The 72,089-nt window shown below is 46.6% G+C and overlaps 1 protein-coding gene across 1 annotated transcript; it reads right to left on the reverse strand.

Moving 5' to 3' along the window:
- Positions 1–18,278: 18,278 nt before the first annotated feature.
- On the reverse strand, positions 18,279–19,597 carry LORICRIN (loricrin cornified envelope precursor protein). The gene is made up of 3 exons (XM_036273718.1): positions 19,507–19,597; positions 19,219–19,419; positions 18,279–19,062 (listed from the first exon to the last, which is right to left on the reverse strand). Exons 1-3 carry the CDS (start codon positions 19,595–19,597, stop codon positions 18,431–18,433), a joined length of 924 nt encoding a protein of 307 aa, XP_036129611.1. The 3' UTR covers positions 18,279–18,430.
- Between the last annotated feature and the right edge of the window lie 52,492 nt (positions 19,598–72,089).

Below are 72,089 nucleotides of genomic sequence, written 5' to 3' on the forward strand. Positions count from 1 at the left end.
ACGGGAGCCGGCTCTTGTTTGTCCTGATCTGGAAACAAAGGGAGGAGGAGGAAGGGGAGAGATAGGAGCCACCACCATGGACTGCCCCCCCACCGCCATACCTTTGCTGTTTCTACTCTCACTGCGTCCAGCCTTTCACCTCTCTTACAGCTTTAACAGCTTCAAAGACCAGCCCTCAGGTCTCACTGGTTCTCCCTGTCCAGTTGTCACTTGCCCTCGGGTCATCTGGAGGGTTAAGTAGGCCCAAGAGACTCAGTGCCCCTTGCTGACTGACACAGCCCGAGGGAGGGGTCCGGGAGAAGCCCTGGGAGGGGCTGTCACTCTACTAGAGACTCCCACCAGCCCAACCCTCCCCTGGGGTGCCCGGTGGGCAGACTTCCTAGGGGAGCCTGCCTCAGCCGTCAGGGTGTCGCCTTCTCTTACAACAGCCCCTCACGCAGGAAGTGGCCGTAGGGATGGACGTGAGATGCTGAGAAACGGTCCCATGAAAGGAACTGCCCGTTGGATTGCTTAGCCTTCCTTACCCTCTGCCACACAGGGCTCCTCCCTTTGATCCAGCCCCTCAGGCTCAGGCTCCCGCTGGGCCCCGAGTCCCCGGCCCAGGCCGGCTTTGGACAAGGGGGCTGTGGACTCTCCCACTTCCATCAGCACTCACCAAGCCTCCTCAAATCAACACCGTTGCATGGTCCGGAATATTGTCTTCTCAACATTACGTACTTATTGGTCTTAAAGGCACAATCAGAGTAAACTCCGAGTCCTCAGCTAGCAGGTGCCTTTTCAAGGCAAATCCTTGCAGTTCCTCCTCTGCCTCCTTGTGTAGAGAGACCCTGCCCAGTCCCTTAACCGGTCAAAGTGGGTTCGTGCTAACGCCTGCCCCCAGAGGGCCGTGGTGAGGGTTAAGTGAATGAAATGTGTTAGGGCCTTAGAATGTACAGTTGGCACATAGCAATGGTGTCATTCAAGGCCGGGGAGGTATTGTTACCCTTGTTGCTATTGTTGTGATTGTTGCTATGACTCTCCTGTGTGACTGTGGTGGGAAGGATTTGCCTTCGTGGGCACCAGTCTCAGCCGCCCTGGGGGCAGTTTGGCCCAGGCTGGTGAGAGCAGGCTGAGCCCAAACCTTGATATGAGCAGGGAGGACCTGCTGGGCCGTAGGTCGGGCAGGTCTGAGGAGCCCGACGGAGGCGGCACAGGTCCCCTTCACAGCCCTTGTCAGGGTGCTTGCGTGTGCGTGTGCGTGTGCGTGGGCACGTGTCCAGACTTCATCTTGTCAGTTGTTTTTCACAACCATAAGCTTGAAAAAAAAACAAACGAATGACACCAAATGAACCTTTCTTTGGCTCCAGAATAGAACACCAATCTGGCAAAGTCCCCTAGTCCACAGAAAAGCCAACCCAAAGGGCACAGCGACCTGTTCGGTTCACCCGGCGAGTGAAGTGAAGGGAGGAACACTCCGGTTCTGAGCACCACACAGCTCCTACCGCTCCTCCGGTCAAAATCACTCTGTGGCCCTCCGTGGCGGCAGGGTAGTGCAGTTAGGGATGTCCACGACCTCACTCCAACCTCCCTTTCCCACAGAATGAGCCCGAGGGGCACTGCAGGCTTCCCTCCTGGGCTGGCCCCTACTGGGGCCGTTGCCCACCCTGTCCCAGCCTCCCTCTTCTTCCCAGTTCCACCAGACTTTAAGACACTTATCGAGGCGCTTTTCCAGAGGCTTCCTGCTTCTCCAGACCAGCAGTGCCACCGCCTCCCCCAGGTGCCCCGGACTTGGCCTGGGCTCTCTGGTAGCCCCCGCCTTCCTCCTCCCGACCTGGACGCCAAGGCTGTGCCTGCACCTTGCCAGTCTCTGTATCCACAGGGCCCAGCGCACTGGGGGTCGCCTAGGCGGCTGGAGAACGGAGGGGTAAGACTCGCTCGGCAGGGTGGGCTGAGCCGAGGCAGCTCTCCCCTCGCTGTTGTTGGGACGTCTGTCACAGAGTGCAGAATCCCCGTGTCTTCGTGCTGCATGAAACCCACCCACTGCTGCAGCCTGTCAGATTTCTCATGGGTGAACCCGGCTCAGTCCCAGGCCACACTCCCCTGCTCTCCCGCACCCTCCCATCCGTGCGAGATCCGGGGAAGACTGTCCACTCCCCTGCTCTCCCGCACCCTCCCATCCGTGCGAGATCCGGGGAAGACTGTCCAGGCCCCAGGCCCCGGCGCCACCAGCAGAGCTTTCTGTGACCTCACTGGCAACCGCAGCCTGGGGAAGCAGCGGCCTGCGGGCCCGCCAGGAGCCCTTTGCTCCCCGAGGCCCTGCCGCTTTCCACCGGTGCTCTCTGGCTCCTCCTCTCCCGGGCCTCTCTTCCCCCAGCTTAGTCTTCCAGGCGCCGCTGTCTGTCTCTGCGCCACCCCCTCTCCCCGCCCCCGCCCCCGCCCCTCTCTGCCCGTCTCCGACTTTCCTCCTCCCACCTGCCTCACTCTCTGCCCTCAGAGCTTCTCATTTTCTCTCCGCCTGCCCTTCTGCTTCTGTGCCGGTCCCTGCCTTTGCCTCTCTCCTTTGCTCTGGAATATGGCAGTTAGAAGTTACAGTGGGACAAGGGGCTGGGCTTAGCCCTGCCGACTCCCGCCAATCGGCGCCACTCTGCCCCCACCCCAAGCCCTACCTGCCCCAAGGCGGCCAGGAATGCTGGGGACGGGAAGGAGGGGCAGACATGCAAGGGTGGGGTTGATCTGCAGAAGGTGCGTGTTTTCCAGTGTCTCAGACGGGCAGGTGTGTTTCTGGTCCAGCAGGTTCTGCCAGGTGGGGCTGGCTGAGGGCAGAACCTCAAGGAGAAGAGCCTGCTCTGAAAGACAAAGGTGCTATTGCATGGGAGGGGTGGTGGGCGGGGGGAGGCGGGCATCTCGGAGGTATAGCCAGGAGGCAGAGGGACATTTCACAGCGGGCAGGAGTAAACAGTACCTCCCCATGGCAGGGACCTGAGGATTCCCCTCACAATGGCCAGGAGCCCTGTGGTACCCAAGATTGATGCTGCCTGGTGGGAGCATATTTCTTACTCATCCTCCAGTGCTCAGCTCACATGGCCCTTCTTCTAAGAGTTTGGCTCCTGAAGCTCCCAAATTAACATTCTCCTCTTCCTTCTCTGGTAATTCTCTCCTCACCCCACCCCCACCCCCAACCCCCAGGTATTTATTTATTTATTTATTTATTGAAATCCTCACCCGAGGATATTTTTTCATTTATCTTCAGAAAGAGCAGGAGGGAGAGAAGGGGGAAGAGAGAGAGAGAAACATAGATGTGAGACACACATTGATTGGTTGCTTCCCGCATGACCCCAACCGGGGACGTAAAGTAACAGGTAGGTGTCCTTGGCTGGAATCGAACCTGAGACTCTTTGGCCCGAGGGCCGACGCTCTAACCGCAGAGCCAGATCGGCCAGGCTCCCTCAGGTTTTATTGTCTGACTTTCCCATTAGATTATAGGCCACATGAGAGCAGAGACCATGCTTATCCCATTCATGTCTGTACCTGCTCCTGGTGCATAGTAGGTGCTAAGCAGACCTTGCAGACATGAGATCACAGGTCTGGGAGCAGGTGCTATGATTGTCTGGTGATTTGTCTAGGAACAGGTGCCAAACACAGGGGCTTTGTGTGGCCTGTCCCTGCTGAGCTCCCACTGGCTCATCCTATGAGGGGAGGGGGGAGGAGGGGAAGTGGCCCAAGGTGTGAGGATGGAGGGAGAAAAGGAAACCCACCTGGGGTCAAACCAGATGCACAGCATGAACATCGTAAGTGGATACTTGGGAGGGCTGAGTGCCCAATAGCATTCAGTGGTCTTTTCTCTCTGCACTCTGTGCTGGGCATATATTTGTGATTTCATTTAAACCTCAAGACAGCTCTGTAGGGCAAGTGCTTTCATTCCTGTTTGGTAGCCAAGGAAACTGAGGCTCTTCTTAATGAGATTAAGTCACGTCTAAGGTCCTGCAGCTGGTGAGTGCATGCCGGTGTGGGCTCTGACTCCTGCAGCTCTTGGCTGGAAGGTGGCTTAGAAAACAGCAGAACAGCACTGGCGTGGCCAGTAGGTGGTGCAGGTGAGCCGGCTCCCAGGCCAGGCCTGGGGACCGGGCAAGCCCTGGGGGTGGACTTGGAGCACCCTGGCCAGGGGTGATTGCCTGGACCTGCTGCTGGAGGAGGGGCTGCCTTTCTGATGCAGGTACAGGAAAGAGGGGAAATGGCTGAAGATGCAAACCGGCTGGGGCACTTGTGGCAGGGGCGTTGGTGTCCTGGCTCTTCTGGCCCCAAACTGCTCTTGGCACATCAGGGTCCAGTGGCCAGGCAGCCTGCCCCGAGGCTTGGAGGTCAGAGAGGAGCCATGTCTGCCTCCCAGATGCGTCCCCAGCACTGCCTGAGGACAAATCTCCACTTGCTCTTGGTCAGCTTACTCCTTACAAATATTGACACATTTCACTACCTTCCCAGGCTTCTTCCCAACTCTCCTGTCAGAGAAAATACCTCAACCTCCTGTGACCTCACAAATGCTCCTGTGACCAAATGACCAGAGCTGTCTTCACATCAGCAGGCGATGAGTCCCCTCTTCTGTAAGGTCCAACTTTCTACTCCTTCCCTTGACCTCCTAGTCACACCCCTTGAAAACCCACCCCCTTGTTTTTTTCATCCTCACCTGAGGACATGTTTTTATTGATCTTTAGAGAGAAACATTCATGGGAGAAAGAAACATTAGTCCGTTGCCTCCTGTACGTGCCCTGACCAAGAATCAAACCTACAACCTAGGCATGTGCCCTAATTGGGAATTGAACCCACAACCTTTTGGTGTATGGGACGACGCTCCAACCAACTGAGCCACCTGGCCAGCCCCCCCACCGACTTTTTAACTCACCCTTTTTACCTCCCAACTTTATATTTATAGCCCCAGAATCTTTCTTCAATACCAGGTTCACACTCGAATGCTGTGCGTCCTCCACGTGGATTGCTAGAAGGCCTCTAGAGCGTCAGTGTCCAAGACCGAGCTCTGATCTTTCCAACTGCTCCCACCACAGTCTTCTTCAGAGCAGTAAATTCAGTTCATGTCTCTAGTTGCTCAGGCCAGAAACTTTGGGACCATCACTAACTCCTTTCTCTCTTTCATCCGGCTCTCATCTATCAGCTCCCTTGCTGCCACTCTGGCTCACGTCACCATCATCTATTGCTTAAAGTGCTGCGGTGGCCTTCTGATTGGTCCCCCAGATTCTGCTGTCCCCCAGCCTTTGAGTCTATTCTCAACACTGAAGCCAGAGAGATCCTGTGAAATCCAAGTCAGGGTCTTCAAGTCAAGATGGCAGGTAGGTAAACACGGTATCACCTCCTCCCATAACCACATGAAAATTACAACTAGCCCGGCCAGTGTGGCTCAGTGGATTGAGCGTTGTCCCATGGACTGAGAGGTCCCAGTTTGATTCCCAGTCAGGGCACATGCCTGGGTTGTGGCCCAAACCCCCAGTGGGGACATCCTTCTCCCCTCTGCTCTCTCTAAAACCAGTTAAGAAAAAAAAAAATTACAACTGCCCTGACCGGTTTGGCTCAGCGGTTGGAGCGTCGGCCTGCGGTACAGAGAGACCCGGGTTCGGTTCCCGCTAAGGGCACGTACCTCGGCTGCAGTTTGTCCCCGGCCCTGGTTGGTCGTGCGGGTGGCAGCCACTCGATGTGTCCCTTCACGTCGATGTTTCTCTCTCTCTCTCATTTCCTCTCTCTCCCTCCCGCTCTATCTGAACAAAAAATGGAAAAATGTCCTCGGGCGAGGATTAAAAAAAAAAAAAAAGAATTACAACTAAACTACAAAATAAGCATCATTTAGAACCCCCTGAAATTGAGCTAAATGGAAGACCTACAACTACAAAATTAAAGAAGAAGCCATACTGGGACTGGTAGGAGGTGGAGGCACAGACTGGCTGGTCCCACACCCATGTATGAAGGGTAAAAATCAGAAGGACACCTGGGCTGGGAGGGTCCTCCCTGAAGAGTGAGGGGTGCCTGTCCCACACCAGGCCCCCAGCTCAGCGTTCCAGTGCCAGGATGAGAAGTCCCCATAACCTCTGGCTGTAATAACCAGTGGGAACTGAGGCTGAGGGAGGCTGAGGCTGCTGGAGCCCCAGGCAGTTCCTCTTAAAGGGCCCATGCATGGACTTACTCGGACTTGCTCCCTCCAGGCTCCAGAATGGGTGGGGGTGTGGAGGGGTCAGCTTGAAAGGTACCAGAAAGAACTAAGGAAGAACTGAGTTGTTTGGCATCGTAGCAAGAGCTGGAGGGGCAACTTTCTACTGAACAGACGTGCTGGTGGAGGCTGTTGTTCCTTTGGTGAGCCCTTCCCGGGGGCGGCAGACAGTCGCCATATCTGGGACTCCAGCAACCTGGCCCACACTGTTTGCTCCGACTTGGTGATGTTCTGAGGCCCTGCTCCATCCAAATTTCTAGCCCACCCAAGCTGTTTCCAGTGGCTTTACCATAGGATTGGCCTGTTTTGACTCCTGCTTCAGATTTTCCAAAATTCTCTCAAACAAGCAGTATCTGGTCTCAGTGAGCCCCATACCTCTTGTTAAGTGGCCTCAGGCACTAGAAGCAGCCAGCCTTGGCTCACAGCCTGGCTTTGCCTGGGAACTTCCAAGACCAGCACATGAAACAGCCATCTGCAGATTATTTTTCAGATTATGCTTGGTGATCCCAGGTAGAACACAGGCAGAGGCTGACTTTGCCCCAGAGCTAGCACACCCAGTGGACAGCTTCAGACCACGTTGAAGCACCACCACCCAACCACCTCCACAAGTGACACACTCTATGAGTGGACTCAGTGGATACCAGAGCCCTGCTGAAGTAAGTGTTGCTCTGTGTGGTGGACCCCTGCACAGCTGATCCTCCAAGGTAGTCATAGGTCAGTGGTCAGTGGGCACAGCCAGCCCTTGAAGCTGATCAGCCTGAGTAAATCCCTCCCACTGATGTGCCAACAGCAATCAAGAATCAATTACAACAGAAGGGTGGACAGTCCACACTAGGGGTGCACCTTGAGGGTCCAGCTGGGGTGATCAGGGAGGCTGTGACATTGGACCCTACAGGACACCTACTACAATAGGCCACTCTACCAAACCTAGGAGACATAACAACTCTACTTAATACATAGAAACAATCACAGGGAGGCAGATAAAATGAGGAGATGAAAAAAATATGTCCCAGATGAAAGAACAGAACAAAACTCCAGGAAAAAAATAAACAAAATGGAGATAAACAATCTAGAAGATGCAGAGTTCAAAACACTGGTTATAAGGATGCTCAAGGAACTCAATGAGGGCCTCAAGAGTATAAAAAAGAATCAGACAGAAATGAAGGATGCACTAACTGAAATAAAGAATAATTTACAGGGACTTTAGAGTAAGTGAAGCTAAGAAGCAAACCATCGATTTGGAATATAAGGAAGCAAAAAACACCCAATCAGAATAGCAAAAAGAAAAAAGAATCCAAAAAATTGAGGATAGGAGTAGCATCTCGATCAGAGTCAAGATATACCCCAGCAACAGAGGCTGGGGAGCAGATTTCATCCCCAGGCAACAGAAGCACAGACCAGTAGCTGAGACCCATCCCCAAAAACTACAGCAAAAGCTGAGCAGGAGTTGGGCCTCACGGGGCAGCAGCACTCCCCAGCCACCAGCGGCGGGACCTGGGCCTCCACAGAGACCTGTGCCACCCAGTGGCCCACAAGAGCGGTGGTAAGCCAGAGCCCAAGAGGGACTGGTGTGATCCAGCTGCCCGCCCATGGGGCCTGCAGGGTGTGGGGGCACCAGAGAGGCCTGTGCGACCCAGCAAGGACTGTGTGATCCAGTTACCCGTGGGACCTACTGGGTACTGAAGCACCAGAGAGGCCTGTATGACCCAGCAGCCCATAAGATAGGTGTAGAGCTGGGTCTCCAAAGGGTCTGTGCGATCCAGTTACCCGCGGGTCCTGCAGGATGTGGGGACACCAGAGAGGTCTGTGTGACCCAGCTGCACACAAGATAGGCATAGAGGATGTGAAAATGGTGGCAGAGTAAATGGAAGCTACACAGAGGATCTCCCAGGACCAAACGGGAATTACAACTAAAAGACAAATCTTCAGAAAAAAGCAACAGAAAAGCAGTGGGACAGGACCATCTAACTAGGGACACTGGTAGGGTCTGCGGAGGCACGAGAGGGTGGCGGGCTAGGAGCCCAAGGACAGCAGCAGTCTTAGTTGTGAGCAGAGCCCTTGGGGAATAAAGACCAAGCCTGCTTCACAACACAGAGAGCTGGGACAGAGCACTAAAATAGCCACAGCCACTCACCTGGGGGCTACAGCAGAGGGAGGACAGACTGGGCTGGAACTATGTGAGGACAACCAGGATTTGGAGGGCACTCAGGGTTTTTGCTGAGTTGTGGTCATAAAGGACAGTGACCAGTGTACTCCTTCCAGAGTTGTGGGGAAAAGCAGGAGCGCCCCCCACCCTCAGAGATTCAACCTTTCCATGTGAAGCAAAGAAATGCAAATTGAGGCTCATTAACAACCAGCATCTATCCCACCCTCTGGAAAACCTCTTAGGCAGAATGCCAGGGCTACATTCCAAGGCACTGAGTAACTGAGACTACTAACCACCAGAAAAAAGCTAGAGGATAACTAAACCTTTCCTGGGCTTGCAAATATACCCAGAAAAGTAAGATTCGACAATGATGTTTAACGTGGGCCCACCCAGGCTTATCCAAACCCAGGAGAGGGAGCCACAAACAGCAGAACACCAACAGCCACAGGAAAAATTTGGAAGTCTCCAAAACCCACTGAGATAGCCAAAATGGTGAAACAAAGAAACAAATCCCAAATGAAAGAACAAGAGAACTCTATTGAAGATGAGATAAATGAAATACAGTTAAGCAAATTATCAAAGGTAGAGTTCAGAGCCATGATCTTGAGGAAGCTCAACAGCATGAGTAAGGACATCAGCACCATGAGTAAAGGTATAGAAACATTGAAAACCAACCAAGTGGAAATAAAGAATGACATAGCAGAAATTAAGAACACACTGGAAGGACTAACCAGCAGAGTAGAGGAAGCTGAGAACCGGATCAGTGAATTAGAAGACAGGGTACAAAAAAAATCAACCAATCAGAAAACTAAAAGAAAAAAACACTTAAAAAACAGGAAGACAGCTTAAAAGAACTGTGGGACAACTGGAAACGTAATAACATTTGCATCATAAGAGTACCCGAAGAGGAAGAAAATGGGCAAGGGTTAGAGAATATATTTGAAGAAATGGTGACAGAAAACTTTCCTAACTTGATGAAGGAAGAAGGCATTCAAGTTCAAGAAGCACAGAGAGCCCCAAGTAAGAAGAATCCAAACAGGCCCTCACCAAGACACATAGTAATTAAAATGCCAAAGATTAAAGACAAAGAGAGAATTCTAAAGACAGTAAGAAATAAACAACAGGTTACCTACAAAGGAAACCCTATAAGGCGCTTAGCTGACTTTACAGGCCAGAAGGGAGTGGCATGAATTTATCAAGGTCATGAAAAACAAGGATCTGAATCCAAGACTACTCTACCCAGCAAGGCTATCATTCAAAATAGAAGGTCAAATAAAGAGCTTTCCAGACAAAAAAAAAAAAAAGGTTAAAGGAATATATTAACACCAAATCAGCACGGCAAGATATGCTAAAAGGACTGCTGTAATTGGTAGAAGAAATAGGAAGAAAAATAGAACCACACTAAACAAAAATGGCAATAAATAAGTACATATCAATTATCATCTTAAATGAAATGGTTTGAATGCTCTGATAAAAAGACACAGAGCCCTGGCCGGTTTGGCTCAGCGGTTAGAGCGTCGGCCTGCGGTCCTGAGAGACCCGGGTTCGGTTCCCACTAAGGGTGTGTACCTCGGTTGCAGTTTGTCCCCGGCCCTTGTCGGTTGTGCGGGTGGCAGCCACTCAATGTGTTCCTTTCACATCGATGTTTCTCTCTCTCTCTCTGTTCCTCTCTCTCCCTCCCACTCTACCTGAACAAAAAATGGAAAAATGTCCTCGGGTGAGGATAAAAAAAAAAAAAAAAAGACACAGAGTAGCTGACTAGATAAGAAAGCATGACTCACATATATGTTGTTTACAAGAGACCCACCTCACAACAAAAGACTCACATAGGTTGAAAGTGAAGGAATGGAAAAAAAAAAACTTTCAAGCAAACAGAAAGGGGAAAAAAAGCTGGGGTAGCAATACTCATATCTGATAAAGTAGATTTCAAGATGAAGGCCATAACTAGAGACAAGGCCACTACATATTATTGAAAGGATCTATCCAACAAGAAGATATAACCTTGGTAAACATATATGCACCCAATATAGGAGCACCAAAATATATTTAAAATCTTCTGGAAGACTTCAAAGGAGAAATCAGTAGCAATAGAATCATAGCAGGGGACTTCAACACCACACTGACATCGCTGGATAGATCATCTAGATAAAAAATTAACAAGAAAATGCAGACTCTAAATGAAGTGCTAGATCAAATGGATTTCATAGATATATATAGAGAATTACACCCCAAAACTGCAGAATTGACATTCTTCTCAAGTGATCATAGGTCATTCTCAAAGATAGACCACATGTTAGGGCACAAACTAAGTCTCTACAACTTCAAGAAGATTGAAATCATATCAAGCATCTTCTCAGATCACAATGGCATGAAACTAGAAATCAATTGCAACAAAAACATTCAAAGACATTTGAAAACATGGAGGCTAAATAGCATGTTATTGAACAACAAATGGGTTACCATGGAGATCATGGAAGAAATTAAAAACTTACTGATAACCAATGAAAATGAACACACAACAACACAAAATCTATGGGATGCAGCAAAAGCAGTTCTGGGAGAGAAGTTCATAGCACTACAGGCCTACCTCAAGAAACAAGAAAAATTTCTAATAGACTATCTAACCTTACAACTCAAAGAGCAAACAAAAAAGAAAACCCCAGAGCAAGTAGAAGGAAGGAAATAGTAAAGATCAGAGCAGAAATAAATGACATAGAGACCAAAAAATTAATTCAATGGATAAATGAAACAAAGCTTTGAAAAGATAAACGAGATTGATGGACCCTTAGCTAGACTCATCAAGGAACAAAGAGAGAGAACCCAAATACACAAAATCAGATATCAAAGAGAATAAATAATAAATGACACCACAGAAATACAAAGGATCATCAACAAATATTATGAACAATTATATGGCAAAAAATTCGACAATCTAAGTGAAATGGACCAATTTCTAGAAACACATAGTCTCCCAAACTGAACCGGGAAGAGACAGAAAACTTGAACAGACCAATAACAGCAGAAGAAATTGAAGATGTAATCAAGACTCTCCCAGAAAACAAAAGCCCAGGCCTGGGCTTCATGAGGGAACTTTACCAAACATTCAAAGAAGAACTAATACCCATTGTCCTCCAACTATCTCAAAAACTTCAAGAAGAAGGAAGACTTCCAAACTCGTTTTATGAGGCCAGCATAATTCTAATTCAAAAACCAGAAAAAGATACTACAAAGAAACTATAGGCCAATATCCCTGAACATAGATGCCCAAATCCTGAACAAATACTAGCAAATCAGATCCAGTAATACATCAAAAAAATTATTCACCATGACCAAGTGGGATTCATCCCAGGGATGCAAGGCTGGTACAATATTTGCATATCAATAAATGTGATACACCACATAAACAGAATGAAACATAAAAGTCATATGATTATATCAATAGATGCTTAAAAAGCATTCGACAAAATCCAGCACCAATTTCTGATAAAAATGCTCAGCAATGTGGGAATAGAGGGATCATATCTCCACATAATAAAGGCCATATACGAAAGACCTACAGCCAGCATCATACTCAATGGGCAAAAACTAAAAGCATTTCCCTTAAGAACAGGAACAAGACAAGGATGCCCACTTTTGCCACTCTTATTTAACATAGTGCTGGAAGTCTTAGCCACAGCAAACAGGAAGAAAAAAATAAAAGAGATCCAAATTGGAAAGGAGGGAATGAAACTGTCATTATTTGCAGATGACATGATACTATACGTAGAAAACCCCAAAGACTCCATCAAAAATTTAATAAACTTAATAAATGATTTTGGCAAAGTAGCAGGATACAAAATTTAATGTCAAAAAATCGACGGCATTCTTATACACCAATGATGAACTCACAGAAAGAGAAACTAAAAAAACAATCCCATTTACCATCGCAGCAAAAAAATTAAGATACCTAGGAATAAACTTAACCAAAGAAATAAAAAACCTATTTGCAGAAAACTACAGGTCATTGAAAAAAGAAATAGAGGAAGATACAAGAAAGTGGAAGCACATACCTTGTTTATGGATTGGAAGAATTAACATCATTAAAATGTCCATAGTACCCAAATCAATCTATAGATTCAATGCCATCCCCATCAAAATACCAATGACATACTTCACAGAACAAATACTTCAAATGTTCATATGGAACCAAAAAAGGCCCGGAATAGCAACAGCAATCTTGAAAAAGAAGAACACAGTTGGAGGGATCACATTACTAGATTTCAGGTTATACTACAAAGCCACTGTAATCAAAACAGCTTAGTACTTGCACAAGAACAGGCACATAAATCAATGGAACAGAATAGAGAACCCAGAAATAGACCCAAGACAATATGCTCAATTAATATTTGACAAAAGTGGCAAGAGCATACAGTGGAGTCAAGACAGCCTCTTTAATAAATGGTGTTGGGGAAATTGGACAGCTACATGCAAAAAATGAAACTAGACCAACAACTTACACCATACACAAGAATAAACTCAAAATGGATAAAAGACTTAAATGTGACTCATGCATCCATAAAAATCCTAGAAGAAAATGTAGGCAACAAAATTTCAGACATCATACGCACTAGAATTTTCACTGATACATCACCTAAGGCAAGAGAAACAAAGGAGATAATGAACACATGGGACTACATCAAACTCAAAAGCTTCTGCACAGCAAAAGAAACAACCACCAAAATGGAAAGGCAACCCACTGTATGGGAGAGCATAATTGCCAATGATACATCAGATAAGGGGTTAATTTCCAATATATATAGAGTGCTCATACAGCTCAACAAAAGGAAGACAAAGAACCCAATTAAAAAATGGGCAGAGGAGCTGAATAGACACCTCTCCAAACAGGACATACAAATGGCTAAGAGACATGTGAAGAAATGCTCAACATCACTAATCATCAGAGAGATGCAAATTAAAACAACAATGAGGTATCACCTCACAACTCTCAGAATAGCCGCCATCAACAAATCATCAACTAACAAGTGTTGGCGAGAGCGTGGAGAAAAGGGGACTCTAGTACACTGCTGGTGGGAATGCAGACTGGTGCAGCCCCTATGGAAAACAATATGGTGTTTCCTCAAAAACTTAAAAATTGAACTTCCATTTGACCCATTGATCCCACTTCTAGGAATATACCCTAAAAAGCTTGAAACACCAATCAGAAAGAATATATGTACCCCCATGTTCATAGCAGCACTATTTACAATAGCTAAGATCTGGAACAGCCCAAATGTCCATCAGTAGACGAATGGATAAAAAATCTGTGGTACATATACACAATGGAGTACTATGCAGCTGTAAGAAAGAAAGATCTCCTATCCTTTGAGACCACTTGGAGGGACCTAAAGAGTATTATCCTAAGCAAAACAAGCCAAGCAGAGAAAGACAAATATCACATGATCTCACTTATTTGTGGAATATAATGAACATAACAGCCTGAGGAATGGGGTAGTCCCAGAGACGTGGAACTGGAGTGCAGACTGACAATCCCCAGAAGAGGGAGTGGGGGGGGAGAGATAAACCACAGAACTTATATGCATGTGTGCATGAACAATGGACATGGACAACAAAGCTGGGGACAGGGAGGGGAAGGTGGGGGAGGGGGGTATCAGTGGGGGGAAAAGGAGAAACATCTGTAACAAAAATAGATAAATTTGAGGTGTAGATTTCTATGATACAAGATCTGTAAAAAAAAATTTTTTTTTTAAAAAGATGAAGATCAAAATAGGAAAGGGAAAGTGCCTCTCAACTAAAGTTTTTATTTGGGGTGTGAACCTGGGGTTGGGCTCACGTTTGGAAGGTCTGAAAGCTGAGACCTAGATTTGGGACCTGAGCAGCAAGATGGCAAGGACTAGGGTTGAAATTTGGAAGCAGGGGCGCAGAGTTTAGAGTAAAGTCTACATCAAAGAAGGTATGGTAGTTGATGGCATGACATGTGGATTTGATAACCTTAGAATCTGAAATCTCATTTCATGGGGATGGTGGAGGTGGATTTCAAGTTGGAGAGCTGGAGAGATGTTACTCTGATGGCCAGTGTGACTCTGCGGCCTCACTGGTTGAATTTGGCGTAGGGGCTCAGACCTGTGGAATGGTCAGTAACTGCTGAGATGTGAGGACCTAGGGCTAACTCCCCACCTCAGAGTTGGGGAACTTCAAGCTCAATAGGACTTAGAGGCCAAGAAGGCAAAAAACATCTGGCAGGGAAAGTAACCATTCTGTGGAATCAGAAGGCAGTAGGAAAGCCTGTGGGTTGGGAGAGATTGGAGGCTGGAGGAGGCAGAGTCCCCATGTGGATAAGGAACAGGGGTGCAGGGCAAGGGGGCCTCGGCCTCCCAGAAAAGGGTAGGCCAACATTTTCCCATTATTCATTAAACTGTAACACATTTTTATTAAATTCTCTTGTAAGTATACTTTACAATACACCCCCAACTGAAAATTTCAGCTAAAAATGAATAGATTTGAAGATACAGAGGAAAGATCAAGAAAGTTTAATAAAAAAGTTGTGGTACATATACACAATGGAATACTATGCAGCTGTAAGAAAGAAAGATCTCTTATCCTTTGAGACGACATGGAGGGACCTGGAAAGTATTATCCTAAGTGAAACAACCCAAGCAGAAAAAGACAAATACCACATGATTTCACTTATTTGTGGGATATAATGAACATGACAGTCTGAGAAATAGAGTAGACCCAGAGACATGGAAGTAGGGTACAGACTGACAACCCTCAGAAGAGAGGGTGGTGGGGGGTGGGAAGAGATAAACCACAGAACTTATATGCATGTACGCATGACCAATGACATGGAAAACAAAGTCGGGACCAGGGTGGTGGGGATGGGATGGAGGGTGTCAATGGGGTAAAAAAGGAGAAACATCTGTAACAAAAATAAAATTAAAAATAAAATTTAAAAAAGAGAAAGTTTAACATCTGCTTAATAGAACGTCTAGAAGCAGTGGATGGTGGGAAAACTAAACAAGGATCTAATAGAACAAAATTTTATAGAGCTGAATAAAAATATGAATTTTCAGTTTGAATGGACCCATCAGACATTAATTATAATGATAAAAATACCAGCCCTGGCTGCTTTGGCTCAGCGATTAGAGCGTTGGCCTGCGGTCTAGAGAGACCCGGGTTCAGTTCCCACTAAGGGCACGCACCTCGGTTGCAGTTGGTCCCTGGCCCTGGTTGGGTTGTGCGGGTGGCAACCACTCGATGTGTCTCTTTCACGTCGATGTTTCTCTCTCTCTCCCTCTCCCTCCTCCTCCCACTCTATCTGAACAAAAAATGGAAAAATGTCCTCGAGTGGGGATTAAATAAATAAATAAATAATAAAAATATCAATACCTAGACAAATCCATGTAAAATGTTAGAACTCCCAGGATAAAGAAAAACTCCAAATGCTTTCTAAGAGAGCAGTTTATCTACAAAGCAGTTATTGGAGGGAAATATAAAGACATTAAAATTTTACCTGTTTGAGTGAAATGTAGACCCCACCTCCAGTTAGATCCTTTACTCTCCTCATTTATATAATAATTGTCTCAGATATTTCCTCCACATACATTGAGAACGACATCAATGTTATGGTTGTTGCTTCAACTGTCAAATATAATTTTAAAAAACTTGAGAGAAGAAAGATACTATCCTATATTCACCCATAATTTGATACTTTATATTGTTCTTTATTCCTGGTGCCTTCTTTTATAATTTCCTTTTTGTCTGAAGAACTTCCACTAGCTATTCTTTTAAGAGAGTTCTGCTGGAAATAAATTTTCTTATTTTTGTTTTGTATGAGACATTTTTTCTCTGTTTTCAGATTGGATAATTTCTTTTGATCTATCTTTCAGTTCAATGATTCTTTGTCATCTCCATTCTGCTGGTGAGCCTGTTTAGTGAGTTTTATATTTTTTAATTCTAAAACTCAATTCTGTAATTGGCTATTGTATTTTTTGTTCTAACATTAACATTTGATTCTTCTTTGTATCTTCCATTTCTTTGCCAAGACTTTTTATTTATTTTTATTTGTTTCAAGTGTGCTTATAATTTCCTGTTAAAACATGTTTATGTCCTAACAATCACTCTGATTAAAAAATCACTCAGATAACCCCACATTTGTATCATTTCATTGTTAGTATATATTGATTGTGTCTTCTCATTCAAGTTGAAATTTTCCTGGTTCTTGATATTATGAGTGATTTTTGATTGTGTGATGGACATTTTTGGTATTGTGTTGGGAGACTGTATCTTATTTAAATCTTCAACTCTAGCAGGGCTCTGATACTACCATATCCATGAGGTATGTGTGTGAGTACTATCTCCCTACTACTGGGAACAGGTGTGAGTCTAATATTCCCATTCATTTTGTTCTAAGATGTTTGGCTACGGTAGGATGGATATTGTCAAAAGATGACTGTTAGGTCTCCTCTTTCCTGATCCTTGGATAAAGAAAGCAGATTTTTTTGAGGCTATTTTTTGTCTGCTCCTGTTGGCATTTCTTGGTTGCAGACTTGCTAGTGCCAAATGTGGGTTATATAGAAGCAAAAAGAAAACCTAGGGAACTTACCATTGTGTCAGTCCTCAAGTTCTGAAGACTCTGCCTATGCTGCCTTCTTCTTTCCACCTTTCTGACACTTCTCATGTTTGTTTTATAATTATGTCCATATAGTTTAGTCATAGTTATCAGGATTAATAGGGAGAAGTACATCTACTGCATCTGGTACAGAACTAAAAGTCCTCCTTTCGTTTAAACACACACACACACACACACACACACACACACACACACAAATTATGCAGTTGGTTGGACTGTTGGATCTTTAAAGCTCATACCTGTTTTGATCTCCATGCTTTACTGTTGTAAAATTATTAAGGTGGTGGTGACTGTAAATAAAAGAGCTGGGGAGGGATAATTTGTCTTTCTGTCTCAAGCAGTGATCGGGTAGGAAGAATGCCTTGGTTTATTGATGTAACAGGTGTTTGGTGTTGAGTAAATCAATACATGGACATTTACTTAGGACAGGTAGAATCAGGATATGAAATAGAGCCTAGAAAGTTCCTGACCTGGTTGATGTTCTAAATCTCTTTTGATGTTCTATATCATGCAATTAATTAACAGAGTAACTGTATCTTCTTGTTAGGTAGAAAGCTTCCTGTGTTTCCCCATTATCTCTCTGGTACTGGTGTTTAACACCTCATACATTTATGTTGTATTTTCCTAAGTTGGGTGGTTCCTTCAAGAGAATGGGAACCAGCTCCTCTACCAGGTAGTCTTGTCTTTACAAGTGCCTAGTAAAAGTGTTACACACTATAGAGGTCATAAATATCTGACAAGATTATTCCTTCTCCTGTCAGCCTGGGTAGCATAAGCTTGATGTCCCTAAGGTACAGACACCTGACTTTCAGACCTTGCAGAGTAGAATCTGAACTATGAGAGACAGAGAGAGAGAGAGAGAGAGAGAGAGAGAGAGAGAGAGAGAGAGACTGCCCAGGGCAGTCTTGTCTTTAAAAATCATTGAGATCTATGAGAAGACCCATGGTGACTAACTACTAAGTGCACCAGGGCTGTTTATTGAAATCTTTTCCCAAGATCTTTGTTTTGGGAGCACTTCACAATGTTAAGCCCAAATATCAGAGTTCATATCTTTGGTTGCCAACCATTCTTCCCACCCCTGGTAACTCCCATCTACCCACCCACTGTTTTCCCAACAGAATAAATATATCTAGTGAATGAATGTACCAGTGGGTGAGTGAATGGAAGAAAAGAGAGGAGAGGAATGGAATGAATGGATTTGGAAGCTATAAAGAGTCGTGAACACCCAGAAATTCTCATGATTTGCATATTTATTGGTTAAGGAGACATAGGATTTGGGAGGTAGTTGTGCAGAAACCAGAGTCAAAACTGCAGAACAAGATACATGATGCGTGTTCAATAGCTTCTTCCAGGTGGATGAAACGTGAAGTAGTTGGAAACCTCATGGTAATATCATGAGACCACTAAGCCCATTGGCGTGCACGAAGAACACCTCCAGCTCCTTTGCCTCCGTGGCGTCCAGGGGGCCTTATTTGCATGGCCAGCTGGGCGCCTGCTTCTGCTGGGTCTGGTGGCAGATCGGGACGCCTTTGCCACCCCCGGAGCCACCCCCAGAGCCACCGCCCCCAGAGGAGCCGCCGCCGCCGCAGCCGCCGCCGCCGCCCCCGGAGGAGCCGCCGCCGCCGCCGCCGCTGCCGCCGCCGCCGCCGCCGCCGCCGCCGCCGCCGCCGGAGGAGTCGCCGCCGCAGCCGCCGCCGCCGCCAGACGACCCCCCTCCGTAGCTGGGCGCGCACGAGGTCTGGGTGGCCTGCTGTGAGTAGCAGTAGCCGCCGCCGCCGCCGCCAGAGGAGCCCCCGCCGCAGCTGCCGCCGCCGCCGCCGCCGCCGGAGTAACCGCCGCCCCCGCAGCCGCCGCCGCCGGAGTAACCGCCGCCCCCGCAGCCGCCGCCGCCAGAGGAGCCGCCGCCGGAGCCGCCGCCGCAGGAGCCGCCGCTAGACATGCCTCCGTAGCTCTGGCACGTGACCTGCTGGCTGGAGCCGCCGCCGCCGCCGCCGCAGCCGCCGCCGCCACCGCCGCCACCGGACGAGCCTCCGCCGCAGCCTCCGCCGCCACCGGACGAGCCCCCACCGCAGCCAGAGCTGCCACCGCCGCTGGACCAGCCTCCGCCGCCGCAGCTGGAGCCTCCGCCGCCGCCAATGGTCTTGACGATTCCACCGGAACCTCCTCCGCCGCCGCAGCTGGAGCCGCCGCCGCCCCCGGAGTAGCCGCCACCGCAGCCGGAGCCGCCGCCGCCGCCCCCGGAGTAGCCGCCACCGCAGCCGCCGCCGCCGGAGCCGCCGCCACCCCCGGAATACTTGACGCCGCCTCCGGAGCCACCGCCGCCGCCGCAGCCGCCGGAGCCGCCGCCGCCGGAGCCGCCGCCGCAGCCGCCGGAGCCACCGCCGCCTCCGCTAGAGTAGCAGACAGAGCCTCCGCCGCCGGAGCCGCCGCCGCCGCCCCCGAAGTACTTGACGCCCCCTCCGGAGCCGCCACCATAGCTGCCGCCACCGCAGCCTCCGGAGCCGCCGCCGCCGCCGCCGCCGCAGCCGGAGCCGCCGCCGCCGCCGCCGCAGCTGGAGCCACCACCGCCGCCGCCGGAGCCGCCGCCGCCGCAGATCACTGGGGGCATAGGTGTAGGCTGCTTTTTCTGAGACATCTTATTCGAGGTGGAAGGAAACCCTGGAAGGAGAGCAGACGGCATCACTGGACCAGTAGATAGAGGATGCAAGGGAGGAGGCAGCTGCAGCCATGGCAACCCATCATCCCCAGCAGCGTGCTTGGCTAGGCTCCTTCCTCTCCCCGTTCAGATCCAGCAGAGCTCAGCTGGGATTCCTAGGATTGGCGCTTTTAGAAAAAAGTTGGGTCCACTCTCAGAAGGTCTTTACTAAGCTCTATCTATATAGCCCAGTTAGTGGTGCCCATTTGTCTCTCTCTCCCTCTCCCTCTCCCAGCTCTGCTTCTAGGCTCTTGTGTGATTTTGGACCAAAGGACCCACACTCTTGCCTGTTTCCTTACTTCCTGTAAAACCAGAGTTTCGAGCACTTCATTTCTCAGGTCTCTTCCAATCCCAACACTGGTTCAATGAGTGCAAGTAGATTATTACCACAAATCTTCACCTGCTGTGGGGGGTTTACCCATTCCCTGCACCACAGAGGGTTTGTCAGAACGTCAGAGGGCTGTTGTACCATATTCTCCACAAAAACTCTTAGTTCAAGTTCTTGGGCTATCCCACTGAGCTTGGCCATGATCTGGAGACAGTTATCAGAAAAGGAGGCTCCCCCATGGTCCTGTCTGGACTCCATTGGTCCTTTGGACCACCATCTCTCACCAGATGACCTCAGCCATCACCTTTACCACTTGTTAAGTCCAACCTTGGTCAAGGAGACCGGTCTAGTAGGAAGTTGTGTCTCAGTATCTCACAAGTCATTTCCCTCTCAGAACATCTCCCTCTGTAAAATGGGCAGTCTCGTGGTTCCTAAAACCTCCCCACCTGCAGTATTCTCTGACTTATTCTCCCTACTACTCTATGAGAGTAGGCTCAGCCTCCCCTGCCAAGTTCATGAGGTCCTTCCAGCCCATTACAGGCCTTCTGGGACAGTTTCTGTAGAGTGTCTCCCTGTGCCCAGTACCAGGCCTGCCCCTACAGAGGTGCCAGAGAGATAGGAGATAGTCTCCTTTTGTGAAGTTTACATTCTGGACTAGAAGACCAGAAACACCATCTCCACAGCAGCAGCTCTGCACCCTTTCTTTCCTGCCTGAATCCATTCTAAACACGAATGTAGTTTGGAAGGCAGAGGTCCAGTAGCTCTCAAAGCAGAGAAAGACCTTGCCTATCCATCCCCTGCTCCACCTACCTATGCGGGCCTGGACCAGACCAGCTGAAAAGACCAAGGCCAGTAGAACCCACACTTACCCGAAGGAGGGTGAGTGAGGAGAGGAAGATGCTGGCTGTGTGAAGCTTCTGAATTTTATACTCTAGCTGTGACTCATCTATTGATCTGGGCTAGCCTCTGGTGTTTGGCCTGTTTCGTGACCCATGTTGTTGCTCCACCTCCTTGTGATTGCAAGTGTTATGAAGATTTTGGCATTCTTGAGATTGGCAGCCTAGTGTGTGACTGTCCCCTTTTCTGATGCAACTGTGTGGCAGGCTGGGCAGGGGGACGGCCTGCCAGAGTGGATGGCTGACATTGTTTTCAAAATCTCTGGCATGGGGTGCATGCCACAGCCAGAGGGCCATGCTTGAGGAATATGTCCCCGACTCTTGAGATGGTCTAAGAGAGTCACACTAGATATTTCAGTCTTCGGTCCAAGGACCTTTCAAATTCCACCGTTTTATTTCTGATCCCACTGTTAGAAAACCCTTGTAACTTTATTTATTTATTTATTTTCAATTTTTATTAATTTATTTTTGCTACAGATGTTACTCCTTTCTTCCCTCTAGACACCCTCCTGTCCATCCCACCCTCCACCCCCACCCCCCAGCATTGTTGTCTGTGTCCATTGATTATGCATACATGCATATAAGTTCTTTGGGGAAATTCTTGTAACTTTAAAGAGAACTTTCCCCTCTTTTGACAAAAGCTTCTCCCCCAGGGTCTCCTGTGCTTTGCTGGGATGTTTCTGTGTTGCCCACTAGCTTGAGAGAGTGAACTGGCACCCAGTTCTGGGACACCATGGATACTGATGTAACTAATGGGACACCGGTGGCTACTTTGATTTGTTCCTGCAGACAGCAGGTGTTTTTTTTTAAAAATGTTTTTTCTTTATTGATTTTAAAGAGAGAAGAAGGGAGATGGAGAGAGAGAGATAGAAACATCGATGAGAGAAAACATCGATTGGCCGCCTCCTGCATGCCCCCCACTGGGGATTTGGCCCACAACCTGGGCATGTGCCCTGAATGGGAAATGAATCTGCAACCTCTTGGTGCATGGGTCGATGCTCAACCACTGAGCTACACCAACCAGGCAGCAGGTGTCTTTGAAAATTGATCATTGATACTGACTTTCCTTGCAGGGGAGCAAGCTAGAGATCAACCATGTGGCCCTTGCTATGACAGCCCTTTGGCTTTGGTGTCCTGTGGTCTTGTGTGGCAACAATGACCTCAGCCTAAGAGGCAGCCATGGAATGGAACAAACTTGAGGTTAGGAGTCTAGGTTTGGGTGCTACCTTTGCTGCTTGCCAGCTGTGTCACCTTGGGCAAAGTCATAGCAGCTTACCTAGTGCCTGTTCACAGGAGACTCTGAGTAAGTATTTGTTGACTGTTGAATGAACAAGCTGTTACCTTTCTGTCAAATAGGAATAGTAAGACCTGTTTCATAGGCCTATCAAGGGGAAATAGTTGTATGTTAAGTATAGAAGGTGATGTTGTTCTTTTTATTGTTTTCTCCCATAACAGCACATTCTTACCTCTAACTTGGACTACCCTTGGATACCAAGGTCAGGAGGGAGTCCATGGATGCCTTGAGGTAAGCTGTTCTCCAGGAAAATAAAAATTTTCCATTGACCCTGGGCCAGTCACATCCCCTCTGTGTATGAAGAACAGCATGTTCCGCCTTCTTTCATCACTGGAACTCAGTTGCTATTGTTTAAGATCTCACAATTGAACTTTGTTCCGTCCAGCTAATTGTTGTAATGATAGCTCCAATAATAAATTGACGGTTAATTATGGTGGAGTTTTAATGAGCCAAATGATCCTGATTAGGCTGTGACCTTTAGAAACTTGTGGCACTAGTTTTAGTTTGGACAGCATGAACCCAGGTGAACACAGGTACTTGCCTCCTTAGACAATAGCCAGGAGGGAGATGGTGAGTTCCATTGGTGAAGGCAGATTTCTCAGTTTGCAGCTGAAGCACAAGGAGATTTTGGAGCTGCCAACTAGATGATTGCCATGGGAACAAAAGAGAACAGTGTTTTTAGTTGGGCTGTACTGGAGAAGGGGAGCCCATGTGGGCCATGGTCCTAGCACTGATCTGTGGGCCCACATTGGCCCCCTCTGTGTTCTTTAATTCTCAGGAAAGTGTAAGTAAAAGGATAGTCAGCAGTGCATTCTTGAGAAGGAGAAACATTCATTCTGAAATTATGGCCTTCCTACCTTTTTTTTTTTATTGTTAAAATATTATTTCTTTTAAAAATGACGGGGACAGAAAATTATATATATATTGGAGGGTGATGTTACTTCTCTATGAAATTGCAAAGTTTGGGCACCTCAAGTGCAGGTGACCTCCAAGAGCTACTAACCTTCAAATTGCCCATACTAGTTTGGAGGGTTTATGTTCGAAGAAAGCTATGATGTCTTTTCTCTATCCGATTGAAGATCCTAGTGATTTTTTTCATAGCCAGCATCAGTGTTCTGGGCACTATGCTAAACATTAAGGAAGAGGCTGAAGCCTTTCAAAGCTGTGCAGGGATCTCCTTGGTAGATTTGGGGTCGGGGGTAACTCCCGGTCTGCCTCTGCCACCCTGGACAGCGCTTCCGGAGGAAACCTTCCAACCAGTACTTCTGCTTGTTAACCTGTGGAAGAGGCTGCGGCAGCATCATGCTGGGAGCGGTGCCAGACCCTGTGGCTCCACCTGCGTTAACCCTGCCCGAGGTGACCAGGTTCACCTGGTTCCCTAGTTTATCCCTCTCGGCCAGAAGTAGTCCCAGGGGGATAGCAACTGATGTTCTCATTTTAGCATGTCAGTGAGGAAATGATGGACCTTTATTACTCCACTTAGGTGTTTGGAGTTTTGTGAGACTTGGCATGCTAGACTTTAGAGATTTATAGCCTTTAGACTTTTGACCCTGACTGTGTGCTTGCTGGCATGTCTGAAATCTGCAGCCTGACAGATCAGGACATGATTCCTGCCTGGACATGTATCTTGGAGGGGACAGCCTGTGAAGCAAATGTGTCATGGTCCCCGGGGTGGGGCGAGGCATTACTGGGCGCTCTGTAAATCCCGGTGGAATTCACGGGGATTCTCGAGACCCATTGACTAACAGCCCTGGTTTTTATTTTATTTTATTTTTTTTATCCTCATCCGAGGACATTTTTCCATTTTTTGTTCAGATAGAGTGGGAGGGAGAGAGAGGAACACAGAGAGAGAGAAACATCGACGTGAAAGGGACACATCGAGTGGCCGCCACCCGCACGACCGACCAAGGCCGGGGACAAACTGCAACCGAGGTACATGCCCTTCACGGGAACCGAACCCGGGTCTCTCTGGACCGCAGGCCGACGCTCCAACCGCTGAGCCAAACCAGCCAGGGCAACAGCCCTGGTTTGAGGGAGAGCTGGTCCCTGTGCCCAGGCAGTCCTCAGTCTGAGGGGAGAGTACAGCTCTCGAGTTTGGGGAATTCTCAATCTGATAGAAGCCTGCTCATCCTGCTCTTCGAGTATTTAAAGCTATACATGAATTCTCACAACTGAATGCTGACAGCATTTGTAACTGAGGGAACAAGGGCAACAGGAGGTTTGTAAAGGGTATCATGGACACAGGGCAGCCTAGAGCTCGGAAGCCCTCCGCATGTTTTATTTGAATGGGAATAGTTTTAGAGTCCAGGCCCGGGAGGGATCCGAGCCTCGGCACCCTGTCGGCTGCCATTTCTGTCCTCTCTGCAGCCCTCCTGGGTCAGCAGTTTGAAGAGGTGGTTGCCTCTGGTCGCTCAGTGGGGAGAACAGTGAGAGGTCTGGGAGAAGGCCAGGTCTTCAGTGGCTCTCAGCTCCGGAACTCCTCCTCCAGGAAGCTCCCGAGGGTCATCCCACCCATTGGCTCCATCTCCCTGGCCACTCTCCCCCTCCAAGACCTTAAGGAACAGCCAGACTTTACAGCCTGCTAATGATACCCATTAGCCTTGTCTCCTTTTTCACAGTTGTAACTGTCCTTGAGGGGATGGTCCTCATTAGTTCCTTACTCTGCACCCTAAGATTTATAGCGTTCATAGCCTCCTGGGGCTGTATCAGAACGTATTGACTTGAGACCCTTTCAGGTTCTGCTGTGGCTCTTCTGTGCATGGAGGAGGACCGCAGCTGAATGGTTCAAGGGCTCCCACACAGCTTGGAGACTGGCATGCAGGGTGAGCAGTGCCCCCTGGACGTGCTTGCCTGGCTGAGATGCTTCCCATGTGGACGGACACTTGGTTTATGGACTGCTGTCACGTGTGTCGTGCTAATTCCTCACAGCAGTCCTGTGTGCTCAGTGGTGTGTTATCCTCATTCCCAGATGAGAAGTGGCTCCTAGAGGCCAATGGGATTGCTCAAACTGCCACAGCTGTTAAGTGGCAAAGGCAGGACTCAGACTCGGATCTTTTGATACTAATCCTTGTGTTCTTTTCAAGCACTATGTCGCTCTTATTTTGAATCAGTATAGGCAGAATGGAGGGATAATGCCCTGGCAGGCTCAGGTCATGCTCTCTGGGAGACAGGGAACAGAGGTTACTGTCACAGATGCTCCCAGCTTCTCAGGGACAATTTTGCGCATTGGTACACTGCAGGAGCTGGAAGGACACATAGAGATCATCCAATCAAGACCAACATTTGCAAAGGTAGATGAGGAACTCAAGGCCCAGAGAGGCTAAACTACTTCCAAGGCTAAGACTGAACGTGGATCTCTGGCCTCCCGCAGCTCAGTACCCCTTCCACTATAGATTCAGGGTGTGACTTTCTGCTTTCTCCTGACCAGAGTACCTCCAGTCTTGGCAGCGAGACCAGGGAGTAGTTAAAAATGGCAGTAAAAGTGTTTATTGCTGAGCAGACATGCTCAAGGAATCTGCGGGACCCAGGTGCGGTAGCCTCTGGGCCTGGAAGTAAATTGCTGATTTCACAAGGCCCTTTCACAGATGGGCAACCGCTGGGAGCCCCAGGGCTCAGGGCCTACCTCCTGAGCTCCCGCGCAAACTGGACCAGCCGGGAGGAGCAGCGAGCAGCCCTTGTGTGCCCAGTCCTGCCTCTGGTCAGGCAGCATCTCCTGAGGCCTCTCAGGGCTTGTATGCAGGGTGGTGGTTGGAGGTCCAAGAATGTTGGCTCCCCGACCAGCCAGTCCACTGAAATCCTTGGGTGGATAATCCATGCTGTGTAATTGGATGCTATGGAACCTGGAAATCCACGTGACAGAAGAAAAAGTGCAAACATTTCAAACTCACAACCTTTTAGGCTCTCTGACTTAAAGCTTTAACAGAGATATCTGATGCCAATAGACTTCTCTTTTGCTGGGGTCAATGAAAAGCAAGATAACTGCTCTTTCTATTTTGGTTTCAAATCCAATTTTAAAATGATATAAATGCTTGTAATGATGGAGATCATTATAACCGAATGAAGCCTAGAATTTTCTTAATATGTGAAGTGGGATACACACAAAAAGTAAAAATGCCACTGAATCTCCTTGCACACTGCAATGCTCACTCTCATCTATCGTTAAAGTTCGCAAACTTTTACATCTGTTATTCTTTTTCTCACATTTGCAGTATCTTCTCACACAAACACCCATCAAATGATTTCTCCTTTGTTCTTCTTAATCCATTTTCTTTCCTCCTCCCACTGTGACCCTTTTGGAAAAAAGAAGAAAATGAGCCCAGCTGTTGTGGCTCAGTGGTTGAGCGTCGACCAGGCACCAAGAGGTCGCTGGTTTGATTCCCAGTTGGGCACATGCCCAAGTTGCGGGCCTGATCCTTAGTGGGGGGCATGCAGGAGGCAGTCAGTCGATGTTCTCTCTCATCGATGTTTCTATCTCTCTTCTCCTTTCCTCTCTCTCTAAACATCAATAGAAAATTTTTTTTTAAAAAAGAATATGAAACAATCACATTCAATTATGACAGGCATCCTGTTAGCTTGAATATCTAATAGGACGATATAAAAAACTAACCATTGCATTTGGGAGTGATGTAGCAGAAAGAAAATGAGTGAAAATGAGTTTAAACATTTTTAGACTATTCTCATTCCTCGAGTCATGTCCTTTGGGTAAGTCATAAGTAAATCTTGATACCTACGTGCTGATTTTAGGGCTGCGGTGGCCTGTGGGTGTGACTTTTCTCTTACCCAGAGGCTGTGGCTAACAGGATTTCCTACTGAAAAACAGAATCTGGATCCAGTCTCTGTCTCGATCAGTAAACCTTGCTCCTTGGACTTGCTGGTGATCCTTAATTTTTGCTCATTTTTCAAACTATACTCCTTATTTCAGTAGCTGAACTTGTTGAAATTAGGTGGATGACTTGGGGACAAACCCTCCCTCTGCTTAAAAAGGTGGAAACAATCATGATTTGGTTGGTAGGTCTGCAGTGATTTCATTTGGGTCCATCCATGTGCTCAGAGACTCCAAGATGAGGGCCTGTGAAACCGTGTCCACATGTGGAACCAGTTTCTAGGGCCTTTCCTTCTGGCTGAACAAGTTTCTAGAACCCTGAACAAGTTTCTAGAACCATCCAGGCAAGATCAGAGCCAACTAAATCTTCATATTCCTATTTAACTAGGGCTGGGCCTCAGAGTGAATATATATATATATATGTATTTAATCTTCACTCGAGGATATTTTTCTATTTATCTTCAGATAGAGTGGGAGGGAGGGAGAGAGAGAGAGAAACATCGATGTGAGAGGGACACATCGACTGGTTGCCTCCTGCAGAACCCCAACCAGGGCCGGGCATGAACTTCAACCGAGGTACGTGCCCTTGACTGGAATGGAACCCATGACTCTTTGGTCTGCAGTTTGACGCTCTAACCATTGAGCCAGACCAGCCAGGGCCAGAGTGAATATTTGATAAATATCTGTTGATTAGCCAGAGATGATGAGAATTTTGTCTCATATCCAAGGACAAATGTAATTTGATTCAGTTTTCCATGGAAAGTAGCTTAAATAAATTGTCCACAGCAAACTCCCTGTCATTTCCCACCTTTTAGCCAAAGTGCCTGATTCCCCCACTGCCTCCTGCGTCCTGTTTTTCAGAATATCCCGTAGATTGTGGCTTGCCAGAGACCCGGGCCTCTTTTGGTCCAGTGGTCAGCTCTCTGGCCGGGCCTGAGGCAACACCGGGGAGCTGTGAGGTTTGCTAGTCTCTGGTATGTTCCGAATGGGAGGGATCAGAATCTTCTCTCTTCCGAGGTTTTGGGGTTGTGCGGGGCCTGTGCTCTAAACCTGGCCCCACCGCCAGTGACCTGTACGCTTGGGCCAGGCTCTGTCTCCCAGAACTCAGTTTCTTCACCTGTCTCGTCAATCTGACTTGCTCCTCTAGGTTTCCTTCAGGCCCGTCCATGACCCCTCTCTGAACATGGGGGGGGGGGGGTGAGGAGTCAGTGACAAGGGAGAAGCGAGGTGGGATGACAAGATTCACGGGCTGCTGGGCAGGCACAACAATTCTCCTGCCTCCCTGGGTGCCATCCTCGGGCTCCTCAGGGGCTTCAGGGAACTTCTCTGTCCAAGAGGGGTTCCTGACCAGAGCTGACTGTGGGGGAGGAGGGAGGGGTGCAGCAGGAGGACCGGTGAGGAAAGTTGGCCTGTGCGATGAGTAAACTTTGCAGAGTATCATTACCCGGGGTGGGTATAATTGCACGGGATTAAGAACGGCATGTGGGCAGGCTGTGTTGCTTTAGATTTCCCTGTAATTGGTACATGTCACTTTGGATTCCAGAGGAGGATTAATTTGGCTCCTCAATGCTCCTTGGCAGTGATTCCCCTCTGGTGGTGGAACTGCCCCCCAGCCCCCTAGGAAGTCATTCTGCTGTAAAAATGTAAAGAAAATGAAGTAGCTTCAGTACAAGCTGAAAACAAAGCAAAGAGAAAAGGTCACCTATAATTCTAGTAACCCTATACAACTGATGTTAAAGTTATGGTGATTACTTTCACATTGCTCTTGTTTATTTTTTATTTATACTTCCCTTGTATATGCTCTCGGTTTTGGATGCTGGTCCATGTGACACTGTTATCGTGCACATATTCCCGTGTCCCTTCATGGTCTCTAGAACCATTCATTTTAGTATATATATTTTTTAAATCCTCACTCGAGGGCATTTTTCCTTTTTTTTTGTTATTGTTGTTGTTGTTCAGATAGAGTGGAAGAGAAAGAGAGAGAGAAACATCGACATGAAAGGGACACATCGAGTGGCTGCCACCCGCACGACCAACCAGGGCTGGAAACAAACTGCAACCGAGGTACGTGCCTTTAGCGGGAACCGAACCTGGGCCTCTCCGGACCGCAGGTCGATGCTCTAACCACTGAGCCAAACTGGCCAGGGCTAGAACCATTCATTTTAATGGTTGTGCTCTTGTGTCTGCTCCTACTGTTAGCATTTACACCGTCCGGTTGTCCTGTGGCCTCTGGACCTTTGAGAACCCCGTACGGAATTGTGCGGGCCTTGGTTGTGTCTCTAGTAGACTGTTGGCAGGGACTTTATCTTCCTCATATGCACAGTGTGACCACATAGTAGGTGAGGAGAAAGGGTTGTTGTGTGATGGATCCCCAACCCTCCACTCCTTGTCTCCCCTGATTCTCCTTGTGCAGAACCGAGTGATTCAGTTCCCCTGGACTGTCCAATTGACACCACAGAATCATTGTTTTCCCCCAAATGTTGTTTTCATCTTGTCTCCTTAAACGCCATCCCTTCCTGGGGTTCACAGGATTCCCTTGGGGATGTGTGATCAGAAGCAACCTGGCTTAGTGTATGTGAGAAGTCAACAGACACGACGGGGCAGACGGAGTCAACAGTTTAGTGAGCATTTGGAGAAGAAGTCACTTAAGATGCTGGAGTGCAATGCTAGCCAAGAGCCCACGGGACAAGGGGATGCAGAGAAAAGAAGCCAATGGAAACACCTTGGAAGAGGTGGGTTTGGAGTGGGGACTGGAAAACAGTGACAACTGTAGGTAGGTTTCTCCAGATTTGGACTTTGGCTTGTTTATTGTCATTATGTATATGCAAATGGGTGTGTACTCGTGATATATGTACATATGTGTATATTTATGCGTCATGTGTACATGTGGGTATGTGTGTGCATGGGTGTGTATGTGTGAGTGTCTGCTCTCCTCCAAGCCCTGCCCTCCACAGACTTCATGGTCCTCCTCACACCTGACCCTTTCTCACAAACCCGTCTCCCCTTCCTGCAAAGACAGACAGGATCGGGCAGGACTTTCAGGCCCCTGGGTCGCTCTCCCGTCCTCACCTGTTAGCCGGCGCTCGGCGCCCACAGCAGCTGGTTGTGTATGGAACTAACTCATCCTTCTCCGAGATCACGACAGTGATGACCTCATTCTTCTGATAAAAATCTTTGGTGTCTCCACATTAGAATGAAACCCAGATTTCTTAGTCCAAAGGGCCTTTTGTAGTGCAGGTTTTGCCCACCTCTGACTGTTTCCCTAAAGAAGCATTTGCTCCAGGCAACCCCACCTCCAGGAGCCGGGCTGCACTGAATGCCTTCCCAGTTTTCCCTCCATCTGTGAATGTTCCCTTTCCTTCATCTGTCTAACTTCTGTTTACCTTTCAGTACTCCATCCCAAATCACCCCTGCAAGAAACCTTCCCCACCAGCCCAGTTTGACCAAGAGAGCACCTCATCTCCCAGCACAGTGACCCTGTCTCCCACCAGGCTGAGGTCTCCTTGGGAGGGAGACCTTGTCCACTCATTGGCTTGCGTCTCGAGCATCCAGCACGAGGCCTGGCACGGCCCTCAGTGAGCACTGGAAGGACGAATGGACGAATGAATGAATGGCTCCACGTTGCCTGCGTCTGCGATGGTCACGGGCCTGGGTAGCAGGTGTTTCAGTCTGGGTGGGGAGGACATGCAATGTCTGTCCTATGTCCGCTTCCTCAATGAGATTGTTTGCTTCTGGAGGGCAGGAGTGGTCTTACAGCTCTTGGTAAACCCAGAGCCTGTGGACATACCAGGCACTGAGTCGATGTTTGTTGAAAGAAAAGAAAGAAGTAGATGCAGCATAGGAAATATAGACAATGATATTGTACTCACTATGTACGGTGCCAGGAGGGTACTGGGAATATCAGAGGGACACTTTGTAAAGTATATGACCCTCTAACCACGATGCTGTACACCTGAAACTAAATCAAAATAATATGGAAAGTAAGCTGTAATTGGGAAATGAAATAAAATAAAAAGAAAGTAGAGAATAAAGAGAAGGAGAGGAAGGATAGATTTGTTTCAGGATTTGTAACACTGCTGGTTTGACTCTAGTCAGAATAAAGTACTTTCTCTCCCTCCCCAACTTTGGGTTCTCTGATCTAATTCTGGCAACTCCAAGAACTGAGAAGGCCTGTTTGATCCCCAAAGGGAGGAGATGATCGAGATTACATCGTTTTAGAAGTTTTTAAGTGGGTGTCAGGAAAGGTTTCTGAGTTATTGGTGCAATTGCATTATCAAGATGATTGTGATATTAATATCTGATTGATTTATTCATGGTATTTAATTGCCGTCCATGATTAAGAGATTTCATTCCTTGTAATCCCTCCTGGATCTTCTGTGGATTATAGAAGAGTTACATAAAGTGAGATGTGTTTGTCATGGGTGAATCACAAGCTCTCCTTATTTTAATAGTTATGAACCACTTCTTTCTTTTTTTTCCTTCAGGAGAACATTAAAGTTTGTGCTTGAATAGATATTTGAATCCTGAGTTCCTTCCTCACTAGTCTTGGAATTTGGAGCAAGTCACTCGACCTTACCTTAAAACAGGACGTGGGGTGGTGAACACACAATACAACATACATACTGGTGATGTCTAATAGAATTGTACACCTGAAACCCATATAATTTCATTAACCCATGTCACCCCAATAAAATCAGTTTTAAAAAAAAGGGTATAAAATAAGACCGACCTCACAATTGTTGTGTTAGCATATGAGAGAACCAAGTTCCAACGTTGGACTATGGAGTGAACATTTGGGAGAAAAGATTAGGAACTGGAATCTGGAAATATAAGCCCCTCATCTGAGTGTTTGAGAAGAGAGAGAGAGAGAGAGAGAGAGAGAGAGAGAGAGTTCCCTGCATTGTCCCTCCCTTCAAAAAATGATTTATTCAGCCCTGGCCAGTTTGGCTCAGTGGTTGGAGTGTTGGCCTGTGGACCAGAGAGTCCCAGGTTCAGTTACTGCTAGGAGCACTTACCCAGAAAAGAAAAAAACAAAAAACAAAAAAAGATTTATTCATGTTTAAGACTGTGAACAGAGGTAGAAAATAACTATTTACACATGTAAAATAAGGGAGGATAATTTGTAAAGGGAATGAATAAAATGTTATTAAAATGTTACTTTTGATCTTCAAAAGATCATAATGAGTTTAATATTTTAATTTATTTGTTCATTTGGATAGATTGTCCAAGTAGAATTTTATTTTAGCCATTGCTTCGTGCCATGAATAGAATGCAAAGGTGATTCTTTTATAAAAGTTGATATATCTTCTATGAATGTTTATAGCCATGCACCACTTTTTTTTTCCCCAAGTCCTCCCCCGAGGATATGTTGTTTTTTTAAAAATTGATTTTAGAGAGCGAGGAAGGGAGAGAGAGAAACATCGACTGTGGACTAGGGTCCTACACCATGTCCAGCTGTCTGCAGAGGGAGGTTCAGAAGTGTGACAGCAGGTCCCGCTCTCCCTGCTGAGTCCGCCGCTGGACCTGACGGAGGTCGCTCTTCAGGAGCTGACCCTGAGCACCTGTCCGTCTGTGGAGGCAGCCCCCGAGCCCCGGGAAGTAGGCAGCATGTCCTCAGTACCCCCAGCCTCTTCCATTGTGCCTCCGACTCATTATCGAAGACGGTCTCTGGGGCGCGGTGAGGTTTTGGTGACCCAGTCAGGGTCAGGAGACATGAGGCGGAATCCTGGTTTTATCACTCACCAGCTGTGGGACCGCAGGTAATGTTACTTAACCTTTCTGAACCCATTTATGTGTAAAATGGGTTTGCTTTGCCTATGTTTTGTGCGTGTCATAAGGATTAAACAAGATCTACTATTTGGGAAAGCTGTTGAAAGCAGTAAGTGTTTGATTCGCCCTGGCCGGTTTGGCTCAGCGGTTAGAGCGTCGACCTGCGGTCCAGAGAGACCCAGGTTCGGTTCCCGCTAAGGGCATGTACCTTGGTTGCAGTTTGTCCCCGGCCCTGGTTGGTTGTGTGGGTGGCAACCACTCGATGTGTCCCTTTCACATCGATGTTTCTCTCTCTCTCTCTTCCTCTCTCTCCCTCCCACTCTACCTGAACAAAAAAATGGAAAAATGTCCTCGGTGAGGATGATAAAAAAAATAAATAAATAAAGTAAGTGTTTGATTCAATGCTGGTGAACTCAAGAAATGATAGTGCACTGTATTTAAATTAGAGCATAGACATTCTGATAGTAGTTCAGAGCGGGTCTTCATAATTGAAAAAGAATTAAAAATTTAAAAAGAATTTAAAAAGTAACGTTTTTTGTTGTTGTTGTTTGTTTTTTATGTGTTTGAAATGAAAAACAAAGTGGGCCTCCATCCAGGGGCACACAATGTATAAGGTTCAGAATTATAGTCAAAAGGATGAAGCTCTTATGAAAAAATGTCAGGTGTCAGTGAGGGATTGAGGGTGGAGAAGGGACAAGAGGGATGTTTCAGGGGCAGATTTTCTCTAGTGGGTTTGCCTTCCCTGGGGTTGATGCTGAACTAGGAGGCTGGCTACTTTGTTCCTTTCATCCATTTCTCTTCTCTCCTTCTCTGAGGCACCCACTCAGTACTCAAAACGATCATTACCAGTGACAGCACGTACCGCTTGTTGAGCACACACTATGCTAAATGCCCTCCACCTGTTACTTCATTTAAACCTCAGTACCTGTGGGACTAGGACCACATTTTACAGATGACAAAAGTGAGGTCTGAGGAGCAAAGAGAACTTGTCCAGAGTGACACGCTCAGAAGTAACTGAGCCAGGATTACAGCCAGGTCTGTCCAACTCCCGTGTCCATGCTTATGAAACTGCTGTACCATGTAATACAAATCTGCATTAGTGTCAGGGTCCGAGATTTTCTGAGGGCTGTCTAGTTGTCACACGTTGGTATAAACAGAGACAACACACACACACACACACACACACACACACACACATTCCCCTGCCTTTGTGAAACACATTCTAGCACAGCAGGAGGAGACCTGGGCTTTATGTAAATACTGGGCAGGTCGCTCCCCACTATCTGATCTCAGCTTCCTCGTCTGCACCATGAGAGAGCTGAATGGCTGATCTCCAAAGTTCCCTCTAGCTCTGATAGGATTGTGAACTTCATGAGGGGAGGACTGTGCTCCTAGTCTCTTACAGTTCTTTGTACCAAAATGCTGGCAGCCTGACTGGCCTTGTTTGGTGGATCTTCTCCCATTGAGGCCACTGGCATTGGGTTGCGGGAGCATGAGGAGAGTTCAGCCCAAGACAACTTTGGGTCCGAAGTCACTTTGTTGATTTGGTCCATCAGTTTTGAGGATCCTCCAGATTGAGATATCTGAATCCAGAATATTAAGACCCTAAGAGGCTGAAATTAAAGCTGGTTATGTATTTATTTTCTTTATTATTTTTTTCTAACTCATCTTTATTGTTCAATGTGTTACAGATGTCCCACCTTTTTTTCCCCATTGACCCCCTCCTCCCCAATCCTGCCCCCCATTCCTGCCTTCCCCACACTATTGTCAGTGTCCATTGGTTATGCATATATGCATATAAATTCTTTGGTTTATCTCATCCCACCCTCCCTTCCCCCTTCCCTTTGAGGGTCATCAGTCTAACAACCAATTTGTACTTCTTAATTCCTTCATCTTTTTCACCCACCCTCCCTGCCCCACCCATCTGGCAAGCAACAAAAAGTTCTCTGTATCTATGAGTCTGTTTCTGTTCTGCTTGCTCATTTTGTTTGTAAATTCAATTGTTGATAGATATGAATTAATTACCATTTTATTGTTCATGTTTTTGTTCTTCTACTTCAATAAGACCCTTCAACATTTCATATAATACTGGTTTGGTGGCGATAAAATCCTTCAGCTTTTTCTTGTCTGGGAAACTCTTGATATGTTCATCAATTCTAAATGATGGCTTTGTAGGATAGAGTAATCTTGGTTGTAGGCCACCCTATGAAGCCTAGGAGACATAACAACTCTACCTAATACACAGAAAAATCACAGGGAAGCAACCAAAACGAGGAGACAAAGAAACATGTCCCAAATGAAAGAAAAGAACAAAACTCCAAGAAAAGAATTAAACAAAATGGGGATAAGCGATCAATCAGACGCAGAGTTCAAAACACTGGTTATAAGGTTGCTCAAGGAACTTGGTGAGACCTCCAAGGAACTTAGTGAGAACATCAACAACATAAAAAAGGATCAGTCAGAAATGAAAGCTGCACTAACTAAAATAAAGAATAATTTATAGGGAATCAAGTAAAATAGGTAAAGCCAAGATGCAAACCGTCGATTTGAAATATAAGGAAGCAAAAAACACCCAATCAGAACAGCAAAAAAAAAAAAAAGAATTCAAAAAAGTGAGGATAGTCTCTGGGATAACTTTAAGCATACCAACATTCATATCATAGGGGTGCCAGAAGGAGAAGAGAGAGAGCAAGAAATTGAAAACCTATTTGAAAAAATAATGACAGAAAACTTCCCTAACTTGGTGAAGGAAACAGACATACAAGTCCAGAAAGCACAGAGAGTCCCAAACAAAATGAACCCAAAGAAGTCCACTCTAAGACATATCATCATCAAAATGCCAAAGGTTAAATACAAAGAGAATCTTAAAAGCAGCAAGAGAAAAGCACTTTGTTACCTATAAAGGAGCTTCCATAAGACTGTCAGTTGATTTCTCAAAAGAAACTCTGCAGACCAGAAAGGAGTGGCAAGAGATATTCAAGGTGATGAAAAGCAATGACCTATTTCTTTATTTAAAATTTTTCTTTATTGATTTTAGAAAGAGAGGAAGGGAGAGGGAGAGAGAGATAGAAACATTGATGAGAGAGAACATTGACTGATTGCCCCCTGCATGCCCATCACTGGGGGTTTGGCCCACAACCTGGGCATGTGCCCTGACCAGGAATCAAACTGGCAACCTCTTGGTGCATGGGTCGATGCTCAACCACTGAGCCACACTGGCTGGGCTAAAGCTGATTTGCTAAGCTTCTGTAATAGAATAGAGGAGACTGTTGTGCTTTTCTTCAGCAGGGGAAGCCCAGGCTTTAGGACTTCAAGTTAACCCTGCTTGCTTTGGGTTGAATGGAAAGGAGGTTCCCAGTCAAGCCTGGTATTACCTAATCCAAGAAGCCTCTTCCAGCCCTAGGTTATGTAATCCCTTCCTGAGCCCTTATAACATTCTGAGCTTATTTTTAGTATTTAAGAAAAAATCATTTTCATACTGTGTTTAAGTTATGTGTTAATGTGCATTTTTCTCACTGGACTAAAAACTCCTTGAGAGTAGAACTGAAATTTACCGATCATCAAGCCTCCAGTACTGTCATACAGTGGTGTCCGATAAGTGTGGGCCAAACAAAACTGAGGGGGAGGGTACTGTGTAACCAAGGTGATTGTACTGTGTGTGTATGGCCCCAGGAGGATATTTCATCGGAAGAGGAGCTTGTCCTGGTGAGTAGGTCATCCAGCCCTGCTTGGGAGCCCTTAGTGGTGTCACTACCATCGTTAACAGCACCACTTAAGACTTGGCTACAGACAGGACATATGCATGTCACACTTCACCCTGAGCCTTTTTCAGCATAGTGTCAGATCTTGGAAACCTAATACAATCAAGAGGAAGGCACCAGGAAGACGTGAGAACAAGGTGATGTTAATTGCTGTTCATTGTGCCTAATCCCCCATGACACAATAGAGGTGCTTCAACCAAACCTTTGGCTGATGGAAATGGAATTAGCCTGGTTCAAGTCCAAGTTATTTGTTGTCTTTGCTGGAGTGAGTCTCAGAAATGCCGCTGAGTTCCGGAGATGCCATAGCTGTTGTGTTCACTCTGTTTGGTCAGGCCATTATAGGCACAACAATTTGTTTTTTTTGAAAATAAATTGTTTTCTGATTCCTGAGCCTAATTGCTCACCTTTCTATCTGTGGACGAGCAGGATGAGTGTTCCTCAGCAGGACTCCGTGTCTGTGGGGGTGTTGGCCAGGTGTGGCCTTCTTCCCCCACTGGAATGTGGCCTCACACTCCTACTATGTGACCTCCCCACATGGGCAATGGGAACTAGTAGGGCCAGGTTCCAACAGGTCTTGCCAAAGCTTTCCCAGGGTGGGCTAAGAGAGACTCAAAGAGCCTGCCTTGGTGGACTTCCTTTTCTCTTTGGCCGTTCTTTCTCTCAAATGGTACAGGAAATTGCCACCATGGGCAAACTCAGAATGGAGTAGACATGGAAGACTGTGATCAAGAACAAACTGCTGTGGCTGGGAAAGCAAGCGAAGTCCTGCAGCCCACCCAGCCTGAGGAGCATCGTCCTATTTGCTGCTCTCATTCTAGTTCATATACCCTTTCCTCCATGTACTTTTCCAGGTACCCTCCTCTCCCCTTGTCCTGCCAAATGGCAACAGCAAAAATGGGGAAGGGCCTTTGGTTTCAGTAGGCAGGTGATCAGCTCTAGAGTTGCTTTTTACTTTGTGGCTAGTTTGACTTCAACACTATTTTCATCATCTCTAACACCATTGATACCATGTCTATATTGCCATTACTTTTGATGCTCATCAAATGCCAACAGTGTATGTAATCATGTGCTACAACAGTATCATCATCACCACTATCAACCACTACCACTACTACCTGTGCTTGTTCTCAACATTGCTACTGCCGCCTCCACCAGGTTCATTGCCTTCATCTCTAATTCTTACCATTGCTACCACCTCTGTCACCTCTACCATCTCCATCATCCCTCTGTTACGACTTTAACTATCACCCCTGCCACCACCACCATCACACCCACCACCTTTAACACTACTGCCAGTCTTGCCCACCATCACCTGTTCTGTTTGTTCTTCACCACTACCACCATCATCACCACCATAACCTACCATCTGGACCATGTTCACTGCATCATTACCACCACCACTACTGCCATAGTTTATTTTCACTACCACCATCAGCATCATCACTATTGCTGCTCATTCTCACCATCACTACACCACACCTAGCATGAAGAAGAGACTGTATAGGAGTTGATGAACAGCCATCTTCAAATGATTAAAGGCTGTGAAGGAATAGTTCAAGTTTCTTAGTATGGGTAAAACAGTTAGAGTTAGGAAAAAGGACAGAAATGATAAGGAATTATAATTACATTTGGGTAAGTGTAAGCAAATGTTTTTCATGGAGCTAGGGGAGAGGCAAGAGGTGAGAAAGTTGATGATAAAAGATGATGAGAAATTTGGAGCATGTTGAGTTTATTTGCTTAGGTGACGGCCAGCTGGGGTGGTCCAGTAGGTGGTTTTCCAGTTCAGCTTGTCATTGATGCTCAGGTCCCCTCCATTAACTCCCTTAAGAGTGGTTATTCAAAAAAAAAAAGAGTGGCTATTCAGCCCTGGCTGGTTTGGCTCAGCGGTTGGAGCGTCAGCCTGTGGACTAGAGTTTCCCGGGTTCAGTTCCCGGTAGGGACACGTACCAAAAAAAAAAAAAAAAAAAAAAAAAAAGAGTGGCTATTTGGGGACTCATTTAATTTTGAAATAGCTAGTTCCTCTGGCTATTTTTTATTTTGTAAGTTTCTAATCATTCTACAATACAGAAATACATTCTATTTTTAAAATGTCTACATTTTAGAGCAAGATGAAATTCTTTCTGGTCTCCATTCCCAATCCTTGTTTCTAAATCTTTGTTGCCTTTGCATAGGCAACCAGTGTGATTTTTAATAGGTCATTTATTTTGCCTGTATGCACATATTTGGAAACAAGATAGTATTGTGGGTGTATTTTACATGGATAGCATACTGTATGTCCTTTCTGACCCTTGCTTATTTTTTGTTTTCACTCAACAGTAAATTAGTGGGATGGTTAAGAGAATGGACTCTGGAGTCTCTGCCTGGATGCAGATCACAGCTTTGTCACTTGTTTGCCTTATACAGAGTATTAGACCTGCTTGGGCTCAGTTTCTTCCTCTGTTAATTGGGGTTATAGTATACCTGTCTCCACAGATTTACTGTGAGAATCAAAGGAGTGAACTTATGTAAGCGCTTAGAACAGTGACTCACAAGGCTGTGGAGAGGTATAAAGTCATGTCATTGCTCGTCACTATTCTTCAGTTATTAATAGGCTGGGTCTGCCATGGTCTATTCAGCCATTGCTATATGGATGAACATAAAGATTACTCTGATTTTCACTACTACACACAGGCTCCATGCATACTTTTATATGTGCCTCTTTATCCACCTGAATGATAGTTTCTCAAAGGTAGAGAAAAAGTAAAATTGCTGCATTCTATCACTTTAAAAGTTTAAGTAGAAATACATAAGTATAATAAAAGATATCTGCCTCTTGTTCCTTCCACTCGTTGGCTTAATTCTACTTCCCTGGGTAACCTGAGCCACATAGCAGCTCTGAGGTAGTAGACCCCAGTGGTTGGGACTAATAACCTCAGGTTCCGGTTAACTTTGGGGGTGGGGTGTTGCATTTTTTGGAAGCTTACTAAACATCGATATATAATAACTCATTCATCAAACAACAAGTGTTGGCGAGGGTGTGGAGAAAAGGGGACTCTAGTACACTGTTGGTGGGAATGCAGACTGGTGCAGCCACTGTGGAAAACAATATGGTGTCACCTCAAAAAATTAAAAATTGAACTCCCATTTGACCCAGTGATCCCACTTCTAGGAATATACCCTAAGAAGCCTGAAACACCAATCAGAAAGAATATATGTACCCCCATCTTTGTAGCAGCACTATTTACAATCGCTAAGATCTGGAAACAGCCCAAGTGCCCATCAGTAGACGAATGGATTAAAAAGCTGTGGTACATATACACAATGGAGTACTACGCAGCGGTAAGAAAGAAAGATCTCTTATCCTTTGAGACTACATGGAGGGACCTGGAAAGTATCATCCTAAGTGAAACAAGCCAAGCAGAGAAAGACAAATTTCATATGATCTCACTGATTTCTGGAATATAATGAACATAACAGTTTGAGGACAATCCCCTAAGGAGAGGGGAGCTGAGAGAGGGATGAACAACAGAATTTATATGCATGTAGGCATGAACAGTGGACATGGACAACAATCGGGGGAAGGGGCAGGGAGGGAAGGGGGAGGGGGGAACCACTGGGGGAAAAAAGGAGAATCATTTGTAACAAAAATTAATCAATAAAAAAAAAAAAAGAAAGTAAAAAAAAAATAAAATAAAATAACTCATTCAGTAACTACGATATAGGTACCTATCCCCTTTTTGAATTTGTGCTGGAAGTGGAAGCAAAAAGCCATGCAATTACCCAGGGTCTCAAACTCTAAGATCCTTTATACAGGTGTGAATGTAAGTCAGTCCACGTAACCTCCTAGTATTCTAATCAGCACATATGAAATGGTCAATAAATGCCAGCATTAGTCTAGGGCTGACTGGTGATTATTCGGGCTAGAGAATTATGGTTACCATTACCCTCATATTGTGGTGGAGCTCATCTCATTTTGTTTCTCTCAACAAAACTGTGGTGTCAAGCCTTGGTTCAACAATCTACCCTATTCTGTTCGGTAGCCACAGACCACACTCTTAAACTTGGACGGGACCTAAGTTGTCATAATTAGCAACCCAGTGTTTGTTCACCGATAACATAAATGCAAATATAGTTCTCATGTGTGATGCAGCACAAGCTGGTGAGTGAGGACTTAACTTATGCTAGATGCCCAGGAAAGAGACTGATGGGGGAACCCAAGGACGAGGGATCTTGGTTTGAGCTGTTGGAGTCAGACCGAAAAGGAATTTCCTTCTGACCCAGAAAATTGCGCTGGGGCTAGGACGTGGCACTCCCTCCCTCACTGAACATTTACCCTGGGATAGAAGCTGGAGCTACAGAGGAAGACACACCCTGCCCCCCAGGAGCTCCCACTGCAGTATGGAGGACAGACTTTAGAACAATGATTGCACTACAGAGTGACACACAAGGACACTCTAGGGACAACTACGAAGTGTGGGGTCGTTAATAGGGTTCAGGTCCTTCAGAATACCTCAGAGGAGCAAAGGTAGGGCAGGAATTGGAGGCAGAGGGAAGAGCCCGTACGAAGGTGTGGGTGTAGCACAGCAGGGCGTGTGCTGGCCATTCAGGGTCTGGAAGGACAGCTCTTTGTGCGCATGCCCGGGGTGCAGGGATGAGGCAAGTCCTGTCACCGAGGGGACTGAAAGCCATACCAAGGAGTTTCGACTTTTAAAGGATTTTGGGAAAAGAAAGAGGCATGATTATATCTTAATTTTACAAATGAAGTTGTTTCTTCAAACGTTGGCACCCGGATGAGAAGCTGGGCTGCCTTGAGGTGGCAGTGGACTCGTCCGAGACAGAGCAGCGTGGGGCTGGGGACCAGGCGGGTTGGCAGTGGTCCCAGGAAGTGTCAGAAGGTGGATGCTACGTGGATGGCCAAGGCTGACTGGCTGCCTTGCCTCTCTGACGATGCCTGTGGAATAAACAAACAACCATTGAATACTTTTGCCCTGACCAGTCACAGAGCTGTTTCATTTAATCTTTAAAATAACTTGTGATCTTGGCAGTTGATCGCATCGTGCAGCTGAGTAAATGAAGTGCAGGGGAGCCAGGACGTGGCTTCAAGCAGGCGGCGTGAGGGCTGTGCCATCAGGAGCCCTGCAGATCCAGGCCATGCAGCCGCCCCAGAGGCCGGGCAGCGGGGGCGCGGATATGCCGTTTCCTGTGGCGCCACTTTGGGCGGCAGCAGAAGGCGCATTCTCATGCCCATTTGGTGTCTGAGGTGGACACTCGATGTCCTGCTGAGCAGGAGGGTATGTGGAGGCCCAGAAAGCCTGTGCATTTCCAGGAGGCTCCCTGTCCCCCGTGGCGGAGGCCGCAGGGTGAAACTCCAGGTTGGCAGGGTGATGAGGGGCCCGTGGCTTTCATCACAAGGGAAAGGCTAGATCAGCACAAATTCATCTCTCCTTCTGGAAAAACTGCTCCCGGGACATGCCCGTCTGCCAATGACACTCAGAGCACAGTTGGGCAACCTGGCCCCTTGGGTGCTGCCTTTCTTCTGCAAAGTTTCTGTGACAAGAAAAAAGGGATTTCTTAACTGCTCAGCTGTAAGAACCAATGGGTGTAGGGGACTATGGTGAAATGGGGTACAGCCCCGCCCTACCCTGCCAGCCTGCCTGCCACATCAGGACCCTGGGTCTCAGAGCGCTGTGGGCAGCCACACCTCCAGGAGAGAGGGGTGCCTTCCACAGTATGTCTTTGGTTCTTCAAATACGTGAACTTACCCCAAACAGTGTGCCAGCCACCTTGACAAGGGTTCTACAACCAAAACCTGATGTCTCCACAAAGCCCCGAGGAGTAGGAACTAATAACTTTATTTGACAGAGAACAATATATGATGCACATTACCACGGATGCTCATTGGATGCCATGCCCATTGTCCTCCAGTGAACACAGACAGGCGCTGTCCTGGATCTGGGAAGACAGCCGAGAAGATGACCACAAGGACATGGTGATGGCTGCACCTCTGCACCTGGCAGGCTGCTTGCAGGATGTAATGACATAATGGGCATCAATGTGTTTGACAGACCAGAAAGTGCCAGAGGCCTCTCAGGCCATCCTGGCAGGAATAAAGGCTCAGCACACTTTGAAAGTTGGATAATATTGCCCTGTGTGGACCAGAAAGCTTAGGACACCTGCCACTTGTGACTTCCCCACCACAGGTGGCCAGGTGGCTTTAACAACATGACTGGTGGTCTTGGCTTTCAAGGTCCTAGCGGTCAGAGCAGGGCTGGTTGTCCAATTTTCACGAGCTGTGCAGGGTTACCCCCCAACCCCCATTTAGCTCCCTCCACAGTGCCCGTCTGGAGCTGGGAGGATGCTTAGCAGAGGAAGGCTAGGTCCCTGGCAGCCCCTCGTCCTGGTGTGAGGCCAGGGACTGGTCCCAACCTCTTGGAGCTGAATCCTCATCACCTGTACTTGTGCTTGAAGGTTTGAGGCCTCAGCACATGGAAGAGCCGGGGGTCTTCCTGACTGAACTTGGAATTCACTGATTTGTGTTTATGATGAACTGTCATCATCGTTTCTTCTAGTGCTTCCGTCAAGAACTGTTTATTATATTTTATTTATTTGTTTACTAATATACCACCCTCAAACCCAGAGAAAAAAGCTACTCATGTTACAAGGTTTATGAAATAGAAATAGAAAACCAGAACCAAGGAAGGGAATCAGATCGGATACAAGAAACAAAGGAACCATTTTCTTTATCACTTTAAAACAATGAACAAAGTATGTAACCTTCTATTAAAAAGCAATGCATGCTTACTTAGAACATTTTGTAAAATACAGGAAACATCAACAACAAAATAATCGGTAGGCCTGAATGACATTGCTGTTTATTTTAGAGTATATAATTCCATATTTATTATTTTAAACTTTCACTTAACAATGACATACAACTTTTTTTTCTTTTTCTTTTTTATCTTTATTGTTGAATGTATTACAGATGTTCCTCATTTTTCCCCCATTGACCCCCTCCTCCTCACTCCTGCCCCCTTCCTGCCTTTTCCCACAATGTTGTCTGTGTCCATTGGTTATGCATATAAGTTCTTTGGTTTATTTCTTCCCACTCCACAACCCCCTTCTCTTTGAGGGTTGTCAGTCTAGCAACCAATTTGTTCTTTTTAATCCCTTCACCTTTTTCACCCATTCCCCCAGCCCCCCTCCTATCTGGCAACCAACAAAATGTTCTCTGTATCTATGAGAATGTTTCTGTTCTGCCTGTTCATTTTGTTTGTAGATTCCATTGTCGATAGATATGTATTTATTGCCATTTTGTTTGTTCATATTTTTTACCTTCTTCTTCAAAAAGACCCTTCAACATTTCATATATTAACAGTTTGTTGGTGATGAACTCCTTTAACTTTTCCTTGTCTGAGAAACTCTTTGTATGGCCATCGATTCTAAATGATAGCTTTGCAGGATAGAGTAATCTTGGTTGTAGGTTCTTGCTTTTCATCACTCTGAATATTTCTTGCCACTCTCTTCTGGCCTGCAAAGTTTCTTTTGAGAAATTGGCTGACAGTCTTATGGGAACTCCCTTGTAGTTAACTAACTGCTTTTCTCTTGCTGCTTTTAAGATTCTCTCTTTGTCTTGAACCTTTTGCATTTTGATGATGATGTGTCTTGGTGTAGGCCTCTTGGGGTTCATCTTGTTTGGGACTCTCTGTGCTTCCTGGACTTGTATGTCTGTTTCCTTCATCAAGTTAGGGAAGTTTTCTGCCATTATTGTTTCAAATAGGTTTTCGATTTCTTGTTCTCTCTCTTCTCCTTCTGGCACCCTCAAGATGTGAATGTTGGCACGCTTGAAGTTGTCCCAGAGGCTCCTTACACTATCCTCATTTTTTTGGATTCTTTTTTCTTTTTGCTGTTCTGATTGGGTGTTTTCTGCTTCCTTATATTCCAAATCGATGATTTGCTTCTTGGCTTTACCTACTCTACTGTTGAATCTGTGTCAATTATTCTTTATTTCAGTTAGTGCCTCCTTCATTTCTGACTGTGCATCCTTCATTTCTGACTGGTTCTTTTTTATGCTCTTGAGACCCTCACTAAGTTTGCTGATGTTCTCACTAAGTTTATTGAACATCCTTATAAGCAGTATTATGAACTCAGCATCTGTTAGGTTGCTTATCTCCATTTCACTTAGTTCTTTTATTGGGGTTTTGTTCTGTTCTTTCATTTGGGACTTATTTTTTTGTCTCCTCATTTTGGCTGCCTCCCTGTGTTTGTTTCTATGTATTACTTAACGAGAGTTATGGGGCTAGCTGAGACCAGATGCTGCTTGTTTGAAAAACTTTAGGAAAATCTGAAGCAGGGTCCAAGACAGGCCAATCCTATGGTTAAGCAACTAGCAACAGCTTGGGTGGGCCTGAAAGTTGGGTGGGGTGGGGCCTCAGGGAATCACCAGGGCGGGGCTACCAGTGTGAGCCAGGTTGCTGGAGTCCCAGATATGGGGGCTGTCTGCCGCCCCCGGTAAGGGCTCACCAAAGGAACAAAGGCCTCTGACAGCATGTTTGTCCTGGAGAAAGCCCCCTCTCCAGCCCTCGCTCCAATGCCAAACAGCTCCTTTCTTCCCTGTATGTCTCTGGCGCCCCTCGAGCTGACTCCCTTCGAAGCTTAGAGGGAGAGAGTCCGATAAGTCCGTGCGCGGGCCCTTTAGGGAGCTGCCTGGGGCTCCAGCCACCTCAGCCTCCCTGAGCCTCAGTTCCCGCTGGTTTTTCAGCCAGAAGTTATGGGGACTTCTCTTCCTGGCACTGGAACCCTGAGCAGAGTGCCTGGTGTGGGACGGGGACCCCTCAGTCCTCAGGGAGGACTTTCCAAGCCGAGGTGTCCTCCTGATTTTTATCCGCCACACTTGGGTGTGGGAGCAGCCCCTCCCCTTCTGCCCCCCTCCAAGTCTCAATGTAGCTGCTGCTTTAATTCCGTAGTTGTAGGACTTCCATTCAGCTTGATTTCAGGCGGTTTTGAATAATGGTTGTTCTGTGGTTTAGTTGTAACTTTGATGTGGTTGTGGGAGGACGCGACACTGCGGTTACCCACCCGCCATCTTGACCGGAAGTTCGATGTACAATTTTTCTATACCATGTTTTAATTATTAAATAATATCCCATTGCATAAATATATCTCAATTTATTTAATCAGTTTTCTATTGCTGATCATTTACATGATTGCCTTTTCCCTCCTTTAGTAAGTTGTTGGCGTAAACATCCCTGTACATCTACATCCTTAAACATTAATTCCCAGTTGTTTGTTTAGGATAAATTCCTAGAGGTAGGATTTCTGGCTCACAGCACGTCTGTAATGCTTTATGCACAGGCAAGAACACAGGCTCTGGGGTCAGACCACGGAAGATTGACACCCTCTGCCATCTGCCAGCTGAACGGCCTTGGAGGATCTGGCAGGTCTGTGGCTTCCTCCCTGGTGAATGTGGATAATAGCAACCTCCTTTACTGTGCTTCTTGCTGTGATAAGACTATGGCTCAATACACAGTAAGACTTAGTCCACAGTGAGCACAAACTCCCAGCTAGTATTATTATTACTGTTGTTATAGTTGCCAACTTGTCCTCCTGAAAGACTGTCCCAATTCAAACTCCCACAAGCATTGTATGAGAGCATTTATTTCCACACATCTTTGTCAATACTGGCTTTATCGTTCTTTATTATTTCATTGTTTGCCAATCTGATAGGTAAACTTGTTGCTTTAATTTTATTTCTTTGATTGAGGTGATAAGCATCTTTGATGTCATTATTGGTATGTATGTATGTATTCATTAGTGAATTCCTATACATGATTTTTCCTTTATTTTGGTGAGGTACAAAATTTCTTGTGGATTTCTTTAATATATTAAGATCTTCAATTTTGTTTCTGTTTGTGGACACAAACATTGTATTTTTCCTTGTTGCTCTTGCCTGTGCTGTACACTGAAAAGCCTACCATGGGATGTTACTTATTTTTTTTTCAAATTAAAAAAAAAAAATGTTTTTATTGATTTTAGAGAGAGAGGAATGGAGAGGGAGAAACATCGATCAACTGCCTCCTGCATGCCCCCTACTGGGGACTGAGCCCACAATTTGTGCATGTGCCCTGACCAGGAATCCAAATGGTGTCCTTTTGGTGCATGGGACAACACTCAACCACTGAGCTATACCAGCCAGGGCTATTTTTCCAATTTTTATTTTTTATATATATTTTTTACTTTTACTTTTAGATTTAAATAAAATTAATTCATATAATAATTTTCCCACTTTTAAAATTGTTAATCAATCGATTATTATAGACTAAATTTTATATTCTTGGTTGGTTTCTTGGCTGTCTCCTCTGTTCCATTAATCTCTATGTCTTTTTCTGTGCTTGTATTTTAAATTTCTTATTGCTTTAAAATGCTCTGATATCTATTGGTACAAGTCCATTTCCTCTAATTTTTTGGGAAATATTTTCTTGGCTATTATCATCTGATTATTTGTCTAAATAAATGAATAATTTTTGTCACTCCTATAAAGAATACTGATTTTGAATAGAATTCTATTCATTTAAAAATTAATTTGGGGACAATTGATATTTTTACTGTTTTTGCACTTTCCTACTTAGAAACATGAAAGTTATTTCTTATTTAATGGAGAAATTTTTAAGTAAACTTAATTTTAAAATAGTTTCAGAATTTCAGAAAAGTTGCAAAATAATACAGTGTTCCCATGTACCTGCACCCAGTTTTTCCTATTGTTAACATCTTACATTATTGTAGTATATTTGTCACAATTAATGAACCAATATCGATCTATGTTATTGTTAACCAATGTCCGTACTTTATTTGCATTTAATTAGTTTTTCCTGTGTCCTTTCTCTGTCCCAGCACCCCATCCGGGCGACCACATTAGCTGCGATGTCTCCTTAGGCTTCTCTAGACTGGGACAGCTTCCCAGACTCTGCTTGTTTTTGGTGAACTTGACCATTTTGAGCAATGCTGGTCGGGTATTTTGTAGTTTGTCTGATATTTCTTCACCTTTATTTTCACAAACTGATTAGGGCTAACATTTCTTTTTAGGTCATAGTAGCCAGGACAAAAGGAAAACCAAGGTAGACTTCTTTTTTAAAGAAATCTATTTTGGGGATCTTAAAAAAGAGGCATTGGGTGACATGGAGTACCCATTCTTCATCAAGAGTGCAGTAACATCCAGAAATAGGTTCTCATGGGTCCTTCTTTAAGACCTGTATAAAATCCCAGGTCAGCACATGAATTTTTGGTCCAAGGAAGGTCATTTTTTGAGCAGTTAGGTAATTATTTTGACTATCTAGTTTTACACTTGCCTAACTTGTCCCCCAGCTAGGACGTAGATGAGAAGAGTGGTTAGATAGCAACTTCTTCAGATGGCCAGTGCTGAGAAATAAAGTCAAACTGCCTGGGCTCCAAATGCCAGCCGCCCCACCCCCAACCCTGCCCACTAGTGCTCTACCTCAACATCTCTAAACCATGGAGTCCTCATCTCAGATGGAGAAGATGGTAGCCTGAAGCTTAGAGAGCGGTGGTGTGGACCAGATGAGATGGCACACCATAATGAATGACAGTGTTGGCTGTGGTCATCATTATTATTCCCTTGGTTGAGCCTTCTCATGGGCTCTGGACCTCTAAGGTTAGAAGGTATTCTCTCAGATGCACACTTGATGAACTGGTGAATGTATTTGCACAGGATTTGGAACCGGATGAGTAGGGAGCAGGCTTGATAATCTATTATGAAAATTGAGAGGTCAAACCAGTATTTAAACCTACACAACAGGCTGTCTGCCTCTGTATGGAGCCAAACTTTGGGGCCACCTGCAGATAAGGCTGAGTTTTCTTTTCCTTTTTTTTAAAATACGTTTTTATTGCCATTTTAGAGAGCAAGGAAGGAAGAGAGAGAGAAACATCTGTGAGAGAGCAACATCAACCGGCTGCCTCCTGCACGCCCCCTACTGGGGATCAAGCCTACAACTTGGGCATGTGCCCTGACTGGGAGTCGAATCCGGGACCTCTCAGTCCATGGCAGTATATTCAATCCACCGAGCCACACCAGCTGGGCCTGAGTTTTCTTTGAAAAGTAGTTTAGGTTCTGCTCTAACCCTGACAAAGATTCTTGGCGGAGTCCCCAGTCTTCTGTTCCACAGTACAAGCAGAATTATTTTGTCCTGAAAACAAAAAGTTTGATTACAGAAGTCCCTTAGCAAGCCCCTCGACTCCCCGGACCTGAGACAACTGGCTTCTCTCAGGACCCCTGTTTTTGTTTTTTACTTATTTTATCATTTTGTTAGGAATAATTTTCAATGGGTTATGAAGAAAACTTATTCATTTGAGTTTGATGAGTTGTCCAAAAACTCTTAAGATAAGTTCACCAATAAATAATAAAACATCAGCAGAACTATCATATACTGGGCAAAGAGTCAGGCTGATACCAAAAGCAACATGCAACATATGAAAGAGACAATATAAAGAAAGGCAATCTTCTGGGTATTAAAAATCATCTCAATATGAACTCTTTGCTCCCAGCACAGAACTAATTAGCTATCGAATCCAAACCACACCAAGGTAAGTCTGATAGAAGCCAGAAGTGAGTAACGGGGGTGGGAAACAACAGTAAGTTCCTCAGTGCAAGAGACCTCAATAGTGTTTTGGAGCATTTCCCTGGCTGGTACAAGCAGTATTAGAAAATCTTTTTGCCAAGGGAGAAAAATAAATACATATGGAATGCTACATTTTATTTTAAAATTAGCAGGCTATCCTAGGAATGACAAAGTTAACAGTAAAGTAACAAGGAGATAACTTGAAAACATTATTTGTTGTCTCAAAAAACATTCAAAACGGACTTATTTAAAGGAGTCACACTAGCCAAGTCCAGGCATTCAGGCTTAAGGGAAGTAAAATTAGAAGAGGACACTTTCCCCCCAAGTTAAGAATTTCTTTAAAACCAAGCATATTGCTAAAGTGCAACTTAATACTTGGTAAACAATAGTTGGCAACAAAAACAGTTTAAACGCTTGATATTCTACCCAAACCAGTCCCAGGTACTGTTTAATAACCAAAAGGCAAACTAATTTTGTTGTTACAGGACCTGTTTTGAATTAGTTGCAAAATGGTTTTCTATCATTATCCATCCCATTGCCAACCCTTATGAGACGATGTATAAATTTGCTTCATGGGATTATTGAGTCAACTGAATTTTGGAGAAAATTTGTCAAAGTTGACCATTTTCAGTAATAATCAATTCACAACTGATCCTTAGTGTCTGGTAGTAAGTAGATTCCAGGACCTAGTCCCTTGAGGCTTACTTGAATCGCCAGGAGAACTACATCACCCATGTTCCAATTCCGCATGGCCTGAAGGCATACATTCCTTACATCCACAGTGTTAATACACAGTTAGTGTCATTATGAAGGGGCTGCTAACACATGGCCATATTTACTAACACTTGTAAATAGCCCATACCTAAAATGTGGCAGTTATATTGAAATTTGAAGGTTGCCCAACATGAAGGACTGAGCACTTACCTCAGACTTTTTAAATGCCTGAGCTCATGGCTGGTTTTGACCAGTAGAGACAGAATCATATTTGTATTTTTGGGTTTCTGCCTGGGCCTGGAGTCACTGTACTAAGTCTTTGATGTTTGGAACTTTATGAGCTGGATAAAGCTTTGTGGACACATATTTTGGTATCTTTATCTTACAACCAGAGCACTAAGAACACAAGTGACTTCTATATAGGTGGTCAGTCCCAGGAATTAAAGGTCAAGCTGAAGCTGGGGTCCCAGGTCCAGTTCTTTTTTAAGTCACACAGCTCAACTATCGCTACTTTTGTGAGCTCACTTCCTCACCCACCTGGCAGAGTTTCTCTCTCCCTCTTGTGGCCACATTTTTAAGCTCGACACTTTTCTAACGTGGTATTTCTTTGATCATATTGCAATTGTTTTCTGTTTGTATGTCTGCCTCTTCTAGCTGACTTTGAACCCCCTAGGGCAGCAACTTTGTCTTATTCTTTTCTGAATTCCTAGGGCTCAATGCCAGGCCCGGAAGGTCTCATTAGAGTCAGACAGAATGAATGAACAGACAAATGGATGCACCATGCCAGTTTCATCAGTAATCTGCATTCATATTTAGCGGCCAAGCATTCTTTATACCCAGATTTGCCACTAGGCTGCAGTGTGGAGCTGGGGAATCAGGTCTTCCTCTCTTGGGACCTTGTATTTGGGTATTCTTGCTGGATTCCCTCATTATTTCATCTGTGTAGGAGTGATTTTTTTTTTTTTTCACTCCAGAGTCCTTCCTGACTCCTGCCTAGAGCCAGTGGATGTCAGAGGTAGAAAGGATGGGAAAAGGTATCAAGTACAATTCCATCCTTTCACAGACAAAGGGGCTGAATGGGCTTCATGTCCCCCATTCTGTGCCTACCCCAGAGCTGGGACCCGGAGGGCAGGCAGGCAGGACTGACTATTTGATTTCATAGAAAGCTGACACAGTGATCCTTTTATACTATGTGTGGCCATAGGTGGAATAGTCAGAGACTCACCCACTTTTGGCTTTAGCAACATCTGGGGCTCATGGGCACCGAGGTGGATTTGTCATCTGGATATTTTAGTAGAAGCGATGATAATTATCAGCTCGTCCTCCTCCTTGCTGCCTCACATCCGGCCCCTCCTAACAACCTGTCAAAAAACACCTTGCACAAGTCCTCTTTTTCCAAATGCACTTGGGGCAACTCTCTGAATGAGTCAGCTCCACTGAGTGGTGTCATCACTCAAGTGGCTGTGGCCTTAGGAGTATCACCTGGGGTCTGGAGAGCTGGGGACAGGGGTGGGAAACGAGTGTGGTGGCCCAATGAAGGCTCCGCCAAGGGTGTGTGAACACGAGACAGGGCCACATTCCTGAAGTCCGGCCTTGTCCCCAGTTTTTGGCCCCTGCCCCACCTCTGACACCAAAATTATTGCATTTAAAATTGGGTCAAGTAAATGTAGGTAATGGTGTTGAGGTAGGAGTATTAAGCTGCAATGATCTAAGAATTGGGAGGGTCATAATCAGTGTTTTAATCCCAGGCTGGGTTAAGTATTCAGTATATGGGTGGAAAAACCCTTGCCTTATTTTTTTTTGTTTGTTTTTGTTTTTCTTTTCTTTATTGTTGAATGTATTACAGATGTTCCTCATTTTTATACCATTGACCCCCCCTCCTCCTCACTCCCAACCCTCCTCCTGCCTTTTCCCACACTGTTGTCTGTGTCCACTGGTTATGCATCTATGCATATAAGTTCTTTGGTTTATTTCTTCCCACTTCTTTCCCCCCTTCCCTTTGAGGTTTGTCAGTCTAACAACCAATTTGTACTTCTTAATCCCTTCACCTTTTTCACCCATTCCCCCAACCCCGCTCCCAACTGGCAACCAACAAAATGTTCTCTGTATCTATGAGAAGGTTTCTGTTCTGCCTGTTCATTTTGTTTGTAGATTCCATTGTCGATAGATATGTATTCATTGCCATTTTGTTTGTTCATATATTTTATCTTTTTCTTCAGAAAGACCCTTCATCATTTCATATAATAACGGTTTGGTGGTGATGAACTCCTTTAACTTTTCCTTGTCTTGGAAACTCTATATGGTCATCGATTCTAAATGACAGCTTGGCAGGATGGAGTAATCTTGGTTGTAGGTTCTTGCATTTCATCACTCTGAATATTTCTTGCCACTCCTTTCTGGCCTGCAAAGTTTCTTTTGAGAAATCAGCTGACAGTCTTATGGGAACTCCCTTGTAGTTAACTAACTGCTTTTCTCTTGCTGCTTTTAAGATTCTCTCTTTGTCTTAACCTTTTGCATTTTGATGATGATGTGTCTTGGTGTGGGCCTCTTGGGGTTCATCTTGTTTGGGACTCTCTGTACTTCCTGGACTTGTATGTCTGTTTCCTTCACCAAGTTAGGGAAGTTTTCTGCCATTATTGTTTCAAATAGGTTTTCAATTTCTTGTTCTCTCTCTTCTCCTTCTGGCACCTCCAAGATGCAAATGTTGGCACGCTTGAAGTTGTCCTGGAGGCTCCTTACACTATTCTTATTTATTTTTTTGTATTCTTTTTTTTGCTGTTCTGATTGGGTGTTTTCTGCTTCCTTATATTCCAAATCGATGGTTTGCTTCTTGGCTTTACGTACTCTACTATTGCTATATAAGTTATTCTTTATTTCAGTTAGTGCCTCCTTCATTTCTGACTGTGCATCCTTCATTTCTGACCAGTCCTTTTTTACGCTCTTGAGGCCCTCACTAAGTTCACTGATGTTCTCACTAAGTTCATTGAGCATCCTTATAAGCAGTATTTTGAACTCAGCATCTGTTCGGTTGCTTATCTCCATTTCACTTAGTTCTTTTATTGGGGTTTTGTTCTGTTCTTTCATTTGGGACTTATTTTTTTGTCTCCTCATTTTGGCTGTCTCCCTGTGTTTGTTTCTATGTATTACTTAATGAGAGTTATGGGGCTAGCTGAGACCAGATGCTGCTTGTTTGAAAAACTTTAGGAAAATCTGAAGCAGGGTCCAAGACAGGCCAATCCTATGGTTAAGCAACTGGCAACAGCTTGGGTGGGCCTGAAAGTTGGGTGGGGTGGGGCTTCAGGGAGTCACCAGGGCAAGGCAACCAGGGTGAGCCAGGTTGCTGGAGTCCCAGATATGGAGACTGTCTGCCACCCCCGGGAAGGGCTCACCAAAGGAACAAAGGCCTCTGACAGAACATCTGTCCCAGAGAAAGCCCCCCTCCAACCCTCGCTCCAGTGCCAAACAGCTCAGTTCTTCCCTGTATGTCTCTGGCGCCCCTGGAGCTGCCTCCCCTCCAACCTTAGAGGGAGAGAGTCCGATAAGTCCGTGCGCGGGCCCTTTAAGGAGCTGCCTGTGGCTCCAGCCGCGTCAGCCTCCCTGAGCCTCAGTTCCCACTGGTTTTTCCAGCCAGAAGTTATGGGGATTCTCTTCCTGGCACTGGAACCCGAGTGGGGCACCTGGTGTGGGACAGGGACCCCTCAGTCCTCAGGAAGGACCTTCCCAGCCGAGGTATCCTGATTTTTATCCGCCACACGTGGGTGTGGGACCAGCCCCTCCGCCCCTCCTACCAGTCTGGATGTGGCTGCTTCTTTAATTCCGTAGTTGTAGGACTTCCATTGAGCTTGATTTCAGGGAGTTTTGAATGATGATTGTTCTGTAGTTTAGTTGTAACTTTGATGTGGTTGTGGGAGGACGCGATACTGCGTTTACCTACACCGCCATCTTGACCAGAAGTCTCCCACTTGCCTTATTTTGGACAGGTCTTTTTAAATTTGAATAAGAAGTTTGTCAGGGTTTTTTGTTTTGTTTTGTTTTCATGTTTGTTTTGTATTTTTCTTTATACCATATCTTCTTAAAGACCACAGTCTGAGGGGGTGAGAAGGAAGGTGTGTGAGATGGGTACTTTCAACTTTGCAGGAACATTAGCATGTTGGGGTCTTCTGAGGTTGGGCCTTTCCTTGCCCCTCAAACAAGGGGTGGCCTTAGGGCCTGGACTGTGTCTCCTTACTCACTCTGGAGGTGCCAGAGGGTAGGTCTCCCTTAGTTTAGCTGTGTCCCATCTCCAAAGTGGGGGTCCTGATGGGAAGGGCTGGATCATCAGACAGGATGAGTCCTCCAACACCGGATGAGATCTGTGACCACTCTGGCTTTAGACTGCGGACCCTGTGAAGGACACAAATGGTAGAGGTGCATTACCACAGGGCAAACCTGCTACCTCCCTCTGCCTCAGTGGCCAGCACGAACCGTGGGTCAGGCTCCGGCCGTAGGCAAAGGGCAAGGGAGCAGGCACGGTCCCAGCTCCCAGAGTCATCTGCACTGGCTTTGGGGGAGGGCCCGCGGTGTGTGTATTTTGTATGCATGTGCATGTGTGTTGTGTGTGTGTGTGTGTGTGTTGTGTCCTGGAGGGCTTGTGTCTGTGTTTGTTTATTGTGTGTATGTGGCATGTGGCATGAAAGGGAGGAAGGGTGAGGAGGAGGAGGTGCCCTGTTGCAGGAGGACAGAGTGGGGGCAGAGAGGCAGGTTTGGGCTGGGTGAACTCTGTGGCGCAGCCCCATGTGGAATCTGACTATGGCCTGAAGCACAGAAACCTTTGGACCTGATTCAGCATCTGTGGTGTTAAAGGCTCAGGTGGGGCTGCCTTTGTACCTGGGGCATGAAGTTCATGTGAGTCCCAGGTCCACCCATGGAAGCCCTATAAATGGGAGCCCAGGCTTGAGTGTTGGCTTCTCCCCTGGTTTTGGGAAGCGGCTGCTCAGCCATGTTCCTGCCCTCTAGCCTGCCCACACCTGACACCTGCAGCCAGACAGCTTTCATTAAGGCGTCTTCGGTCCCAAGGTGGCTCTGCTTTGGGATTTTCTTTGAACAGCAAACCATTCCAGTCAAACCCAGAGACCCCACATTTAATGCACTATGTGCCAGGTCCCGAGCTGACCTTGGAATGAGGGGGTAGAATTACAGGTGCTGCTCTCTGGGGGCTCGTCACCCCAGGGGAGAGACTGCCATGGTGAGAACACATTGTATCCACATGCTCACCTCCAGGAGCGGCATGTGTGTGAATAGGTGCGATGGGGACACAACGGGGTTAGCAGGGCTCAGGCGGCCAGCAGAAGGTCCGCTGGGAGAGCCCCAGAGAGTGTGTGACACTGAGGCCAACACCTGCAGGTGCTCTCCTGGCAGGCAAGGGGGGAGAAGACCATTCCCAGCACAGGGAAGAACATATGCACAGTCCAGTGTATTCTGAGAACTCCTAGTAGTCTGGAGAGGTTGGGCTGCTGGTCACGGCTTCTTGGGTGAGCCTTCATACTTTCTCTCTCAACTCCTACTCTCCCGGCCCCTGTTGTCCACCTGAAACTTTGAACCTTGGCTTGGGCTTCCTTTAGGAACTCCCTGTCTCCCAGCCACCAAAGCCATCAGCCCGTCTGCCTTCCTCCTTCCCCCTGTTACATGCAGCAGGTGACCTCCCCCTCCTAAAAGCCTGTTCCTGCACAGGGGCCCTTCTACACACGCTGATTAACGCTTGCTGTGTACCTGCTACTGCTCTGATGGATACAGTCATGAACAAGATGAACAAAATCGTGCCTCCCTAGAGCTCATATTGTAGTGGGAAAAGTCAGAAAATAAACATGCAAGCAAAAATATCATTTGAGGTAAGTGCTAAAAAAAAATAAACTCAGCACATGAAAAAGAGAACAATGATGATAATGGTGGCAATGGTGGTGATGATGGTGATGATGATGATAATTAGTGTGTGTGTGTGTGGTGTGTGTGTATCTGTATATCTTGGGAGGCCATGGAAGACCTCTCTGAAGAATTAGCATATGAGCTGAGATCTAAATAGTGAGGTAGCCAGACCTATTTAAAAAATACTCCAGTCCTTGGTTCCTTTCCTCCCTCTCTATCCTCAGTCTTTTCCTCTCTATGGGATCATTTCTTAGTGTTGATTATTCTAAAGAAAAAAACAAACAACAAAAGTTTCCTAGAGCCTGGCTGGTGTGGCTCAGTGGTTGAGCACCGACCCGTGCACCAAGAGGTCGCTGGTTTGATTCCTGGTCAGGGCACATGCCCAGGTTGTGGGCCTGCTCCCCAGTGGGGGGCATGCAGGAGGTGGCCAATCGATGTTCTCTCTCATCGATGTTTCTCTCTCTCCGTCTCCCTTTCTCTCTCTCTCTTTCTCTCTCAAATCAATAAAGGGAAAAAAAAGTTTCCTAGACTCCTAGTTTCCCTCCAGCTATTACCCCATTTGTTTCTTCATGTCCATAGCCAAGAATCTTGAAAGAACAGCCCACACAGACTGACCTTGCCTGGGCACCCCCTTCCGTTCCTCAGTCCGCCAGCCCCCGTTCTATTCTGACTTCTATGCCATCATGCAGACTGCTCTTGTCAAGGGCATCAGTGATCTTCATTGTGTGTTGACTCACCAATTCTCTTAGCTTTCTTAGACCCCTTTCTTCTTTGGTCTCTCCGGACCCTGACCTTGTTCACTGGACGCTCCATCAGCTGGCCATGGGCCCCTCCTCCACTGTCCAGCACTGAGATCCTGCATTGTCCCCACTCAGAGGGGCTGCTTCTCTTCTTCTTGGGTGACCTCTCCACTCCCATGTCTTTAAATACCTTCTATGTGCAGATTACTCTCAAGTTTATATTTCTGGCCCAAATATCTCTGAGCTCTGCACTTATATATCCAACTATCTCCTAGTCCTCACTTCTCTGTAAACGCTCCACCCTTCACAAACCTGGAGGTGTTTCTGCAGTTTTTCCTTTCCTTCACTCCACACACTGAATTCACCTGTCAATTTTTCCTACAGGACACTTCTCAGATTCATCCTCCTTTATCTCCAATGCTGCCATCTGTTATCTTTACCCATAACTACAGCAACACAACCCTTCTTGCTTGATCTGCCATTCATCCTTTATTCACATTGCATATCAGATCATCTTTTCAAACCTTGAATCAAATCATATGTCTCTTCTCTGTTTAAAACCTTTCAGGGTCTTCCCATTGTACTTTGAATAAAACCCTAACATGTTGTTTGAGGTCTGGGGGGATACATGGTCAGGGAGGTGCATATTTATTCATACATACAAGCATACACATGTGCGTGTACACATTCACCCTGGCCTGATGTCCCCACGCCAAGATAACCTTATTGTTAGGTGTCCAGGACCCACCAGTGTCTGGCATACCCAAAGCCTCATCTGTAATTGGTGTTCACAAATATTTGTTGAATGATAGGTTAATGAAGAAAGTTTATTTGATATCTGACTGTGCTCTACTGAACGGAAAGCTATCACACATGTTAGCATCAGCTTTGGAGCTAATGTGGAGAACATCTGCTTTAAGTATAATACACATTCTGGAGCCAGACACCCGATTTGAAGCTCAGCTCTCTCAATTATCTGTGAGACCCCGAGTAAGTGACTTAACTCCTTTGAGCCTTAGTTTCTTGTCTATAAAACAGTGATAATAAGATGACCTACTTCTCGTTGTTATTGTTGTTATTATTAATTATTATTACCTCTCCTCTAGCTGGTGCAGGAATGACTCTGCAACATTCCTGGCAGATAGTTTTGCAGTTCTCGTCATGGGGAATGCTGTCCCTGAAATCTTCATCTACTTCTAACAAAATGCCAAGCTATTTATTGTAGGATTGACCTCCTTCATTGACATGGAACTATATTAATAGCAATTCTATGCTAATGTAATTAATGGGTGATTTGGGGGCACAATTCCAAAGTGTGTGAGGTGGAGTTCTCCCATACTTACAACAAGCAACTCTCAGACAGCAACTGGGTGTTCTAACAACTCAATTATGACACTATTTACCTGGAGATAGTGATCGTGTTGTAAGTAGGTAGTTAATAATAGGAAAGGCCCTGGCTGGTTTGGCTCAACAGTTGGGGCATTGACCTACAGACCAGAGAGTCCCGAGTTTGGTTCCCACTAGGGGCACATACAAAAAAAAAAAAAAAAAAAGAAAAGAAAAGGAGAAAAGGGGAAAGCCAGCCATAGCCATGTCATTTGGGCAGTTTCACCAGGAAGCTGCAACTTTGCACTCCCCAGGAAACCGCCAACCTATTCCCTGCAAAACACTGAGGGAAGGGCCCTGGCCAGTTTGGTTCAGGAGTTAGAGCATTGGCCTGAAGACCAAAGAATCACGGGTTCGATTCTTGTCAAGGGCCTGTGCCTTGGTTGTAGTTGGGTCCCCAGCCCTGGTCAGGGTCATGCAGGACACAACCAGTCAATGTGTCTCTCTCATATTGATGTTTCTCTATCTCTCTCCCTCCCACTCTATCTGAAAATGAATGGGAAAATATCTTCAGGTGAGGATGAAAAAAAACAAACAAAAAAAAACACTAAGGGAAGGGATCCAACAAAGGGAAGATAGACACATGCTCAGTAAAGTTGGGGTGACATAGGGAAGGTACTTGCCTGTCAGTCACACCTGGGAACAAAGATCATTGGCCAGAATTGGCGTGGCCACTGTAAACCTGCAAAAAAATTGGGAGTGCATAATCCTCTAAACAAAAGAATTCTCTCTCTTGTTGCACTTGACTCTCGTGCTCTTGGCTTCCTCGCATTTGCCTGTGTTTCTTCCATGGTGATGTGGACCTGAAAACTCCACGTGCAGGGGACTGACGGACTGCAGTGGAAAACACAGATTTAAGTAGCCGAATGCTGTATTGAACTGTGAAGACATAGAAAGAAAATCCTGGACATTGGCTCTGATTTTAGCCCTGCTAAAGGCAAAAGTGGACCTCTTCCCTGGTGAGACTGAGGGAAATGAAACCTTGGAAACTCAGGAGTTTTATTCCACAGAAATAAAGCTTTCTACAACATCACATCCTCCCATGTGGGTCTCAGAAAATTCTTTTCCTAGGGCTATCACAAAAAACTCACCCCTCAAACAACGGGGGGGATGAGGACTCCTCCCCTCTGTTAACAGATGGCGACCCAGACGGGACAGACACCGGCCGACAAAGGATGTGTGGAAAACATCTCTCCCCACCACTGTCATTTCCTTGCCCCTCAGAAAGCGTGCCCACAGCCTCGAAACCCACAATCAGAAGGTGAAACAACAGAAGAAGAACCTGGCCTGAACTATGGCAGGAAGTGGAATTTTACTCCCCTATTCTGGGAATTCTATAATTCATCTCGCTCTCTCCCCTATACCGATCACCACATGGGCAGCTTGCTTCCTTTTTTCTGCCTTCTACCACCTTGGATGCTGCCATTTCAGACCCAGATCCAGGACTGGCTTTGTGGGTGTGGGTGTCCAGCCCTGCCCCCAGCTGGGACATGGCTAGGCTTGAAGCCATTGGTTGCCTGTGCCCTGGCAAACAATGAAGTCAGAGCCCATACTCCCTCAGCACCACAGAAGTTGGGGATATGGGTCTCCATGGGAGAAAGGAAAGTGTGCACACAAAGTGCCAATTTAATGAATTCTGTACCTAGTGCGGTGATCCTGAGGGCCTCCCCAGGCTCCTCTCCCTATTTGCAGAAGCTGCTCGCTGAGCCAGGCACTCAGAGGTGGGAACAGTTCCCAGACGTGGTGCCCCGCACAGCTCCAGGTCCAGGGCACACAGATTTACTCCTCTGGCAGCTCCTCAACCTCCATTCTGGCCGCTTATTCACAATGTACCAGAGCCACAACCCACATACCTGCAGGACTGAGTCCCAGGCTCAGGGGGCTTAAGGCTTGGCTCACAGCCCATTGTGGGTCCAAGCCAAGGCCCCCAGCCCTTGCTCCCCTCTGCCTCCTGGCTCCCCTCTGCCTCTCCTGGCCCTCTCCCCTTCGCACAGGCAGCGCTCGTGGGGCGCAGACCTCCAGAACACTGCTTGGGAATTTCCCCTTCTCTTGAAGCCAGACAGGCAGGCTTATGGCTCTTGGCTCAGACCTCATGGTTGTGTGCTGGGGAGAGGAAGGGGGTGCCAAATAGGTGTGCTGTCCAAAGTGAGTTCCCCAGGCAAGCCAGGAGTATGCCCTGCCTGGTCCCACCCTCACCCCTGCTGTTCTACAGGGCAGGGATAACCCTTGCTGTGCCAGAGAGCACACAGGCCCTGGCAACCTTGTTGCTATAGGTGGAGGAGGTTGTAGCCACCTTGGCAACCATGTTGCTCCAGGGTGGAAGTAAAGTTTAACTTCTGTTACAAACACAACTACTGTGTTTCTGACTTATGTAAACATTGTTGCTTGTCATTAATGCTTCTTTCATAAGGACAACCAATAGGAGAAAAGCCTCAGATGTACAAGTGCTCAGAGAAATGAAAGATTTTGTTACCTTATCTTGGAAATTGCCTGCAAACAGAATTTAACCCCAGGGCCCAGGTGTTAAATCTCTGTCCAGCCAGATTAACAGGAAAGACTCCCCATTCTTTTCGGGAAAGCTGTTTCAAGCTGCAAAGCCTCTTAAGAGACCTAGGCTGTTAGGAAAAGAAGAGGTAGCAAAAGATTGCTAGCCCGGCTATCAGAGTCCAGTTAAAAACAAAAAAACAGCCCTGGCCGGTTTGGCTCAGCAGTTGGAGCGTCGGCCTGTGGACCAGAGTCCCAGGTTCAGTTCCCGCTAGGGGCACGTACCAAAAACAAAACAAACAAACAAACAAAAAACCCCAGAGTTTTTCTACCTTAGGCAGTGGACACACAGACATACCTTGTGCAGACAGACACAAGGACAGAAGCCTCCAGTAAAGTCAGAGTCCATCAGAATCTCCGTGTGGAGTTAAAGGCCCCACACCTGGACAATTGTATTACTATTTTGGAGTGTCTCTGTCCTGGGTGTGGGAAGGGACTTTGGGCTGTGGGTGAATGTCAGTCCCTCAGTTGGCTTAGGTAGGCCAGGTCATGGGATGCCATGACCAGCAAGGGCTCACAGGTCACTCCGAATTCAGGTCTGTGACAGGAAGCTGGGGAGCATAGAAGATGTTCATGCCTTTCTTAGCTATCAGATCTCCCTCTCAAGATGATGAGAGGAAAGGTTTTATTTTTCTCTCCAAAGTCCATTCACAGTGCCTTGAGAGTGCCCACTTGGGCAAGGAATTTTATTCTGGGGTTTGCAAGGAAAGGACTGTCTGCTAATACCCGTTCTCCAAGAGAACTCTTATCTGAGCCCTCTGTTGGAATGCAGATTCTGAGAAATAGATCTTATCCAAGCCAAAGCTATCTAAGCCAATCAGTTTTACTCAGGTCACCTGTGATCTGCTAAATCAGTGCGTTTTACTATATAACACCTGTCTCTATGGAAATAGAGTGCCATTGTGTTTGCCAGTAAAGAAGCCTATTTCTAGAAGTTATGGAATGTGTTTACTAACCTAGAGAATGCTCATTGCTTATTTTTAGCTTTTTCTTACTGCCTGATCCCTCCAGAATTTGGCAATTCTTCATGATGGAGTCAAAGCAATACATTTCTTTGCATAAATCCAATAAGGCCGGTCTTCACCTGTGGTTTTATTGACTAAGACTTGGTCTGGAATGCCATGTTTGAGAGAGACATGCCTGGACTCTGGATGTCACCAGAAAGCCTGAAGGAATTGAGATGGACTCTCAAAGCCACTATGGAAATGGCCTGAACCTTGCTTGGTCACGTGTTTACGGCAGTCTTCCCAGGCAAGAAGAAACCTCAGGGTATCTTTGGGGACCTTGAGGACTTGAGGAACTTACCCAAACCTACAGGTGTTGCAGGCAAGGCCTGATGGCAGTTGTGGCTTGGCTTCTTGGCCCTGAGGGCCTGACTATAGCTTAATCTAATGATTCCTTGTGAAAGATTCCAGCAAAGCAGATTTAAAGAAGCCTGTGTGATCTATTTGATCACTTGCTCTTCTTATTGTGTTTATACAAATAATCAGGCCAAATTAGAACTGGACTGAATATAGTCTCTTTGAAAATGAGAGAGGTGCCTGCGCTGGTTTGGCTCAGCGGCTGAGCATCAGCCTGTGAAACAGAGAGTCCTGGGTTCGGTTCCCGCTAGGGGCAAGTACCAAAAAAAAAAAAAAAAAAAAAAAAACTTAGGGAGAAAAACTGTGTTTCGGTGGAAACCACAGTCTCCAGTTGTGGATATTGGACTCCAGTACAGTTAACTGTCTTCCAAGTTTTGCTTTTAAGGCTGTGTCTGTGCATGCCACACAGCTATGCACACTTGATGACATTCCCAGAAACATTTTAACTGCAGGCAATCTATCAGACTGTCACTGCTTGACTTCATTCCAGCAAAAGCCTTGCATCTGGAAGTCTTCTCAACTAGTTTATGATTTGTAGTGTGTGAAATTAACCTTTGTGTTTTATTGCCTTGCTTCTATTTTCATAGATTGCATACCTATGTCCTTATTTACCTGATTGCTTATTCACACCGTATAGGCCTCACTTAGGGACCTGCAGCATCACCGTCTCCTGAAATGAGACTCAATGATTTGGACTTATGGTTGAGTCATTAAAATATGGATGGTCCTCTACAGCCATACCACCCTGAACGCGCCCGATCTCGTCTGAGATACGGATGGTCTATTGGCTTCACCTGAAACTGCTTTCCCTTTTCTGCCCAAATGGTTGAGACAGAAAAGGCCTACAGTTTCTCATGAGGGAACGCTTAGAATATTTAGCCTAATTTGAATTAAGTACAGTAGACAGAGGGCTTCAGACAGGTATGACACACCTGTGATCAGGGACACTAATCTGGGACACTATAAAGTTAGTTTTTTCCCTTTATCACAGGTTATTATTATTTTTTTTTTTATCTCGCACCAGAACTTTAGTTACTATAACTCTCCTCACTTTTTTGTGTGTGTGTGAGCGTTTTTATTTATTTATTTATCCTCACCCGAAGACATTTTTCAATATTTTGTTCAGATAGAGTGGGAGGGAGAGAGAGAGAGAGAAAAACATCGACATGAAAGGGACACATCAAGTGGTTGCCACCCACACGACCCAACCAGGACCGGGGACAAACTGCAACTGAGGTACGAGCCCTTAGCGGGAACCGAACCTGGATCGCTCTGGACCGCAGGCCGATGCTCTAACCACTGAGCCAAACCGGCCAGGGCCTCTCCTCACTTTTGAATTATGACTTTTTACCTTCTTGTCAAGTTTGCCACTTCCAAAATACAACAAGGATGCCTGTTTGTCCAGCTACGCCATCCTCTAGACAAGACTATCCTCTGGACATCACCTATGCCCCCTTCCAGGGACAACAGGTTGACTTGACTTTGCAAAATCCTCTTCTCTGCATGAAGAATCCCCTTCCCTTTAGCTGCTCCTCCCTCTATCAGATAGGGGAGAACCTCTGAGCCTTAGGATAGGCAGGTCTACACACCTTGACAGCCTGAGGCAGTTACAAGAAGATGGAGACCGTCGCCCATTTATCCTCGTAAGATTACAAGGCATACGTTCTCTAAAGGGGAGATGGATACTATTGTAATTAGCTGGTCATTAATAATAGGAAAAGAGCAAAAGGGGAAGCCAGACATTACAAGCATGTCATTTGGGCAACTTTGCACTCCCCAGGGAACCACTGGCCTATTCCGTGTACAACACTCGGGGAAGGGATCCAACAAAGGGAAGATAGACGCATGCCCAGTAAAGCTGGGGTGACATAGGGAGGTACTTGCCTGTCAGTCACACCTGGGAACAAAGATCATTGGCCAGAATGGGCATGGCCCCTGAAAGCCCACAAAGATTTGGGAATACATAATCTCCCAAACAAAGGAGTTCTCTCTCTCTCTCATTGCTCTTGTGTTCTTGGTTCGCTCCTGGCTTCCTTGCGCCTGTCCAAGTTTCCTCCTTAGACACGTGAACCTGCAGACCCCACACGCAGTGAACTGATGGACCACAGCGGGGACATGCAGGCTAGGAAAGCCTGCTTCTGTACTGGACTGTGCAGACATGGAAAGGAAATTCTGGACACCGGATCTGATTTGAGCCCTGTTAAAGGCAAAATTGGACTTCTGCCTTGGTGGGACTGAGGGAAATGAAACCTTGGAAACTCAGGGATGTAATTCCATGAAAATAAAGCTTTCTACAAGACCACATCCTCCCGTGTGAGTCTCAGAAAATTATTTTTCTCGGGATATCGCAAGAAATCTACCCCCACAAGCTACCGGGGGAAAGGCAGACCGCTCCCCTTTGTTAACAACAGCGTCTGATGGCACAGGTGAGGGTCCAGTCCCACCAGACTGCCCCTCCCCCCACACACCTCAGATGCTCGTCCCTAGTTCAGGCTTTCCCTATACCTTTGACCCACTGGCTGTAAAGCAAGTTAAGTTTCACTTAATTTGGTATAGTGGCTCAGAGAAACATACTTACTAAATGTACTGGTTTATTATGGAAGGATATAACTTAAGAACATCCAGATGCAAGAGATGCACAGGGCAAGGTATGGGGAAAGGGTGGGGAGCTTCCAGGCCCTCTCCCCAATCTCCACGTGTTCAACCCAGGAGCTCTTCCAACCCTGTTCTTTGGGTTTTTACGGTGGTCTCATTCCATAGGCATGTTTGATCAAATCATTGGCCACTGGTGATTGATTCAACCTGTAGCCCCTCTCCCCTCCCAGGTGGGCAAGGGCTGGGAGTGAAAGTTTTAATAATCCTGCGGTTGGTTGCCCTGGCAACCCGCCCCCTAATTAGGTGTGGTCCAAAATTACATCATTAACATAACAAAAGACACCATTTTGGCTTTCATCATTTAGGAAATTCCCAGGGCTTTAAGAGCTCTGTGCTCTTAGGACAAAGACCAAATATATGTTTCTTTTTACTAATCACAACATTACAGCAGTAATCTTAGTAATCTCTCATAGTTTGACAGTTACAAAGTGCTTTCGCAAATATCTCCTTTGCTCCCGAGGATAGCCATCTTGGAGAAGTATTGGTGGCTGAGCATTATTTCAGTTTTCCGGATGCAAAAACTGAGGCTGGGAGGTTTGCCCAAGGTCATGCAGCCACTAAGTAATTTAGGACTCCACTGTAAAAAATCTTCAGAGGGAGCCGCTTGTCCACGGGGTATGTGGCACGTTCACTTACTGTCTTTTTGCATCTCCGTGAACACCTTTGGAATGTCAGAGTAATCCCCCTTTCCAGACCCCTCAGGACGTAATCGTTTACAGAACAGGAGACTACAGAACCTCTCACTGTTATCTTGTTCCCCACACACCATCTCTGTTTGCTCTAAATGTTTATTGTTAACCATCCCGTACCCACCAATGTAAAAGCAGTGTGTCTGTCCATTTTACTGTTTATCCAGTCTCAGAAACCTCACCTTCTCCCGCCTGTAATCTACCACCAGTGGATTTCAGGTAACCCCTTTATTCTTCCTCCTTTGATTGTAATGTTCAAACAAAATAAGGTGCAAACCTGCCATTCTCTGGAGCACTTTTCAGTCAGTTGGTATTTTGCTTCCCAGAAATTGTCATCAGTTTGGCTTAAATAAATTCATAAAAATTTTTACAGGTTTGGACATTTCTTATGTTGACACCCCTTTACCCTAAATGACCAAGGTCCAAGGTCCTCCGGGAAGTGCCCCATCAGCACTCCCACATACCTGTTCCCCTAACCCCCGGAAACCCTCACCTTGTCCAGCGAGCAAGATGGATTTGAGGCACTATTGGGTCTTCCATCTTCTCTGTTGGTGCCTTCTCGATGAGTAAACCTTTTCTTACTCCAGACTCTGACGTTTTCAGTTTTGACCTTGAAAGGGGTGGGAGAGAATAATGGGCAACTGATCATAGTCAGGTGCTAGCCATCGTTACAAGAAATGTTGAACATCCTTGCTCTGTTAATCGCGATTGCTTTGTTCTGGTTAAAGAAAGCCCATTCTGACCCGGCTGGGGGTGTACACCCTGGGAGTTTACCTTGGGAATGCTGTCCCTTCTCCTCACCTGAGAGCTGGCCCCCTCTTCATGGAAAGACTAACAACCTGGGAGTGTTGGGGGTGGTGCGCTGGAGACAGCCCACATTGCTTCCCCATGCCTGTCGTCTGTAACAGTTTTACCCATGACAGTCCCTTTGCCTGCTTCCCTTTGTAATATCCAATAAAAGGACCGGCTAGGGAGGAGTGCAGAGCAGATTTTTGCAGGATGACTTGGCTGTTCTCCCATACTGCTGGCAATATTGAAATAAATGCTCATATGCGATTCAACCTTGTCTCTGCTTAATTGGCTTAAGTAGTGACAGGCAGCCCGCACTCATCTGTCGTCCGGTTTCAAGCTTTGGGCATTTAACAGTAACATCAGGCCAATAGAGCATATCTATTGCTTATAAATAAATCTGTGTGTTATATTGAAACTTTTTATTAATGTGTACATTCAGAATACTGTAAATATCACGAGTACACAGCTCAACAAACTTTTACAATATCAACACAGCAGAGGAAGGAGCCCTCAGATCAAGACACAGAACCTGACTGGTGACACACAGCTCGCCTCCAGGTGTCACTGTCCTACCCCAAACTCAAGTGCAACCGCCTCTCTGACCTCTCCAACACAGATTTGCTTTGCTAGTTTTTGTATATCATGTTTTATGTTGAAAACGTGAAATTGTCAATATTCAACATTTTTTTTAGAGGAGAGAGAGGAGGGGAGGAGGCGGAGGGCCTTGGAAGAGCCGGCGGCGAGCGAGGGAGGGGCGGCGGCTGCCAGCCACACCCACCGAGAGCGGGCGACCTCCTGAGGACAGCTGCCCGGGATCCCGGGGCTGGGGAGAGACCTCGCCCAACGCCAGGGGCGCGGAGAGAGTCAGTGCGAACCGGCTGACTGCCTACGGGGAAGGGGCGGGGGGCGGGGCGTGGGAGGAGAGCCGGGAGGGAAGGAAGGAGTTGGTGGCAGAGGTGGCAGCTGCCCTGCGCTGCCCCTCCGGCGTCAATATTCAACATTTTTGAGTTTCATATGGTTCCAAAGAGTTGTTTGTTTTTTTTTAACTGGTTGTAAGACAAGCTAGTAAGAACATGCAGAATAGGGAAACTGAGACAGATAATTAAATGGACAAGCAGTTTACAGTCATCTAGTAAGTGGCAAAATCCTATTTACCTAATCACACTTCTGCCCAACCAGAGGGTAAATAGCTTAAATCACCCTACTCAGGAAGATAAATAATAGAAATTCAGTTAGTGCCATTTGCCAACCACACCCAAGGACTGATGAAGTTAAGGAAATAAATCTCATTTTGGAACATCAGCATAAAACTGATGAATATTCCATTGAGATCCTCCCCTAAACTCAGCCTCTATTTTTTTTTTTTTCAATTTTTTTCTTTATTGATTTTAGAGAGAGAGGAAGGGAGAGGGAGAGAGAGATAGAAACATCAATGAGAGAGAACATTGATTGGCTGCCTCCTCCATGCCCCCCACTGGGGATTTGGCCCACAACCTCAGGGAGATTAATTGCCTGACCAGGAATCAAATTGGTGACATCTTGATGCAGGAGTAGATGCTCAAACCCTGAGCCACACTGGCCGGCTAAACTCAGCCTTTAAAAGGCTCAAGATGAAGGTCTCAGCGTGAGCTCTCCCTCCCAGGAGCATGCCCACCACCCTCTTCTCCCCCACAGGCGTGCATCTCCTAAACTCTAAGGAACTCCATGCGGCTTGCAGCCAGGGGAGCTATGGGCAGCTGCAGCTCTTCCTGGGCTAACCCCCAGAACCTGTCCCCAAGCCCCCCTTTTACCTGACTTCTTAGTAAGCCAAAGCAGCCCAGCCTAGGCTATTTCCCCATCCAGTCTTTCTCCTGTTGCTTCTTCTCTCCTAGGCCCTTCCTTGTTTCTCTGTCCTCAGCTTTAATAAGCATCCTCTAAAAATAACCTGGACTCTTATTGTGAAGTCTTTCCTGCATGAAGTGAAGAACCCACAACTACCAGCTGAGTCAGACCACTCAGGGCCAGGTTCCCTTTCCCGCAACAGTTGCACCAGTGTGCACTCCCACCAACACTGTATTATTCCATCTTTTTCACTTTAGCCTTTCCAGCGGGAGTTCCACTGAAGTTTTAATGTGTATTTCTCTGATAAATATGAAGTGGAATACTTTTCACATGCGTGTTGGTCATCACAAATATGTTACTGTCAGGAGTGCAACATAGAGGGTTCCGAGACAGGACTGTACCGTGATGTTGGCGGCCAGGCGACACCGGCTTTTACTGGCAGGGCTGGACCTCAGTTCTTGAGTTCAGCAAAGAGTTCAGAGCCAAGAACTCAAATTATAAGAGAAAGTTTACTTAGAAAGTTGCAGAGGTAGTAGAAGTGAGCCCGTGGCGCTGCATGAAACAAGTTCCAGAGGCAAAGGAGGGCCCTTGGAGCCGAGGAGAGCGCTCCTGCAGGAACAGAGAGGGGGAGGGAAAGGCTGGGGCATGCTCCTGAGAGGGAGAGCCACCCGGGCCTTTATCTTGAGGGTTTTATTTATTTATTAAAACAATCCCCCCCAACTCTTGACTACCTCCGCTCTCCGCCCTACCTCCTCCTGGCCCCTCTACCCCACCCCTTTCCGGCCCATAAAAAAATAATTTTTTTTTTCTTTATTGATTTTAGAGAGAGAGGGAGAGAAAGATAGAAACATTGATGAGAGAGAACATCAATTGGCCACCTCCTGCATGTCCCCCACTGGAGATCGGGCCCATAACCTGGGCATGTGCCCTAACCAGGAATCAAACCAGCGACCTCTTGGTGTGTGAGTAGATGCTCAACCACTGAGCCACACTGGCCAGGCTGTCTTGAGGGTTTTATAGGCTGTACATTTATTTTTATTTTTTTTTTATGGTATGTGCCCCTAGCGGGAACCGAACCAGGGACTCTCTGGTCCGCAGGCTGATGCTCCAACCACTGAACCAAATGCTGTGCATTTAGGGGAGATCTTAGGGGAGCATCCCAATAGAATATTCATCAGCTTTGTGCTAATGCACCAAAATAATTCATTTCCCTGACTTCGTCTCCTTGGATGTGGTTGGCACAAATGGCACTGATTAGATTTTTGTTATCTGTCTCCCTGAGCAGGGTGACTTAAGCTATTTACCCTCTGGTTGGGGAGGAGAATGTAAAATAAACCTTTTGCCCTTAGGGTCTTGGTCAGGGAAGATGGGATCGTGCGATTCACGGGATGGCTGCGAACTGCTTGGCCACTGAACCCTCTGTCTCAGTTCCTGCTTGTCCGGCTTACTAACCCGTGAGGAAGAGTGACATATTTTCTCTAACAGCTTGGACTACTTTCTGTTCAGGCCACTGAGGGGAGGTCCCTGTCTTCCGATGCTGTGACGGGGAAAAGAGAGTGGGGAGCGCCCCTGTTACAGACCTGCACTGGGGTTCAGCCGAAAGACCAGTCCAAGTTGATTTTGTTAGTAGGAGCTTTATTGCAAGCAAGGACCCCCTGGGGAATATTCCCAAAGCGAGGTGCCTCCCAGTACAGAAAGGGCTGCAGGGTTTTACAGGGCTAGTTGCTGACATCATAGCACATTGAGGTAGGTTTTGGGGCCAGCATGCGCAGTACACGGACAGTGCATGTACAGAAAATGGAGGATAAACTCCACCTTGGGCAGAGATTTTAGTATTAAAAGGAGGGTATGAGAAAAGTTCCCACGGAAGTCACTGGAGGGGACCTCAGGCAGCTTCACCTCTCTGAAGTGGTTGCAGGCAGTTTCCATAGTCATTACTCCCGCTCCCTAGAAGCACCTCTGTTAGACTTCCAGCAAGCAAGCCAGCACAGCGAGTGTTCAAATAATTACCTAGTCTCTCTCCGAGTCTCTGACTTCCTGTGCAACCTCGGTGTGCTACAAACGGAGAGCGGAATGACTCTCACTGGTCTTCTTTGCCAGGCCTGGGTTTGAGAAGAAGCTTGGCCCTGGCCGGTTTGGCTCAGCGGTTAGAGCATGGGTCTGCGGTCCAGGGAGACCGGGTTCAGTTCCTGCTAAGGGCATGTACCTTGGTTGCAATTTGTCCTCAGCCCTGGTTGGTCGTGTGGGTGGCAGCCACTCGATGTGTCCCTTTTCATGTGGATGTTTCTCTCTCTCTCTCTTCCTCTCTCTCCCTCCCACTCTATCTGAACAAAACATGGAAAAAAATGTCCTTGGGTGAGAAGAAGCTTGTTCTGTATTCAAACACCCAGCTCTCCACCCTGCTGTGCTGTGTGTCTGGGCCCAGTGCTCTGGCGCAGATGTCCTTTAGTGACTGGCTGGCAAAGGCTGTTCGCGGGATTCAGAGCAACCGGTAACGAGTGCAAGAGTGGGTGGGACTTGGTTAAAAAAAAAATCTAGTCCAAACTTCCTATGACCTTGGCTAGTCATTTGGCCTCCTCTTGCATACTTTTCAGTGATGGTGAGCTTACTACTGGGTGAGTAGCCCATTTCGTCGCTGGGCAGTTTATTTCCGATATGAGCAGAAATCTGCTTCTTATACCTGGAACTCATTGATCCATGCTCTTCCCTCTGAGATCACATTGAAAAGGTTTGAAGACGGCCATTGCATGGCCCTCTGCCCACATACTTTGTCTGGACTGAGAGCTGGCCAGTGTCCACCTTCAGATGTGGTGTCCAGACTCCGGAGGCGCCTGGCCTGCAGTTCTTTTGCAGTGCTGCTCTCTGCGCTCACACTGGGTCACCTCATCAACAGAAGCTGTCACCTGCCCAGTTAGGCTTTTCCAGGGGACTGGACAAAAGAGCACCCCTCAGGCCAGATGCTCATCACCCTGTTTTATTTTCTACATTTTCTCATGTATGCATTTGCTTGGTTGGTCTGTCTTCCCTGTCCTTGCAAGCTCTGGGAGTCAGGCACTCGGTGTACTTAGTTCACTGTATCTCCAATGCCTGAAACAGTGCTTGGACCACACAAGGCTCTCAGTAAGTTTTTTGTTTTGTTTTGTTTTTAAAATTTTTTCCTTAAGAGAGGAAGTGAGAGGGAGAGAGTGAAACATCGATGAGAGAGAACATTGATTGGCTGCCTCCTGCATGCCCCCCACTGGGGATTTGGCCCACAACTTGGGTATGTGTCCTGACCAGGAATTGAACTGGCGACCTCTTGGTGCATGGGTGGATGGTCGACCACTGAGCCACACCTGCCAGGCTCTCAGTAAGTTTTTTAAAGGAAAGAATAGAAGTGGTAGAGTCTAGACTTGAATCCCGGCAGCCTGATACCTGAACCTGTGTCCTGAACCACCACGCATGTGCCCCTGCCCCATATGTTATTTAACTCTGTCTCGCACATTTAGCAACCCTTTCACTCTGTGCCAGCACCTAGCTTTGGCTGGGCCCTAGTGTGTGCTGCCATCTGGGATCTCAGACTCAGGCCAGCGGGGCGTGGCCCGCGGAAGGCCCAGTGCCTCTGTGGCCAGCAGATGGTGCTGTTGGGAAGAGAAAAGGGGTCCCCAGGGCTTTGGAAGGAGAAAGGGTTGCTTTGAGACTGGCCAGAAGGTGGGGCAGAGGGACTGCTTCAGGTTAGAAGCCTTGCCAGCCGGCCTGCCTCTTCCAGCCATCTCCAGGCGCGAGACAGGCATCTGTGGAAGAGGAGGAAGAGCTGGAGCGGGTGAGTCCAGACCGGTAGCCTGTTGGCCTAGGTGTTCTGAGGCTGATGGTAGCAGTGGGGACAGATTGGGAGGACATGGGGATATCCCCCACTTTAATCTCTGGGCATGGACCTGCCAGTTCATGCTTATACTGGGCGAGCCTGGGCACTTGCCTATTGATCTACTGTCCCCCACCCAACACCCCCCACACACACACCACACCACACACACACACACCACACACACCACATACACCACACACACACACCTCACACACACACACACCACACACTCCACACACACACACACCACACACACACCACACACTCCACACACACACACACCACACACACACCACACACTCCACACACACCACACACACACCACACACACACCACACACCCACACACATACACTCACGTACACACACACCACACACACACCACACACTCCACACACACACACTCACATACACACCACACACTCCACACACATACACTCACGTACACACACACCACACACACACACACACCACACACACACACCACACACACACACCACACACACAC

Source organism: Molossus molossus, unplaced genomic scaffold (assembly GCF_014108415.1).
Source record: "Molossus molossus isolate mMolMol1 unplaced genomic scaffold, mMolMol1.p scaffold_m16_p_20, whole genome shotgun sequence".
Taxonomy (NCBI): Eukaryota; Metazoa; Chordata; class Mammalia; order Chiroptera; family Molossidae; genus Molossus; species Molossus molossus.

Excerpts from the sequence above, each read along its gene's own strand:
- LORICRIN (XM_036273718.1), bottom strand. The coding sequence starts at position 19,597 with ATGTCTCAGAAAAAGCAGCCTACACCTATGCCCCCAGTGATCTGCGGC. Across the intron at positions 19,420-19,506 it reads TGGTGGCTCCAGCTGCGGCG|GGGGCGTCAAGTACTTCGGG; the intron begins GCGGCGGCGGCG and ends GCGGCTCCGGAG. Across the intron at positions 19,063-19,218 it reads CGGCTCCGGCGGCGGCGGCT|GCTGGTCCAGCGGCGGTGGC; the intron begins GCGGTGGCGGCT and ends GCGGCGGCGGAG.